Here is a 72,089-nt window from a genome sequence, read left to right as displayed (position 1 = left end):
ATGATGTGATCCCGTTAATCAAATGACAACTCATGTCTATGGTTAGGAAACATAACCATCTTTGATCAACGAGCTAGTCAAGTAGAGGCATACTAGTGACACTCTGTTTGTCTATGTATTCACACATGTATTATGTTTCCGGTTAATACAATTCTAGCATGAATAATAAACATTTACCATGATATAAGGAAATAAATAATAACTTTATTATTGCCTCTAGGGCATATTTCCTTCATTTTTAAACAATTCAGACGTGCAGAAAAAAAAGAAATACCAAACGGACTCCAAAAATCCCAAAATAAAATTTCTCCATCCTCTAAAAATAAGCGAGACAAAGTGAACATTTATTTGGGCCTAAAATGCAATTTTGAGAAACGCGTATTTTTCCTAATTTAAATGAAATAGTAATAAAACTCTGAAATAAAAACTTATTTGATTTTAATATTAAATCTCTGGTATTTCTTTATTTTGAGGAAGTCATTTTATCCTCTCTCTTTTATTTTTTATAAAAGAAATATTTCAGAGAAATAAAATTAAAATCAAACGATCATCTTTTCATAATTCAAGAAAAGCTCAAATATGAAAATAACGAAATCCCCAACTCTCTCCGTGGGTCCTTGAGTTGCTTAGGATTTTTAGGATCAACCAAAATGCAATAAAATATGGTATGCAGTGATGATTTAATGCATAACATTTCCAAATTGAAAATTTGGGATGTTACAAACCTAGCCCCCTTAAGATGAATTTCGCCCTCGAGATTTGGGTTGGCTAGAAAATAGGTGTGGGTGGTCTCTGCGAAGGTCATCCTCTCGTTCCCAGGTGGTTTCATCCTCGGTATGGTGGCTCCATTGAACTTTGCAAAACTTAATAACCTTGGTGCGGGTGACTCGACTGGCAAACTCCAAAATCTTGTCTGGTTTCTCCTCATAAGTCAAATCATTGTCCAACTGAATCGCCTCCAAGGGTACGGTATCTCTTAGCGGTGTATCGGCGATCTCAGCATGGCACTTCTTCAACTGGGAAACGTGAAACACATCGTGAAATCCTGAAAGTCCTTCAGGTAACTCCAACTTGTAGGCAACTTCTCCCATTCATTCCAAAACATGATACGGTCCTACAAATCTCGGGGCTAACTTTCCCTTAACTCCAAAACGTTTCACTCCTCGCAAAGGTGATACTCGCAGGTATGCTCTATCTCCAGTTTCATAGGTTACCTCCTTGCGTTTTGAATCTGCATAACTCTTCTGTTTGGACTGAGCTATCTTCAGTCTATCTCAAATCAGTTTAACTTTCTCCTCAGACTCTTTGATCAAGTCTGGTCCAAACAATTGTCGGTCTCCAACTTCATCCCACATTAACGGTGTTCTGCACCTTCGTCCATACAGAGCTTTGAACGGTGCCATCTTCAAACTGGCTTGGTAACTATTGTTGTATGAGAACTCTGTGTAAGGTAAATTGTCATCCCAACTAGATCCATAATCTAGCGCACAGGCTCTCAACATGTCCTCTAGAATCTGATTGACTCTCTCGGTCTGTCCATCCGTCTATGGGTGAAATGCTGTACTGAACTCCAATCTCGTTCCCAAAGTCTGGTGTAACTAATGCCAACACTTTGAGGTAAACTGTGTCCCTCTATCCGATACGATGGTCCTCGGAACTCCATGCAGACATACGATCCTGGTCATATATATCTTGGCCAATTTTGCACTAGTATAAGTTGTTTTCACTGGGATAAAGTGTGCCACTTTGGTCAAGCGGTCAACTACTACCCATATAGAATCATAACCTGATTTGGTCCTGGGCAATTCGGTGATAAAATCCATGCCAAGTTTATCCCACTTCCATTCGGGTATCGGCATAGGCTGTAGCAATCCCGCTGGCTTTTGATGCTCGGCCTTCACTCTCTGACATACATCACATACGGCTACATACTCGGCGATATCCTTCTTCATCCCTATCCACCAGAAACATTCCTTCAAATCCAAATACATCTTGGTGTTTCCGGGGTGTATCGAGTATGGTGAGTCATGAGCCTCCTGTAGTATTAATTTCCTGATCTCTGTGTTATTGGGCACATAAACACGGTCCTCAAACCCCAAGGTGTCGTGCTCATCCTCATGAAAACCTTTGGCCTTTCATTTGCTCATTTTCTCTTTATCTCGGCAATCTCTTCGTCATCCGTCTGAGCTTCTCGAATCTTTCCTAACAATGTAGAATAAGCCTCCATTGTTGCAACAAAACCTCTAGGAACAATCTCCAAACGTAGTTCCCGGAGATCCTCTGCTAACTCCTTCAGCAATCCCGTGCTCTCTAGGGTATTAGCATAACTCTTCCGGCTCAAAGCGTCTGCTACGACATTGGCCTTTCCTGGATGATAGTGCAGCTTCATGTCATAATCTTTTATGAGCTCCAACCATCTCCTCTGCCTAAGGTTCAGTTCCTTCTGTGTGAAGATGTACTTCAAACTCTTATGATCCGTGTACACATCACAATGGTTTCCAATAAGGTAACGTCTCCAAGTCTTCAACGCATGCACTACGGCTGCTAACTCTAATTCATGCGTGGCATAATTCAACTCGTGCGGTTTCAGTTGCCGCGAGGCATACGAAACAACTCTTCCGTCCTGCATAAGCACACTTCCAAGTCCTAAGCGAGAGGCATCGCAATACACTTGGAAATCCTTACGTATATCTGGCAGTGTCAGCACTAGGGCTGTAGTCAAACGTTTCTTCAGCTCCTGGAAACTTGCCTAGCAATCTTCCGTCCATTTAAACTTGGTGTCATTCTTCAATAATTCTGTCATTGGCTTCGCGATCTTGGAAAAATTCCCAATGAATCTCCGGTAGTATCTTGCGAGTCTAAGAAAACTACGGATCTCGCTAACTGAAGGGTGCCAACCATTAGTGACTGACTGAACCTTGGTGGGATCTACTGCTATACCTTCTCCTGATATAACATGTCCAAGGAATCCGACTTCCTTCAACCAAAACTCGCATTTGCTAAACTTGGCATACAACTGATGTTCCCTGAGTTTCTCGAGAACTAAACATAAATGCTCCTTGTGTTCCTCTTCATTCTTCGAATATACCATTATATCATCAATGAACACCACTACAAACTTATCCAAATATTCCATGAACACCTTGTTCATCATGCTCATGAAATAGGCAGGGGCGTTAGTCAGTCCAAATGACATGACCGTATATTCGTATAACCCATACCGTGTGGTGAAGGCTGTCTTTGGTATATCCTTCTCTCGTATCTTCAACTGATGATATCCTGATCGCAGATCGATCTTCGAAAACACCTTAGCTCCTTGTAGCTGGTCAAACAGATCATTGATCATCAGCAATGGGTACTTGTTCTTAATCGTCACTTCATTCAAGGCTCGATAATCAACAACCATTCTTAGGGATTTATCCTTCTTCTCAACCAAAAGCACCGGGGCTCCCCATGGTGATGAACTCCGTCGAATGTAACCTTTCTCCAATAACTCCTTGATCTATTTCTTGATCTCCTCCAGATCATTCACAGGCATCCTATAGGGTCTCTTGGATATTGGCCCTGTGCTTGGCAATAGCTCTATCAAAAAATCAATATCCTGATCCGTGGCATGCCTGGTAACTCCTCTGGGAAAACATCCGGGTAATCCTTTACTACAGGCACTTCCTCCTGAACAACTCCCGTGAGGGTATTTACTTGGCTACTTCTTGGCGCATGCCTAGATATATACTTGATCCTTTTTCCCTCCGGGGTGGTGAGACAAATTGACTTACTAACACAGTCAATGCTTCCTCCGTACGTTGACATCCAGTCCATTCCTAATATCACATCCAATCCTTGTGACTCCAAGATAATTAGGTCGGACGGAAAAACATGGCTACCAATGGTTAAGGGTATCTGATCGCACCATCGACTAGCCATATACTCTGCTCTAGGTGAGCTTACTAACAGAGGGGTCCTAAGGGTTTGTGTCGGTAGTTTAAACTTATCCACGAATTCCCTTGATATGTATGAATGCGATGCACCAGTATCAAAAAGAACAAGAGCGGTAAATGACTTAACCAAAAACTTACCTATAACCGCGTCTGGCTGCTCTTCAACCTCCCCCATGTTAACGTGGTTCACTTGTCCTTTGTTGAATGGATTGGGATTCTTCCCAGCGCTCCCATTTCCGTTTCCATTCTTCCCTTCAGGGCACTCCGTGGCATAGTGTCCAGTCTTCCCGCATTTGAAACAAGTAACGTGGCTTCGGTCTCTCTTGGTAGGTGTGGCTGGATTGGGGCGGTTCTGATTGTTGCTTGCTCCATTCCCATTCCCATTCCTTGGGCCAGTATGATTATGGTTACTTCCTCCATTATGGGTGTGGCCTCCATGGTTATGAACAAGTCCTCCCAAGTTCGGGGTTAGGTGAGGCTTCTGCTGAGCTCCTGAGTTATACCTCCCTTGTCCATACTTCCTCTTACGGCTCTCAATCTGCTGCTGCTTCCCTTCAATCATAAGAGCCTTATCTACCAACTCCTGATAGTTGGTGAATGTTGCCACCATCAACTACATGCTCATCTCATCATTTAGCCCTTCCATAAACTTCTCCTGCTTTGCGGCATCTGTGGCCACATCATCAGGGGCATAGCGAGATAACTTGCTAAACTCATCCGCGTACTGTGCCACAGTATGGTTCCCCTGGCGTAAGTTGCGGAACTCACGCTTCTTCATACTCATTGCTCCAGTTGAGACATGGGCTGTACGGAAGGCTTGCTGAAACTGGTCCCATGTCACCGCAGCTATAGGGTAGGTGACAGTGTAATTCTCCCACCATGATGCTGCTGGTCCATCCAACTGATGTGCGGCAAAACGCACCTTCTCAGCATCAGTACATCCTGCAGTGGTTAACTCCCTTCCAATCCTGCGGAGCCAATCATCTGCTACTATGGGCTCAGTGCTACTGGAAAACACCGGCGGCTGCAACCTCAGAAAACGGGCTAAGTTGTCAACTGGTGGTGGTGGTGGATTGTTGTTGTTGCCTTGGTTCTGAACTAACAACTGCATCAGGGTATTCTGTTGCTGGATCAACTGAGTGAGCTCCGGTGGGAAAGCAAATCCGGGGTCACGTCTTGGAGGCATCTGATGGGTTTAGAGGGGAGAGATTAGAATAGAATGAGGTATAATGAGAAAGCACTACCCATATGCACATGAGACAAACACAATCATTTCACTCAATCAATCAAGAAAGGTATACAATCAATCTAACTATTGCAAAAGTGCTCGGACTACTCTATTTACATGCTGGAATACTACTACTGATGTGGTGGTCTACTAAAAATATTCCTCGATTGAAGACTCCATGATATCCGCTCCAGCTTCGTCTTTAAAGTCATCATCACTAAGGTCGGAGTCAGTGTCGTCGATGATGATGTAGTCCTCCGGGCGAATCTCCTTGGGTTCTTCGTCTTCTCCTCCTGGTGCGGGGTCTCCTAGGAACACTCCTATCTTCTTAATCAGGTCGTCATTCTTCTCCACTAGTACGACAATTTCCTCCTCATAATCTTCACGTGTAGCCTTAAGTTCTTCCTCCATTTCCGCGATCCTTGTCATCGCCTTCTTCAGATCTATCATTCCTGCGCACATTTGATTCTCTTGGCGTCGAATGTGCTGGTTTAGTTCCTGGATGAAAGCTGCAATTGATCTATCCTTCCTGGTGCTGATCATCTCCCATTGCTCATCTCGGCGCCCACAAATCTGATAGATAGTATCCTTAAGATCCTTGTGTTAAACTTCTCCAATGCGTCCCATGGTGATGTGAGCTACCATACTCTTTCCTAGACTTCAGGTTGGTGCATCGAAGGAAAACTCTATGGGCTTAGTAACTGGCATGAAGGTTCTTCTTGGAACTTGAACTTGAATCACCCATCGCTCCTCTTCTGGTAAAGTGGCGTTGTAAGTCCCGGTGAAGCTTGGTATTCCTATGTTCAGGTACCTAGTGACTTCCTTCAAGTGTCTTCCAAAAGGTGCTTCTTCATCCGGTTGTGCAAACTTGTTCCTTGCATCCGCCATCCTAAAGAGTAGAAAATGGAGAGGAGTCAGAAATGAGAAGAGAATAGTGATCTATGGCTTTTAGCTTAATGGTCGTGTCCTACACTCAGCGTGCGCTCTGATACCATCTTGTAGCGACCCGACCTCAAACGATCAAGTATATGTGCTTCAGTGTCATCCCTGGATCGGTAATGCTGACACACACAGTACTCAAGGATTTATAGCAGAGTAGTAATCACACACTTATTACATCGAATGTCTCCAAAGAGAACTTATTACAATAAATATGGCTTAAGACCATCTAATACGATAACAGTGAAAGGCTTGGAAGATAAAGTGAGTCCATCAACTCCAACGACATAGCTGAGCTACACGGCAACGACCTAGCGAACCTTACTCCTCGTCTGAAAAGTCTGCAACATAATACGTTGCAACCCAAAAATGGGTCAGCACATGTAATATGCTGGCAAAGTAACACAGTAGAGCAAGAACAGAATAATGCTATCACTACATGCATATTTGGCTGGTGGAAAGCTCTATGGTTATAGTTTTTGCGAAAAGCCAATTTTTCCCTACAACAAAGGAATAGATTTTAATTTAACTATCATGGTAGTTGAAACATCATTGAGAAGGTTCCTCCAACTCAATCCCAATTAAAGTAATTATCAACCCAACAATATTAATTTAGAGTGATGAGATGCTTAAGATATTCCAAGTACTAGATACTCAAGATGTCCATGACCGGGGACACGGCTAACCATGATTAGTTTGTACACTCTGCAGAGGTTTGCGCACTTTTCCCCACAAGACTCGATCGCCTCCATTGAATTTCTTGCACTACATGGTGTTTGAGAAACGGATGACCGAGGCACAGTCTTTCCGAAACATTAACTCTCTACTCCGGGCAGACCATACCAAACCTACAACCCACTACCTGCTGATCCACCTCTTCAAGAGCTCCACGTAACTTACTCAACTATGCTAGAGCCCATAATAGCTTGTGGCTGCACACGGAAGTTTCTAGCATGAATCATCTCAGTTCCCTTTGAGCCTGGGTGGCGGTCCATAGGAAGATCACACGGGTACTCCGGGATTTCCAAAAAATACAGGCAACACTGGGTACTCTAGGTGCCTCAATCCACCCAGATGTGTATTTAAGTTGCCACCTTAAGTTGAACCATTAATTAACAATCTCACATCTGTCATGGATTTCACTCACCCAAACCATGTCTACGAGCATAACATAGCAATATAAGCAACGTGTAGAAGTAACTCCCAAGGGTTGGATGTAACAGGGCAATAGGTTCTACCTCATCAACTACTTCCCAACCCACATGTTAATAACATCCTAATCATGCAATGTTTGAGGATTGGAACTAATGCATAAAAACTGGGTGATAAAGGGGTATGATCAAAGTGTTACTTGCCTTGCTGACGATCCGCGTAACCTAGAGACTCCAAATAACACGCTTCGCACTCCGAGAATTCTATCACAAACAAACAATAGCATACATAAGCAATCAAGCAAAGAAACACGGGTAAAACTCAAATAAGAAGATCTAACCAGAAAGTTCAACTTAAGAACTCCGGTTTGCAAAAAGAATCAAATCGAATGGAGCAACGAAACTCAAACGGCGAAAGAAACAAGATTCGTTTACTAATCTGGACCTAGATCAAATTTTACAGTAGCAAAAGCTTGTTCAAGTTGGTTAAAGGGAAAGAGGGTCCCGAGACGAAGATCTAGGCGCTTGAATCGCCTGATTCCGACTAAAGAGCGAAAAGATAAACTAGAACAAAAATCGGATCAGAAATCGCGATCAGAAATAATCACAGAAAAATCCGATTAAAGAAAACCGATGAACAGGCTAACAAATGAGCGTTCGCTGTTTGTGGCTAAACGGTGAAAACCGTTCGTAAAAACGAACGTACGGGCGAACGTCCGCTAAATAACTAAACCGAAAAAACCAATCTACTAAAAAAACTGCGGGTTCTAAAAAAACCGATCGGTTTTTCCGTAGAAAACCGATAGCGGTGGCGGCGGTTACCGGCAGCGGCGGCGTGCGGCTCCGGCGGGCGGGCGGTGAGGTGGCGGTGCGGCTCCGGCGTGCGGGGCGTGCTGCGGCGAGGCGGCAGCGCGGCGTGCAGCGGCGAGCGGCGGCGGCGCGCAGCTTGGGCGGGCTAGGGTTTCAGCGGGGGTGCGGGTGGGCTGAGGGGGCGGCTCCCCCGGCTTACAAGGTCGGCCGGGCCGAGAGTCCTAGACGGACACGGCCCGGTTAGATCGGTTCACGTTTTTTTAAACAATTCGAGCGTGCAGAAAAAAAAGAAAAGAAATAGTAAAGGGACTCCAAAAATCCCGAAGTAAATTTTTCCTGTCCTCTAAAAATAAGCCAGACAAAGTGAACATTATTTGGGCCTAAAATGTATTTTTGAAAAACACGTATTTTTCCTAATTCAAATAAAATAGCAATAAAACTCCGAAATAAAAACTTATTTGATTTTAATATTAAACTCTGGTATTTATTTATTTTGAGGAAGTCATTTTATCCTCTCTCTTTTATTTTTTTATAAAAGAAATATTTCAGAGAAATAAAATTAAAATCAAACGATCTCTTTTCGTAATTCGAGAAAAGCTCAAATATGAAAATAACGAAATCCCAAACTCTCTCCATGGGTCCTTGAGTTGCTTAGAATTTCTAGGATCAACCAAAATGCAATAAAATATGGTATGCAATGATGATTTAATGCACAACATTCCAAATTGAAAATTTGGGATGTTACACAAGCGCATGCTCTCCACCGTACCCGTTGAGGGAGTCCCGGATTAGGGGGTCCCTAGGCATCCGGGCTATGTGACATGGGCCAGACTGGTGGGCTGTGAAAATACATGATCGAGGACCTTCCCCCGTGTCTGGATGGGACTCTCCTTGGCGTGGAGGGCAAGCTTAGAATTCGGATATGAAGATTCCTTTCTCTGTAAACCGACTCTGTACAACCCTAGCCCCCTCTAGTGTCTATATAAATCGGAGGGTTTAGTCCGTAGAGGCAATCATAATCATAGAGGCCAGACATCTAGGGTTTAGTCATTACAATCTCGAGGTAGATGATACATCTCCAACGTATCTATAATTTTTGATTGCTCCATGCTATATTATCTACTGTTTTGGACATTATTGGGCTTTACTATCCACTTTTATATTATTTTTGGGACTAACCTATTAATCGGAGGCCCAACCCAGAATTGCTGTTTTTTTTGCCTATTTTAGGGTTTCAAAGAAAAGGAAATATCAAACGGAGTCCAAACGGAATGAAACCTTCGGGAACTTGATTTTCTCACCGAACATGATCCGGGACACTTGGACCCTACGTCAAGAAATAGAGGAGGCCACGAGGTAGGGGGGGCGCCTACCCCCCAGGCGCGCCCTCCACCCTCGTGGGCCCCCTATAGCTCTACCGACGTACTCCTTCCTCCTATATATACCTACATACCCCAAAACGATCAGATACGAAGCCAAAACCCTAATTCCACCGCCGCAACTTTCTGTATCCACGAGATCCCATCTTGGGGCCTGTTCCGGAGCTCCGCCGGAGGGGGCATCCATCATGGAGGGATTCTACATCAACACCATAGCCTCTCCGATGAAGTGTGAGTAGTTTACCTTAGACCTTCGGGTCCATAGTTATTAGCTAGATGGCTTCTTCTCTCTTTTTGGATCTCAATACAATGTTCTCCCCCTCTCTTGTGGAGATCTATTCGATGTAATCTTATTTTTGCGGTGTGTTTGTTGAGACCGATGAATTGTGGGTTTATGGTCAAGATTATCTATGAACAATATTTGAATCTTCTCTGAATTCTTTTATGTATGATTGGTTATCTTTGCAAGTCTCTTCGAATTATCAGTTTGGTTTGGCCTACTAGATTGATCTTTCTTGCAATGGGAGAAGTGCTTAGCTTCGGGTTCAATCTTGCGGTGTCCTTTCCCAGTGATAGTAGGGGCAACAAGGCACGTATTGTATTGTTGCCATCAAGGATAACAATATGTTTTTTTATCATATTGCATGAATTTATCCCTCTATATCATGTCATCTTGCTTAAGGCATCACTCTGTTTTCATGAACTTAATACTCTAGATGCATGCTGGATAGCGGTCAATGAGTGGAGTAATAGTAGTAGATGTAGGCAGGAGTCGGTCTACTTGTCTCGGACGTGATGCCTATATACATGATCATATCTAGATATTCTCATAACTATGCTCAATTCTGTCAATTGCTCAACAGTAATTCGTTCACCCACTGTAAAATACTTATGCTCTTGAGAGAAGCCACTAGTGAAACCTATGGCCCCCGGGTCTATCTTCATCATATTAATCTTCCAATACTTAGTTATTTCCTTTGCTTTTTTACTTTGCATCTTTATCACAAAAATACCAAAAATATTATTCTATCATATCTATCAGATCTCACTCTCGTAAGTGACCGTGAAGGGATTGACAACCCCTTATCACGTTGGTTGCGAGGAGTTATTTGTTTTGTGTAGGTACGAGGGACTCGCGTGTAGTCTCCTACTGGATTGATACCTTGGTTCTCAAAAACTAAGGTAAATACTGACGCTACTTTGCTGCATCATCCTTTCCTCTTCAAGGAAATCCAACGTAGTGCTCAAGAGGTAGCAAGAAGAATTTCTGGCGCCGTTGCCGGGGAGTCTATGCAAAAGTCAACATACCAAGTACCCATCACAACCCTTCTCTCCCGCATTACATTATTTGCCATTTGCCTCTCGTTTTGCTCTCCCCCACTTCACCCTTGCCATTTTATTCGCCCTCTCTCTCTATCCTCCCTCTCTTTCTCTATTTGCCTCTTTTTGCCCACTTGCTTTTTGTTTGCTTGTGTGTTGGATTGCTTGCTTGTCACGATAGCTCTACCTAGATTTGGTGATCTTCACCTTAAAAGGTTAGAAGATATCGAAAGCAATGTCAGGAGTTTTATGGTTTTGCAATTTGAGCATAATAATTTCTTCAGAAACAAGATTAAGGAACAGAAAATTTTTATGAGTTTTATGAATAAAGAGCTCGATGATATGTCTAAAGAATTTGATGGTTTAAGATCCCAAATTGCTCGTCTTGAGAAATTGACTGCTGAAATTTCGGATAAGCAAGCTACCTTAGTTAATAGGATGGCCGCTAAACCGGATTTTTATGAAAATAAAGATGAAGTTCTAAAAGTTATTGATGTGTCCCCTATTAAATCTTTGTTTTGATAATGATAGGACTGAATATGATCCACCTTTACCTAGAAGGCGTTCCAAAAATTCGGAGTTTTTAGATCTTGATGCTAAATTTGATGAAAGTGGGATTGAAGAAATTAAAACCCTAGATGTCGCTAAACCCACTATTTTGAATTTCAAGGAATTTAATTATGAAAATTGCTCGTTGATTGATTGTTCCTTGTTGCAATCTGTGCTAAATTCTCCTCATGCTTATAGTCAAAATAAAGCGTTTACTAAACATATCGTTGATGCCTTGATGCAATCTTATGAAGAAAAACTTGAGTTAGAAGTTTCTATCCCTAGAAAACTTTATGATGAGTGGGAACCAACTATTAAAATTAAGATTAAAGATCATGAATGCTATGCTTTGTGTGATTTGGGTGCTAGTGTTTCCACGATTCCAAAGACTTTGTGTGATTTGTTAGGTTTCCGTGATTTTGATGATTGCTCTTTAAACTTGCACCTTGCGGATTCCACTATTAAGAAACCTATGGGAAGAACTAATGATGTTCTTATTGTTGCAAATAGGAATTATGTGCCCGTAGATTTTATTGTTCTTGACATAGATTGCAATCCTTCATGTCCTATTATTCTTGGTAGACCTTTCCTTAGAACGATTGGTGCAATTATTGATATGAAGGAAGGAAATATTAGATTCCAATTTCCGTTAAGGAAAGGCACGGAACACTTTCCTAGAAAGAAAAATTAAATTACCTTATGAATCTATTATGAGAGCCACTTATGAATTTCCTACCAAAGATGGCAATACCTAGATCTATCCTTGCTTTTTATGCCTAGCTAGGGGCGTTAAACGATAGCGCTTGTTGGGAGGCAACCTAATTTTATTTTTATTCCTTGCTTTTTGGTCCTGTTTAGTAATAAATAATCTATCTATCCTCTGTTTAGGTTGTGTTTTTTGTGCTTAATTAGTGTTTGTGCCAAGTAGAACCGTTGGGAAGACTTGGGGAAAGTCTCGATATCTTGCTGTAAAAAAACAGAAACTTTAGCGCTCACGAGAACTGCTGCCATTTTTATTTGGAAAGTGATATTTAGTTAATTCTTTTTTGAGATGATTAATAGATAAATCCCTAACGTCCAGCAATTTATTTTAGAATTTTTGGGGTTCCAGATCTTGCGCTAGCTACATATTACTACAGACTGTTCTGTTTTTGACAGATTCTGTTTTTCGTGTGTTGTTTGCTTATTTTGGTGAATCTATGGCTAGTAAAATAGTTTATAAACCATAGAGAAGTTGGAATACAGTAGGGTTAACACCAATATAAATAAAGAATGAGTTCATTACAGTACCTTGAAGTGGTCTTTTGTTTTCTTTCGCTAACGGAGCTCACGAGATTTTCTACTTTAAGTTTTGTGTTGTGAAGTTTTCAAGTTTTGGGTAAAGATTTGATGGATTATGGAACAAGGAGTGGCAAGAGCCTAAGCTTGGGGATGCCCATGTAACCACCAATATAATCCAAGGACACCTAAAAGCCATAGCTTGGTGATGCCCCGGAAGGCATCCCCTCTTTTGTCTACTTCTATCGGTAACTTTACTTGGAGCTATATTTTTATTCACCACATGATATGTGTTTTGCTTGGAGCGTCTTGTATGATGTGAGTCTTTTCTTTTTAGTTTACCACAATCATCCTTGCTTTACACACCTCTTGAGAGAGCCATACATGATTTGGAATTTGTTAGAATACTCTATGTGCTTCACTTATATCTTTTTGAGTTATATAGTTTTGCTCTAGTACTTCACTTATATCTTTTAGAGCACGGTGGTGGATTTGTTTTATAGAAACTATTGATATCTCATGCTTCACTTAGATTATTTTGAGAGTCTTTAATATCATGGTAATTTGCTTAAATAATCCTAATATGCTAGGTATTCAAGATTAGTAATTTTTTTCTTATGAGTGTTTTGAATACTAAGAGAAGTTTGATGCTTGATGATTGTTTTGAGATATGGAGGTAATAATATCAAAGTCATGCTAGTTGAGTATTTGTGAATTTGAGAAATTCTTGTGTTCAAGTTTGCAAGTCCCATAGCATGCACGTATGGTAAACGTTATGTAACAAATTTGAAACATGAGGTGTTCTTTGATTGTCCTCCTTATGAGTGGCGGTCGGGGACGAGCGATGGTCTTTTCCTACCAATCTATCCCCCTAGGAGCATGCACGTAATGCTTGGTTTTTGATGACTTGTAGATTTTTGCAAGAAGTATGTGAGTTCTTTATGACTAATGTTGAGTCCATGGATTATGCGCACTCTCACCCTTCCATCATTGCTAGCCTCTTCGGTACCGTGCATTGCCCTTTCTCACATTGAGAGTTGGTGCAAACTTCGCCGGTGCATCCAAACCCCGTGATATGATACGCTCTTTCACACATAAACCTCCTTATATCTTCCTCAAAACAGCCACCATACCTACCTATTATGGCATTTCCATAGCCATTCCGAGATATATTGCCATGCAACTTTCCACCGTTCCGTTTATTATGACACGCATCATCATTGTCATATTGCTTTGCATGATCATGTAGTTGACATCGTATTTGTGGCAAAGACACCGTTCATAATTTTTCATACATATCACTCTTGATTCATCGCAATCCCGGTACATCGCCGGAGGCATTCATATAGAGTCATACTTTGTTCTAGTATCGAGTTGTAATCATTGTGTTGTAAATAAATAGAAGTGTGATGGTCATCACTTTCTAGAGCATTGTCCCAAGTGAGGAATAATAAAAAAAGAGATAAAGGCCATAAAAAAGGGAGAAGGCCCAAAAAAAAGAAAAGAAAGGCAAAAAAAAGAAGGCCCAAAAAAAGAGAGAAAAAAGAGAGAAGGGACAATGCTACTATCCTTTGCCACACTTGTGCTTCAAAGTAGCACCATAATCTTCATGATAGAGAGTCTTTTGTTTCGTCACTTTCATATACTAGTGGAAAATTTTCATTATAGAACTTGGCTTGTATATTCCAATAATGGGCCTCCTCAAGTGCCCTAGGTCTTCGTGAGCAAGCAAGTTGGATCCACACCCACTTAGTTTCTTTTGTTGAGCTTTCATACATTTATAGCTCTAGTGCATCCGTTGCATGGAAATCCCTACTCCTCGCATTAACATCAATCGATGGGCATCCCCATAGCTCATTGATTAGCCTCGTTGATGTGAGACTTTCTCCTTTTATGTCTTCTCCACATACCCCCATCATTATATTCTATTCCACCCATAATTCTATGTCCATGGCTCGCGCTCATATATTGCGTGAAAGTTTATCGGTTTGAGATTACCAAAGTATGAAAAAAAAATTACTTGGCTTGTCATCGGGGTTTTGCATGATGAGAGCATTCTTGTGTGACGAAAATGGAGCATGAATAAACTATATGATTTTGTAGGGATGAACTTTCTTTGGCCATGTTATTTCGAGAGGACATAATTGCTTAGTTAGTATGCTTGAAGTATTATTATTTTTATGTCAATATGAACTTTTGTCTTGAATCTTTCGGATTTGAATATTCATACCATAAATAAGAAGAATTACATTGACATTATGCCAAGTAGCACTCCGCATCAAAAATTCTGTTTTTATCATTTACCTACTCGAGGACGAGCAGGAATAAAGCTTGGGGATGCTGATACGTCCCCAACGTATCTATAATTTTTTATTGCTCCATGCTATATTATCTTCTGTTTTCAATGTTTATGGGCTTTATTATACAATTTTATATTATTTTTGGGACTAACCTATTAACCCAGATCCCAGTGCTAGTTTTTATTTTTTCCTTGTTTTAGAGTATCACAGAAAAGGAAAATCAAACGGAATCCAATTGACCTGAAACTTCATGGAACTTATTTTTGGAAGGAAAGCAACCCGAGAGACCTGGAGTCCACGTCAAGGAAGCTTTGAGGAAGACACGAGGTAGGGGGCGCGCCCTCCACCCTCATGGGCCCCTCGTGGCTCCCCTGATGTACCTCTTCCGCCTATATATCTCCATATACCCTAAAATGATCGGGGCGCACAATAGATCGGGAGTTTCGCCGCCAGAAGCCTCCGTAGCCGCCGAAAGCCAATCTAGACCCGTTCAGGCACCCTGCCGGAGGGGGAATCCCTCTCCGGTGGCCATCTTCATCATCCCGGTGCTCTCCATGACTTGGAGGGAGTTGTTCTCCCTCGGGGCTGAGGTTATGTACCAGTAGTTGTGAATTTGAGAAATTCTTGTGTTCAAGTTTGCAAGTCCCGTAGCATGCACGTATGGTAAACGTTATGTAACAAATTTGAAACATGAGGTGTTCTTTGATTGTCCTCCTTATGAGTGGTGGTCGGGGACGAGCGATGGTCTTTTCCTACCAATCTATCCCCCTAGGAGCATGCGCGTAATGCTTGGTTTTTGATGACTTGTAGATTTTTGCAATAAGTATGTGAGTTCTTTATGACTAATGTTGAGTCCCTGGATTATACGAACTCTTACCCTTCCATCATTGCTAGCCTCTTCGGTACCGTGCATTGCCCTTTCTCACATTGAGAGTTGGTGCAAACTTCGCCGGTACATCCAAACCCCGTGATATGATACGCTCTTTCACACATAAACCTTATTATATCTTCCTCAAAACAGCCACCATACCTACCTATTATGGCATTTCCATAGCCATTTCGAGATATATTGCCATGCAACTTTCCACCATTCCATTTATCATGACACATTCATCATTGTCATATTGCTTAGCATGATCATGTAGTTGACATAGTATTTGTGGCAAAGCCACCGTTCATAATTCGTTCATACATGTCACTCTTGGTTCATTACATATCCCGGTACACCGTCGGCGGCATTCATATAGAGTCATATCTTGTTCTAAGTATCGAGTTGTAATTCTTGAGTTGTAAGTAAATAGAAGTGTGATGACCATCATTCATAGAGCATTGTCCCCCCAAAAAAGAAAGGCCAAAAAAAGAAAAAAAAGAAAGGACAAATAAAAAAAATAAAAAAAAGGGACAATGCTACTATACTTTGCCACACTTGTGCTTCAAAGTAGCACCATAATCTTCATGATAGAGAGTCTTTTGTTTTGTCACTTCCATATACTAGTGGGAATTTTTCATTATAGAACTTGGCTTGTATATTCCAACAATGGGCCTCCTCAAGTGCCCTAGGTCTTCGTGAGCAAGCAAGTTGGATGCACACCCACTTAGTTTCTTTTGTTGAGCTTTCATACATTTATAGCTCTAGTGCATCCGTTGCATGGCAATCCCTACTCCTCGCATTAACATCAATCGATGGGCATCCCCATAGCTCATTGATTAGCCTTGTTGATGTGAGACTTTCTCCTTTTTTGTCTTCTCCACATACCCCCCATCATTATATTCTATTCCACCCATAGTGCTATGTCCATGGCTCGCTCTCATATATTGCGTGAAAGTTTATAGGTTTGAGATTACTAAAGTATGAAAAAAAATTACTTGGCTTCTCATCGGGGTTTTGCATGATGAGAGCATTCTTGTGTGACGAAAATGGAGCATGACTAAACTATATGATTTTGTAGGGATGAACTTTCTTTGGCCATGTTATTTCGAGAGGACATAATTGCTTAGTTAGTATGCTTGAAGTATTATTATTTTTATGTCAATATGAACTTTTGTCTTGAATCTTTCTGATCTGAATATTCATACCACAAATAAGAAGAATTACATTGAAATTATGCCAAGTAGCACTCTGCATCAAAAATTCTATTTTTATCATTTACTTACTCGAGGACGAGCAGGAATTAAGCTTGGGGATGCTGATACGTCTCCAACGTATCTATAAATTTTTATTGCTCCATGCTATATTATCTTCTGTTTTCAATGTTTATGGGCTTAATTATACAATTTTATATTATTTTTGGGACTAACCTATTAACCCAGAGCCCAGTGCCAGTTTCTGTTTTTTCCTTCTTTTAGAGTATCGCAGAAAAGGAAAATCAAACGGAATCCAATTGACTTGAAACTTCGTGGAACTTATTTTTGTAAGGAAAGCAACCCGAGTGACCTGGAGTCCATGTCAAGGAAGCTTTGAGGAAGCCACGAGGTAGGGGGCGCGCCCACCCCCTGGGTGCGCCCTCCACCCTCATGGGCCCCTCGTGGCTCCCCTGATGTACCTCTTCCGCCTATATATCTCCATATACCCTAAAACGACCGGGGAGCACAATAGATCGGGAGTTCCGCCGCCAGAAGCCTCCGTAGCCACCGAAAGCCAATCTAGACCCGTTCAGGCACCCTGCCGGAGGGGGAATCCCTCTCCGGTGGCCATCTTCATCATCCCGGTGCTCTCCATGACTTGGAGCGAGTAGTTCTCCCTCGGGGTTGAGGTTATGTACCAGTAGTTGTGAATTTGAGAAATTCTTGTGTTCAAGTTTGCAAGTCACGTAGCATGCACGTATGGTAAACATTATGTAACAAATTTGTAACATGAGGTGTTCTTTGATTGTCCTCCTTATGAGTGGCGGTCGAGGACGAGCGATGGTCTTTTCCTACCAATCTATCCCCCTAGGAGCATGCGCGTAATGCTTAGTTTTTGATGACTTGTATATTTTTGCAATAAGTATGTGAGTTCTTTATGACTTATGTTGAGTCCCTGGATTATACGCACTCTTACCCTTCCATCATTGCTAGCCTCTTTGGTACCGTGCATTGCCCTTTCTCACATTGAGAGTTGGTGCAAACTTCGCCGGTACATCCAAACCCCGTGATATGATACACTCTTTCACACATAAACCTTCTTATATCTTCCTCAAAATAGCCACCATACCTACCTATTATGGCATTTCCATAGCCATTTCGAGATATATTGCCATGCAACTTTCCACCATTCCGTTTATCATGACACATTCATCATTGTCATATTGCTTAGCATGATCATGTAGTTGACATAGTATTTGTGGCAAAGCCACCATTCATAATTCGTTCATACATGTCACTCTTGGTTCATTGCATATCTTGGTACACCGTCGACGGCATTCATATAGAGTCATATCTTGTTCTAAGTATCGAGTTGTAATTCTTGAGTTGTAAGTAAATAGAAGTGTGATGACCATCATTCATAGAGCATTGTCCCCCCAAAAAAGAAATGCCAAAAAAAGAAAGAAAAGAAAGGCCAAATAAAAAAATAAAAAATAAAAGGGACAATGCTACTATCCTTTGCCACACTTGTGCTTCAAAGTAGCACCATAATCTTCATGATAGAGAGTCTTTTGTTTTGTCACTTTCATATACTAGTGGGAATTTTTCATTATATAACTTGGCTTGTATATTCCAACAATGGGCCTCCTCAAGTGCCCTAGGTCTTCGTGAGCAAGCAAGTTGGATGCACACCCACTTAGTTTCTTTTGTTGAGCTTTCATACATTTATAGCTCTAGTGCATCCGTTGCATGGCAATCCCTACTCCTTGCATTAACATCAATCGATGGGCATCTCCATGGCCCATTGATTAGCCTCGTTTTTGTGAGACTTTCTCCTTTTTGTCTTCTCCACATAACCCCCATCATATTCTATTCCACCCATAGTGCTATGTCTAAGGCTCGCGCTCATATATTGCACGAAAGTTTATAGGTTTGAGATTACTAAAGTATGAAACAATTGCTTGGCTTGTCATCGGGGTTGTGCATGATGAGAGCATTCTTGTGTGACAAAAATGGAGCATGACTAAACTATATGAATTTGTAGGGATGAACTTTCTTTGGCCATGTTATTTTGAGAAGACATAATTGCTTAGTTAGTATGCTTGAAGTATTATTATTTTTATGTCAATATGAACTTTTATATTAAATCTTTTGAATATGAATATTCATACCACAATTAAGAAGAATTACATTAAAATTATGCCAAGTAGCACTCCACATCAAAAATTATCTTTTTATCATTTACCTACTCGAGGACGAGCAGGAATTAAGCTTGGGGATGCTTGATACGTCTCCAACGTATCTATAATTTTTGATTGCTCCATGCTATATTATCTACTGTTTTGGACATTATTTGGCTTTATTATCCACTTTTATATTATTTTTGGGACTAATCTATTAACCGGAGGCCCAACCTAGAATTGCTATTTTTTTTCCTATTTTATTGTTTCGAAGAAAAGGAATATCAAACGGAGTCCAAACGGAATGAAACCTTTGGGAACGTGATTTTCTCACCGAACATGATCCAGGAGACTTGGACCCTACGTCAAGAAATAAAGGAGGATGCCACGAGGTAGGGGGCGCGCCTACCCCCTAGGCACGCCCTCCACCCGCGTGGGCCCCCTGTTGCTCCACCGACGTACTCCTTCCTCCTATATATATATACCTACGTACCCCCAAACTATCAGATACGAAGCCAAAACCCTAATTCCACCGCTGCAACTTTCTGTATCCACGAGATCCCATCTTGGGGCCTGTTCCGGAGCTTCGCCGGAGGGGGCATCCATCACGGAGGGCTTCTACATCAACACCATAGCCTCTCCGATGAAGTGTGAGTAGTTTACCTCAGACCTTCGGGTCCATAGTTATCAGCTAGATGTCTTCTTCTCTCTTTTTGGATCTCAATACAATGTTCTCCCCCTCTCTTGTGGAGATCTATTCGATGTAATCTTCTTTTTGCGGTGTGTTTGTTGAGATCGATGAATTGTGGGTTTATGGTCAAGATTATCTATGAACAATATTTGAATCTTCTCTGAATTCTTTTATGTATGATTGGTTATCTTTGCAAGTCTCTTCGAATTATGCGTTTGGTTTGGCCAACTAGATTGGTAGTTCTTGCCATGGGAGAAGTGCTTTGGGTTCGATCTTGCGGTGTCCTTTCCCAATGACAGAAGGGGCAGCAAGGCACGTATTGCATCGTTGCCATCGAGGATAACAAGATGGGGTTTATTTCATATTGCATGAATTTATCCCTCTACATCATGTCATCTTGCTTAAGGCGTTACTCTGTTTTCATGAACTTAATACTCTAGATGCATGCTGGATAGCGGTCGATGAGCGGAGTAATAGTAGTAGATGCAGGCAGGAGTCGGTCTACTTGTCTCGGACGTGATGCCTATATACATGATCATACCTAGATATTCTCATAACTATGCTCAATTCTGTCAATTGCTCAACAGTAATTCGTTCACCCACCGTAAAATACTTATGCTCTTGAGAGAAGCCACTAGTGAAACCTATTGCCCCCGGGTCTATCTTCATCATATTAATCTTCCAATACTTAGTTATTTCCTTTGCTTTTTTACTTTGCTTTTATTTTACTTTGCATCTTCATCACAAAAATACCAAAAATATTATTCTATCATATCTATCAGATCTCACTCTCGTAAGTGACCGTGAAGGAATTGATGATACGTCTCCAACGTATCTATAATTTTTGATTGCTCCATGCTATATTATCTACTATTTTGGACATTATTGGGCTTTATTATCCACTTTTATATTATTTTTGGGACTAACCTATTAATCGGAGGCCCAACCCAGAATTGCTGTTTTTTTGCCTGTTTTAGGGTTTTGGAGAAAAGGAATATCAAACGGAGTCCAAACGGAATGAAACCTTCGGGAACGTGATTTTCTCATCGAATACAACTCAGGAGACTTGGACCCTACGTCAAGGCACACAACAGGAGGCCATGAGGTAGGGGGGCGCACCTGCCTACCCCAGGCGCGGCCTCCACCCTCGTGGGCCCCTTGTTGCTCCACCGACGTACTTCTTCCTCCTATATATACCCATGTACCCCAAACGATCAAATGAGGAGCCAAAACCCTAATTCCACCGCCGTAACTTTCTGTATCCACGAGATCCCATCTTGGGTCCTGTTCCGGTGCTCCGCCGAAGGGGGCATCGATCATGGAGGGCTTCTACATCAACACCATAGCCTCTCCGATGAAGTGTGAGTAGTTTACTTCAGACCTACGGGTCCATAGTTAGTAGATAGATGGCTTCTTCTCTCTTTTTGGATCTCCCCCTCTCTTGTGGAGATCTATTCGATGTAATCTTCTTTTTGCGGTGTGTTTGTTGAGATCGATGAATTGTGGGTTTATGATCAAGTCTATCTATGAATAATATTTGAATCTTCTCTGAATTCTTTTATGTATGATTGGTTATCTTTGCAAGTCTCTTCGAATTATCAGTTTGGCTTGGCCTACTAGATTGATCTTTCTTGCAATGGAGAAGTGCTTAGCTTTAGGTTCAATCTTGCGGTGTCCTTTCCCGGTGACAGTAATGGCAGTAAGGCACGTATTGTATTGTTGCCATCGAGGATAACAAGATGGGGTTTTCTTCATATTGCATGAGTCTATCCCACTATATCATGTCATCTTGGTTATTCCCACATTCAGTGCATGGACAACACATAAAACCATTCTGCTGGTTTGCCTCAGCCGCATCGAGAAACTCATGCACGCCCTTAATGTACTCGCAGGTGTGTCTGTCACCGTACATCCATTGCCGGTTCATCTGCGTGCATTATATATAATTAAGTGTCCAAATTAATAGAAGTTCATCATCACATTAAAACCAAAGTGCATACATAGTTCTCATCTAACAACATATAGCTCTCCAGAGCATCTAATTAATTAAACCATACATTGAAACTATGTAAAACATTTCAATGCGAAAACAAATGCGATCATAATCGCAACCAAGGTAACAATTGATCCAACGGCATAATGATACCAAGCCTCGGTATGAATGGCATATTTTCTAATCTTTCTAATCTTAAAGCGCATTGGATCCATCTCGATCTTGTGATCATCGACGACATCCGCAACATGCAACTCCAATATCATCTTCTCCTCCTCAATTTTTTTTATTTTTTCCTTCAACAAATTGTTTTCTTCTTCAACTAAATTTAACCTCTCGACAATAGGGTCGGTTGGCATTTCCGATTCACATACATCCTACATAAATAAAATCTATGTCACGTTGGTCGGCATAATTTTCATAAACAATAAATGAACCGATAGTTATAAAGATAATATATATACCACATCCGAATCATAGATAGGACGAGGGCCGACGGGGGCGGATACCAAAACCATCGCACTATATAAGATGCAATTATAAAAGAAAGAAAATAATACAAGTATCTATGTAAACATACAAATAAGAATATTTTTCCTTTCAGAAAGAAGATAAGAACAAGAGGCTCACCACGGTGGTGCCGGCGATGAACTCGGTGCGGGTGATCGACGGCGGTGAAGACGGGGACGGGGCGTGACGGACCGCTAAACCTAGACAAATATTATGGAAAATGGAGCTTGGAGGTCGAGCTTGGAGAGGAGAAAGCTTAAGTAGTGTGGCTCGGGCATTCCATCGAATACCTTGTGTGCATAGGAGGTGAGCTAGAGCACCACCAAGCCCTCTCCCCCTCGGCCAGAAAAAAACAGAGCAGTGTGCTTTGCTCTTACGCGAGGGGGTATATATAGGCACCTCATTGGTCCCGGTTGGTGGCATGAACCGGGACTAAAGGGGAGCCTTTGGTCCCGGTTCAAGCCACCAACCGGGATCAATGGTGGTGGGCCAGGAACGAGGCCCATTGGTCCTGGTTCGTCCCACCAACCGGGACCAAAAGGTCCAGATGAACCGGGACCAATGGCCCACGTGGCCCAGCCGGCTCCCTGGGCTCACGAACCGGGTCCAATGCCCCCATTGGTCCCGGTTCTGGACTGAACCGGGACTAATGGGCTGACCCGGCCTTGACCAAAGCCCTGTTTTCTACTAGTGTTTTTAGGTAAACTTCAATTTGATATTGAGGAACATAGCTAGCCCTGATCCTTAATAGTCTATACCAAGCATCTTTCAAAGATTCATCAAGTAAATAACGAAAATTTCCAGAATCATCTTCATCAAAATTATTAAGACTCTCATTGATAACTCCGGTAGGTTTTTCCATAGTATCCTTATTTATAAGTTTAGCAAGGATAGAGGGGTTGTCCAAAGTACTAAAACTCTAGAGAGAACCCCCAACCCTTTTTGATTCAGACATAGCGGAAAGAGAGGGAGGATAGAGAGAGAGAGGGCGAATAAAATGACAAGGGTGAAGTGGGGGAGAGGAAAACGAGAGGCAAATGGCAACTAATGTAATGCGAGAGATAGGGATTGTGATGGGTACTTGGTATGTTGACTTTTTGCGTAGACTCCCCGGCAACGGCGCCAGAAATTCTTCTTGCTACCTCTTGAGCTTGCGTTGGATTTCCCTAAAGAGGAAAGGATGATGCAGTAGAGTAGCGTAAGTATTTCCCTCAGTTTTTGAGAACCAAGGTATCAATCCAGTAGGAGGCCACGCTCAAGTCCCTCGTACCTGCACAAAACGATAGCTACTCACAACCAACGCGATTAGGGGTTGTCAATCCCTTCACGGTAACTTACGAGAGTGAGATCTGATAGATATAATATTTTTGGTGTTTTTGGTATAGAGATGCAAAGTGAAAAGTAAAAGGCAAAGTAAAAAAGAAAAGCAAGATTAAAGTGATGGAGATTGATATGATGATAATAGACCCGGGGGCCATAGGTTTCACTAGTGGCTTCTCTCAAGAGCATAAGTATTCTATGGTGGGTGAACAAATTACTGTTGAGCAATTGACAGAATTGAGCATAGTTATGAGAATATCTAGGCATGATCATGTATATAGGCATCACGTCCGTGACAAGTAGACCGAAATGATTCTGCATCTACTACTATTACTCCACTCATCGACCGCTATCCAACATGCATCTAGAGTACTAAGTTAAAAACAGAGTAACGCTTTAAGCAAGATGACATGATGTAGAGAGATAAATTCATGCAATATGAAATAAACCCCATCTTGTTATCCTCGATGGCAACGATGCAATACGTGCCTTGCTGCCCCTTTTGTCATTGGGAAAGGACACCGCAAGATCGAACCCAAAGCACTTCTCCCATGGCAAGAACTACCAATCTAGTTGGCCAAACCAAACGCATAATTCGAAGAGACTTGCAAAGATAACCAATCATACATAAAAGAATTCAGAGAAGATTCAAATATTATTCATAGATAGACTTGATCATAAACCCACAATTCATCGGTCTCAACAAACACACCGCAAAAAGAAGAAGATTACATCGAATAGATCTCCACAAGAGAGGGGGAGAACTTTGTATTGAGATCCGAAAAGAGAGAAGAAGCCATCTAGCTAATAACTATGGACCCGAAGGTCTGAGGTAAACTACTCACACTTCATCGGAGAGGCTATGATGATGTAGAAGCCCTCCATGATGACGGCCCTCTCCGGCGGAGCTCCGGAACAGGCCCCAAGATGGGATCTCGTGGATACAGAAAGTTGCGGCGGTGGAATTAGGTTTTTGGCTCCGTATCTGTTCGTTTGGGGGTACGTAGGTATATATAGGAGGAAGAAGTACGTCAGTGGAGCTTCGGTGGGCCCACAAGGGTGGGGGGCGCGCCTGGGGGTATAGGACGCGCCCCCCTACCTCGTGCCCACCTCGAAGCTTCCTTGGCGCAGGGTCCAAGTCTGCCGGGTCATATTCGGGAAGAAAATCACGTTCCAGAAAGGTTTATTCCGTTTGGACTCCATTTGATATTCCGTTTCTTCGAAACACTGAAATAGGCAAAAAATAGTAATTCTAGGCTGGGCCTCCGATTAATAGGTTAGTCCCAAAAATAATATAAAAGTGGAAAAGAAAGCCCAATATAGTCCAAAACAGTAGATAATATAGCATGGAGCAATCAAAAATTATAGATACATTGGAGACGTATCAGGCATCCCCAAGCTTAATTCCTGCTCGTCCTCGAGTAGGTAAATGATAAAAAGAGAATTTTTGATGCGGAGTGCTACTTGGCATAATTTCAATGCAAATCTTCTTAATTGTGATATGAATATTCAGATTCGAAAGATTCAAGACAAAAGTTTATATTGACATAGAAATAATAATACTTCAAGCATACTAACAAAGCAATTATGTCTTCTCAAAATAACATGGCCAAAGAAAGTTATCCCTACAAAATCATAAAGTTTGGATATGCTCTATCTTCACCACACAAAGTATTTAAATCATGCACAACCCCGATGACAAGCCAAGCAATTGTTTCATACTCTAACTTTTTCAAAACTTTTTCAATCTTCACGCAATACATGAGCGTGAGCCATGGATATAGCACTATATGTGGAATAGAATGGTGGTTGTGGAGAAGACAAAAAGAGGGGAAGATAGTCTCACATCAACTAGGCGTATCAACGGGCTATGGAGATGCCCATCAATAGATATCAATGTGAGTGAGTAGGGATTGCCATGCAAATGATGCACTAGAGCTATAAGTATATGAAAGCTCAAAAAGAAACTAAGTGGGTGTGCTCCCAACTTGCTTGCTCATGAAGACCTAGGGCATTTTGAGGAAGCCCATCATTGGAATATACAAGCCAAGTTCTATAATGTAAAATTCCCACTAGTATATGAAAGTGATAACATGAGAGACTCTCTACTATGAAGATCATGGTGCTACTTTGAAGCACAAGTGTGGTAAAAGGATAGTAACATTGTCCCTTCTCTCTTTTTCTCTCATTTTATTATTTTTATTTTTATTTTTTTATTTGGGCCATTTCTCTTTTTTATGACCTCTTTTCTTTCTCTTTTTTTGGGCTTCTTTGGCCTCTTTTATTTATTTTTCATCCGGAGTCTCATCCCGACTTGTGGGGGAATCATAGTATCCATCATCCTTCCCTCACTTGGGACAATGCTCTAAAAACGATGATCATCACACTTTTATTTTTCTTACAACTCAACAATGACAACTCGATACTTAGAACAAAATATGACTCTATATGAATGCCTCTAGCAGTGTACCGGGATATGCAATATGACAATGATGGAGTGTGTCATAATAAACGGAACGGTGGAAAGTTGCATGGCAATATATCTCGGAATGGCTATGGAAATGCCATGATAGGTAGGTATGGTGGCTGTTTTGAGGAAGGTATATGGTAGGTGTATGATACCGGCGAAAAGTGCGCGGTATTAGAGAGGCCAGCAATGGTGGAAGGATGGGAAAAAGTGCATATAATCCATGGACTCAACATTAGTCATAAAGAACTCATATACTTATTGCAAAAATCTACAAGTTATCAAAGCAAAGTATTACGCGCATGCCCCTAGGGGGATATATTGGTAGGAAAAGACCATCGCTCGTCCCCGACCGCCACTCATAAGGAAGACAATCAATAAATAAATCATGCTCCGACTTCATCACATAACGGTTCACCATACGTGCATGCTACGGGAATCACAAACTTTAACACAAGTATTCTTTAAATTCACAACTACTTCAACTAGCATGACTCTAATATTATCACCTCCATATCTCAAAACAATTATCATGCTTCAATCTTTTCTTAGTATTCAACACACTCAAAAGAAAGTTTCACAAATCTTGAATACCAAGCATGTTATTATTAAGCAAATTACCATGCTATTAAGACTCTGAAAATAATTTAAGTGAAGCATGAGAGATCAATAGTTTCTTTAAAACAAATCCACCACCGTGCTCTTAAAAGATCTAAGTGAAGCACATAGAGCAAAATTATAACGCTCAAAAGCAATAAGTGAAGCACATAGAGCAAAACTACATAGCTCAAAAGATATAAGTGAAGCACATAGAGCAAAACTACATAGCTCAAAAGATATAAGTGAAGCACATAGAGCAAAACTACATAGCTCAAAAGATATAAGTGAAGCACATAGAGTATTCTATCAAATTTGAATTCATGTATGGCTCTCTCAAAAGGTGTGTACAGCAAGGAAGATTGTGGCACACTAAAACACAAAGACACACATAATACAAGACGCTCCAAGCAAAACACATATCATGTTGGTGAATAAAAATATAGCTCCAAGTAAATTACCGATGGAAGTGGACGAAAGAGGGGATGCCTTCCGGGGCATCCCCAAGCTTTGACTTTTTGGTGTCCTTGGATTATCTTGGGGGTGCCATGGGAATCCCCAAGCTTAGGCTCTTGCCACTCCTTGTTCCATAATCCATCAAAAGAATTCACCCAAAACTTGAAAACTTCACAACACAAAACTCAATAGAAATCTCGTGAGCTCCGTTAGAGAAAGAAAACAAAAGACCACTTCAAGGTACTGTAATGAACTCATTCTTTATTTATATTGGTGTTAAACCTACTGTATTCCAACTTCTATATGGATTATGAACTATTTTACTAGCCATAGATTCATCAAAATAAGCAAACAACACACGAAAAACAGAATCTGTCAAAAACAGAACAGTCTGTAGTAATCTGTAGCTAGCGCAAGATATGGAACCCCAAAAATTCTAAAATAAATTTCTGGACGTGAGGAATTTATCTTTTAATCATCTTCAAAAAGAATTAACTAAATATCACTCTCCAAATAAAAATTACAGCAGTTCTCGAGAGCGCTAAAGTTTCTGTTTTTTTACAGCAAGTTCAACAAGACTTTCCCCAAGTCTTCCCAACGGTTCTACTTGGCACAAACTCTAATTAAACACAAAAAACACAACCAAAACATAGGATAAATAAATTATTTATTACTAAACAGGAGCAAAAATCAAGGAATAAAAATAAAATTGGGTTGCCTCCCAACAAGCGCTATCGTTTAACGCCCCTAGCTAGGCATAACAAGCAAGAATAGATCTAGGTATTGCCATCTTTGGTATTAGGAAAGGAAAGAGCAAACTTGCTATCTATAGAATTAATCCTTCTATTTTGATAAAGCACATGGCTATTAATGGTAGAAGAAAGATTAAGTATGTTACGGAAGTTTGTATCTAGGCTAGCCTTTATCTCTTTAATAGATTCATTTTGGTAAGAGAGCAAAAGAGATGTAGATTCAACTTTCTCATTCATGGGGTGCCCAAATATAGTTTTCATTTTTTCGTAAGTGTCTACGACATCCCCTTCAAGGAAACCTTCTTCAAGTATAGAATCTAAGACATGCTTAAAAGGAGAAGGAAGGGCAATATAAAAGCTTTTTAGGTAAACTTCAATTTGATATTGAGGAACATAGCTAGCCCTGATCCTTAATAGTCTATACCAAGCATCTTTCAAAGATTCATCAAGTAAATAACGAAAAATTCCAGAATCATCTTCATCAAAATTATTAAGACTCTCATTGATAACTCTAGTAGGTTTTTCCATATTATCCTTACTTATAAGTTTAGCGAGGATAGAGGGGTTGTCCAAAGTACTAAAACTATGGAGAGAACCCCCAACCCTTTTTGATTCAGACATAGCGGAAAGAGAGGGAGGATAGAGAGAGAGAGGGCGAATAAAACGGCAAGGGTGAAGTGGGGGAGAGGAAAACAAGAGGCAAATGGCAACTAATGTAATGCGAGAGATAGGGATTGTGATGGGTACTTGGTATGTTTCTTTTTGCGTAGATTCCCCGGTAACGGCGCCAGAAATTCTTCTTGCTACCTCTTGAGCTTGCGTTGGATTTCCCCAAAGAGGAAAGGATGATGCAGAAGAGTAGCGTAAGTATTTCCCTCAGTTTTTGAGAACCAAGGTATCAATCCAGTAGGAGGCCATGCTCAAGTCCCCCATACCTGCACAAAACGATAGCTACTCGCAACGAACACGATTAGGGGTTATCAATCCCTTCACGGTCACTTACGAGAGTGAGATCTGATAGATATAATATTTTTGGTATTTTTGGTATAGAGATGCAAAGTGAAAAGTAAAAGGCAAAGTAAAAAGCAAAGCAAGATTAAAGTGATGGAGATTGATATGATGATAATAGACCCGGGGGCCATAGGTTTCACTAGTGGATTCTCTCAAGAGCATAAGTATTCTACGGTGGGTGAACAAATTACTGTTGAGCAATTGACAGAATTGAGCATAGTTATGAGAATATCTAGGCATGATCATGTATATAGGCATGACGTCCGTGACAAGTAGATCGAAACGATTCTGCATCTACTACTATTACTCCACTCATCGACCGCTATCAAGCATGCATCTAGAGTATTAAGTTAGAAACAGAGTAACGCTTTAAGCAAGATGACATGATGTAGAGAGATAAATCCATGCAATATGAAATAAACCCCATCTTGTTATCCTCGATGGCAACGATGCAATACGTGCCTTGCTGCCCCTTCTGTCACTGGGAAAGGACACCGCAAGATCGAACCCAAAGCTAAGCACTTCTCCCATGGCAAGAACTACCAATCTAGTTGGCCAAACCAAACGCATAATTTGAAGAGACTTGCAAAGATAACCAATCATACATAAAAGAATCCAGAGAAGATTCAAATATTATTCATAGATAGACTTGACCATAAACCCACAATTCATCGGTCTCAACAAACACACCGCAAAAAGAAGAAGATTACATCGAATAGATCTCCACAAGAGAGGGGGAGAACTTTGTATTGAGATCCGAAAAGAGAGAAGAAGCCATCTAGCTAATAACTATGGACCCGAAGGTCTGAGGTAAACTACTCACACTTCATCGGAGAGGCTATGATGATGTAGAAGCCCTCCATGATGACGGCCCTCTCCGGCGGAGCTCCGGAACAGGCCCCAAGATGGGATCTCGTGGATACAGAAAGTTGCGGTGGTGGAATTAGGTTTTTGGCTCCGTATCTGTTCATTTGGGGGTACGTAGGTATATATAGGAGGAAGAAGTACGTCGGTGGAGCTTCGGTGGGCCCATGAGGGTGGGGGCGCGCCTGGGGGTATAGGGCGCACCCCCTACCTCGTGCCCACCTCTAAGCTTCCTTGGCGTAGGTTCCAAGTCTCCTGGATCGTATTCAGGAAGAAAATCACGTTCCAAAAAGGTTTATTCCGTTTGGACTCCGTTTGATATTCCGTTTCTTCGAAACACTGAAATAGGCAAAAAACAACAATTCTGGGTTGGGCCTCCGGTTAATAGGTTAGTCCCAAAAATAATATAAAAGTGGAAAATAAAGCCTAATATAGTCCAAAACAGTAGATAATATAGCATGGAGCAATCAAAAATTATTGATACGTTGGAGACATATCAACGGGGCGTTCCGGTTTTCTCTGAGCCGAGGTGCCACATCGCTTGGTATCAGAGCAGGTCTGGCTGTAGAGCGTCCTAGTCCGCTGGAACGTTAGAAAACGATAGCATAGGGTCTAGTTGTTGCCCTTGCTTGTTGCATTTGATTGTTGCATTTGTTTGCTGCATATAGTCTTATTGCGGTTACCATTAACCCCTGTTTCATGCGTAGATGGCGGTCAACTTCCATGAGTTCAGTGCTCTTCGCTTAGCTTCCGGTGTTGTTCATATTGAGTTCAGTCCCACTCCTGCGCCTCTCAGCTTTTTTTTGACAGAAAGACTGTAAGGGAACCACCTACAGTATAATTAGTGCAACAAATCCAAATTGCAAGTACCATGCCTTGAACCTGGGTGGGTGGAAAGGCATCAGCCCCTTCCCACCACTACTCCTTTTGATATTCCGTTTCTTCGAAACACTGAAATAGGCAAAAAACAGCAATTCTGGGTTGGGCCTTCGGTTAATAGGTTAGTCCCAAAAATAATATAAAAGTGGAAAATAAAGCCCAATATAGTCCAATACAGTACATAATATAGCATGGAGCAATCAAAAATTATAGATACGTTGGAGACGTATCAACGGGGCATTCCGGTTTTCTCTGAGCCGGGGTGCCACAACGCTTGGTATCAGAGCAGGTCTGGCTGTAGAGCGTCCTAGTCCGCTGGAACGTTAGAAAACGGTAGCATAGGGTCTGGTTGTTGCCCTTGCTTGTTGCATTTGATTGTTGCATTTGTTTGCTGCATATAGTCTTATTACGGTTACCATTAACCCCTGTTTCATGCGTAGATAGCGGTCAACTTCCATGAGTTCAGTGCTCTTCCCTTAGCTTCCGGTGTTGTTCGTATTGAGTTTAGTCCCACTCCCGCGCCTCTCAGCTTTTTTTGACAGAAAGACTGTAAGGGAACCCCCTACAGTATAATTAGTGCAACAAATCCAAATTGCAAGTACCATGCCTTGCGCCTCTCAGCTTTGCGGCCCTCCTTGGCGACATGTGGGATAGTATTTATCCCCTCGGAGATCCACCTCATTATCAAGTATTCCAGTTTTTTTGCTGGAGGAAGAATTCGGGAATATGTTGCTCATGTTCATCTATTAGCCCCGATTCCTGTTGGTAAGCGCACCTATAGTTTCCACGGTGGTTACGGCGCTACTCCTGAGCGTGTCGTTCAGCTCGCCGCAATGGCAGGAGTCACCGGTCTTCGTCACCAAGAGAGCATGGTGCATGAGAACCATGCTTATCAATATTATCCCACCATCGCCGAGAATCCTAGGCGAATCCAATTTCCCTCCGTCAATCCTCAAGACGACCTGGCTATCCTAGCCATGTCTCGTTACATGACGGCTGAGTGTCTTCTTATTTCTGAGTTAGCTGAGACGCCATTCAGACCAGGAGATTTCTTGGTGCCGCTTTAACTCAGTCTCCGCCAGCTTCTCCAACTCTTCTACCACGTCCATCCGGAACTTCAGAGTCAGCGGCTCCACTTGCTACTCCCTTAGCTTCCTCATCAGTTCGCGAGCATTTGCTCAAGCGTAGGATGTAGTCCTTCATGTAGCGCTTGTGCATCCGCTGTAGTATCATGCTTGTGTGTGTGTCTGTGTGGAGCAGCTTTGTATCTTGTTTGCTGTGTGCTTTGTTGCAATAAATTGTTTTGTCGTGCTTCTTTGTTTTGAATCCTCGGTGTTACCCCCTTATGAAAAAATTTCCTCGACCGACACCGAATCAGAAGGAGGCGTAAGCAGTACAGATATACACCAAGGAAGTTAGTTAAAATCAATGAGGTTTTCAGCCGACAGCATTGTATTGCAGACATCCGTCCGGATACAAATTGTATTTTGATCAGACTTTCAGCAACAAGTACCTATCAGAGATACACTTTATCACAGCAAAGATTAAATCAGCAAGAGAACAAAATTGGATCGACAGTGATTTTTCAAGTCAAAGGTATGGGCTATGCACATCTGACATAAGTCAAAATTTAAATATTGTGACACCCAAAAGTCAGTCCAATTGCACGGTGAATTCAGTAAGGACAGTCAGACAATTCTTGTCATATCAATAATCAACTGCCGGACTGACATATATATATATATATATATATATATATATATATATATGTCATTCCCATCACCAAGAAAATTAGTCCCATCCTTCTCCACAATGTATTGACGAAGTGTACAAAGATAAGGTTCCCAGTCTGCATCGATAGGGTATGAATGGATTCCCATGCAAGATATTCAGTCTTCTCGATAAAATACTTCAAAAGCTTCTGGCATAAGGTACCGAGTCTTCCCTAGCAAGTCTTTAAGGGGGAAGCTTATAAGGTACGGTACCCCGGTCTCCTCAATAAGATATCCACCGATGGCTTCGAGCATAAGCCGCCAAACCTTCCTCGGCACGATACCCTGATTGATTCCGAACGCAAGCTTCCCAATATTCTTCTGTACGACACTAATACAAGACATTAAATTATGATTTGTCAGCATATGTCAGTGTTTTCCAAGTGGCAGATCTGCAACAGTTTGGCCTGAAACAAAAATTAGTCAGAACAAAGGTATGCCTTGAGAATCAGATATTAGTTCATTCAGTATGCTGCCAAGTCCATGCAAGTCTCTCAAGGAAGAATTCACGGTACACATCCGACAACTTCGCCGGTTATTTACGAAACAAAAACTAGTGGGTGATGCCATAATCAACAAGTCTTGAAGGAAAGACCACATTGAGACCATAATCTTGGCAGTGATTATAAAAATCAGCCTCACAAGGTGATACTATTAACGTTGTCACTGTCCGGCATAATCCACCACAGGATTGAGATCTGTATAACCACACATGAGCCGGATAAGTATACCGAGGCTCAAAACCTGAACCAGACCAATGTATGCCGGTTATTATGTGAAAAATGGGGATGCCCAAGACCGTCTTATTCCACGGCAAACCCAAGCAAAGATCCACCCAAGAAGTATACTCCATTGTGGTACTGGACAACTCAATATATTAACCTCAACACCCGCGATGGAGCTTTGCACAGGCTGTTGTTCCTAGAGAGATACTGGCAACAATGAAGAATCCGTGTGAAAACATATACGTTGAGGATCGTTATCTCCCGCATAGGGGAAGCAATGAAACGAAGAGCCTGTGTAAATGGGATTCTTTGCCAAGATCACCGGCAGTCAAGTCTGCAAATCTTATCATCAGGAGATGGTGCATTTTTTTCTATCAGTCGTGACAAGCGACAGTCAAACCTTTGGAACAACCTGGATATTCAAGACTGTGAAGCCATTCAAGATAAGTCAGAAACTCATGCAAGATGTCAGCATCCGTTAGCAAAAATAGATATGATCCACATCACTATTTTGGAACCAGAAGGCATGTCTATATTTGAGGAATCCGATGCCTAGATAAAAGGGATTCGTTGTTCCACGGGAAGATATATTCCCCAACTCCGTGGAATGTTTTCGGTACTCGACACTAGAATAACATTTTCAGCAAGGATCAATGTCAAGAAGGACAAGTATGTCCGTAAAAATAATATTTTTGATGCTAGCTCAGCCAAAGAAAATTTTGATGGACATCCGAGGTACGCCCTGTCAGAATGTCAGATCCAGTGAAGCAAACCACCCCAGATCAAGACAATCAGTCAGATCCAATTCAGTGGAAATATTATGAATAAAAGAAACCTGAGTGGGAAACAGTTTCTTCAAGTCAGAAAGATTATTTAACCCTAACCAACCAAATCTCGAGGACAAGATTTCTTTAAGGGGGAACGTTTGTAACAGCCTGGATTTTTGCCCTTTTATTTCTCCTTTGATTTTTTGGGATTTCCTGTTTTGCTTTGCTTTTCCATGGCTATGAGGGTCTGAAACTTGGGAAGATCATGTCTTCCTAGGTTTTCTAGTGGCTTGTCACCATCATCATCATCTTAAGATCATCTCATTTCCATTCTTGACCTAACCCAAAATTCTTTGGTAGTATTCCTTTTCTGATAAAGGAATAACCCTTAAAACCCTAGGTTGTGAAGCAACCTATATTTCTGTCACTACTAAAATTCCCAAATAATTCTCATAAATTGTTTGGGTCACATCTTCCTCAAATATGGCAAAATATTTCATTGCCATGTTAAAAGATAATCCTCCAATAATTCTTTTCCTATTCTGCCCTAAATGGCACTTTGCAAAGTAAGTGCTATTTATATTTGCTTGATTGACCCCAAACTTCTTGGACATCTTTTCCTGTCCATATCATTGGCTCATGCCAAAATGCAGCTCAATTTGCCTAGTAAATATTTTTCAGCAATTTTCCAAAGTTTCTGTCCAGGAAGGAACTTTGTGAAGGAGCTATATTCTAGGCATAGCCAAATGAGTTGCAATTTTGCAGGGTCTTTCCTAGGGTCAAATAATGACTCTCCACCAAATATGAGCTCATGTAACTCATCAATGTGAGCCCAGCTCCAAATCTTAGTTTCTGGTCAGATTTTCAGTTTGTGAAGCAACCATATTCTATATTGCTTCAAATGAGCTGAAACTTTACCAGGACAAGATTCTTCCTATATCAACTACTCCCAACAAGTTGTACCTCAATTGGTTGATCCAATTACCGTGTGTAATTTTTCCAAGTTTCTGTCCAGAATGAAGCTTTGTGAAGCAAGTGCCACTTTGGTATTTCCAAATGGCATGAAATTTTTACAACAGCTTCATATCATTGTAAAACACCTCTCTGCCAAATTTTAGCTCATAGAGATCCAGTATGTGGGTGCATCATCCAAATTCCCAATTCTGGTCAGTTTTGCACTTTCTACTACAATCACCATCTAAGCTCCTCCTCTTAGTCTGATTTTTGGTGATCAGCATCACCTTAGTGTGTGATCATTCCCAGACAAACTCTTTACCTTGTTACCCTGCTGGTTTAACCACAGTAAATTACAAACACCTTCTTACTGATTTACTTTTGGAGCTAAGTGAAAATCTCTTCTTTGCCCCTGGACTGATTTATTTCTTCAGTTGGACTAAGGGCACCAGGGTCCATCCACTGGACATGGTTGGCCACACCAAAGAGCACTGCTTGCGCCAGTGCGCGTGGTGATCACGCTGGCGTCATGGCTGCAGGCATGCTCTGGCTTGTTCCGGCCACTATGCTCGTCTCCTCCCTCCTTGTCTCGACCTCAATTCATGTCCTGGAGCGTCCTCGTGATCAACTGGATCTCCCTGCATCACTGCCTCGTCGTGGTTCACCCTTAATGCGCTATTGGAACAGTGCCCGTGCCGTGCTCAGCCCCTGACCTCCATTAGTGCACTGCTCCAGCTCGGTTCCTCCTTGGTTCCGGTGTGCCTTGTCCTTCTCCTCTCCTCCTAAGTTGTCCACGAGCCTCCCCTCGTCTTCGCGAGTCACCCCGACCCCTTTCCCCCTCGCCAGGGTACCTCTGGCCGCAAGCCCCGAGTTCGGTCGTCGTCTCCGCCTCTCAGCCGCTTCCTTGTCCGGCCTCCCCGAGCATCTTCTCGCCTCTTCACCACCACCAACCGACTCCTCGTGCTCCGGCGGTCCGCCCCACCACCTCGACCTTGCCGGAGTCGTCCCTCATCGCCGGCTACCCCCTCTGCCCGACGCCACAGCCTCCTCCCATCCTCCTCCTATCACCGCACCCCCACGCCTCCCCAGTGCTCGCCGCCCCTAGGGGCGGACGCGGCCGTCTCCTGCGGTCCTGCCGGTGGCCTCGCCTCGGCCAACGGTGGACGGAGTCGGCCGGGCCACCACCGGCCTCGCTCTGCCTTGCCTCCTCTGTTCTGTCGAGGAACAGAACGAGAGGAGGAAGAAGACGCGCGCCTGGCCCCTCCTCCTGCCCATGGACCCCACCGGTAAGTGGCACAAGCCCGGGCCCAGTTGTTCTTAAGTGGAGACATTTTCTTGAAATGCGTTTTCACTTTATGAAAGCGTATTTCCCTCGTCTTTTATCCAAAATGCGTTTTCCCTTTAGGGAAGCGTGTTCTCTTCTTCTGCAGCTGAAAATACGTTTCCCTTTTCAGAAAATGTATTCGGCCCGAAGGCACGTTCAGTTTTTCCTCCAAGGGCTATTTGCTGAAGTTTACTCACGGATTGGTCCCTAATCTTCTACACCTCATAACTCCGCAACCGTAACTCCGATTGAGGTGAAACCAGCGCTCACTTCTTCGTCTCGTTGAGCTCTATATTTTGGTAACACTTTCACCAGGTGGTTTCATAGTGAAGATGACCATTTTGCCCTTGCCTCTAATCAGCCTCCTCCGAGAGAAAATCGTCTGACGTTTCGTTCCGCGGCTTCACCGCACTTCTTCCTGGAGTCTCCGTCACCCCAGGCAAGCCACAGTACCCACTTGCATGATAGTCATGCAGTAGCCATGGTTTTCAACTTGAATATTTATTAAATGTTTGCTTGCTTAAAATATGGTTAGAGTTGTTTCAATAATGCTTATGGATTCATGCTTACTTTCTTGCTATGTTGTTATGCACCTAGTTTTCATGCCCTGCTAGTTGCTAGTATTCTTTTCATATGCTTATGCTTGCTAGTAGTATATGTTGATGTTGGTAATGGTCTTCGGTGCATGACTGCCGTCTGTCCCGGGTACCGTTGTTATGTATGTTCCATTGCATCTAGTTGGTTAAATGCTTGCATGATAGCATTGTTGATATGTTCTTGCATGATGTTTATGGTTGATGATAATGGTCATGTTATGCTATGAGTAGTGTTGCACTTGTAACATTTATGCTCGTCATTATGCCATGTTCAGTTGGAGATTATTTCATAGTTGACGTGGTGGATAGTTATGTTGCATCCTATGATTATGTTGATATCATGCTCATGCATTGTAATTGCATCATGTTATTTTATCATGGCTCAGCATTTTGCATTCAAGTTTAACCGGATTTAATTGAAGTTGAACAACTGTTGGTTGAGTCATGGTGCCGCCAGATCGAAACTGACCAGTGCAACCACACTTACCGTTTGGGTAAGGTCCTAACTAGGTCTATTGTCGTGCATCTCGCCGGTGCCTCCAACTAGGGAAGGTTATGGGCATGCGGTACCCTAGCCCGGTAAGAAGACATAACCTTGTGTGCCTGTTGTTTTTATTTCTATGGATCCGGTCCCCATAAAGGATTTTTGACCACGACGGTGGTCGGGGTGTCTTTGGTAGACACAGGGCCACCCAGGACTAGCCCAGTTGGGAGTGGGTCGGAGTGGCCGGGAGAGTGTCACGGCAGTAGATCGGTTTTGTCGGAACACCGTTGGTCCACCTGAAGGGAAGTTCAAGGCCATGGGTTCCGTGGTGTGGGTACAGTGTGCTACCTCTGCAGAGTGTATATTAAACCTATCGATAGCCGCACCCGCAGATAAGGGCCCAGTTCGTGTCGGTCCCATTGTGAGTCAATAGTATTAATAATAACTTGATTAATGACAACCCTGGTTCGGTGATGAAATAAGTTGGTGGTGATCGCCATAAGGATCACGAGTTACTTTGGTGATGATCGCCGTAAGGATCATGAGTTACTTTGCTTGTGATCGCCGTAATGATCACTGTGGTATCGAGGATACCGAGTTGTTGGATATTCGGGATGTTGTGCGAGAATCATGGGTAAAGATCAAGCTCCTTGTGGTCATTTAATGATTATTATGGTATTGTTTATATCAAGCTTGATTTGATCCTGAGATGATCGTGTAATGTCTGAGGTGGGTAAGTGATGCGCGTGATGGTTACGAGATAACCCAAGCAGAATAATTGGTGCATATAGTGTCATCATGTTGCATGCTAGTATTGTCAGATTTATATGTTCATGCCATGCTCATATTGTTCTGGCTGTATCAGGTTCATATTGCCTTTGGATTCTTAGTGGCTATTATGATTATTTTCATGATGGTATCTGGTATTATTTAGAGTACTACTTTGGATATCAAGTGCTCATGTCATGTTGTTATAAGAATCTCATGTTAATTCCTGCTTAACCTGTAATTGCCATGTTGTTATTTGTCTTGAATGCTTCTGGTTATTGTGAGCTTGCAAGTACATTCAATGTACTGACATGGCGTGTCATGCCAGCTTGCAGGTCGTGCCTGGATTGCTTGTTGTTTGGTGTTGTTCCTGTGTTTGCGAGCTAGGATAAACGTTCCAGCCAGAGTCCCTATAGATTGGAGTCCATCATCGCCGTTCGTTGTTCCGCTGCCAGTAGTTGTTCCGCTGCTTCAAGTATTATGCTGCTTGTATAGAGCAACCGTGGTTGGCGTAGTGTCATCGTGCCGATGTTATTCATTGTAATATCGGAACCGTTGTAATCATATTCGTGTTGTAATAGAGAGCTAGTTTGTTCTATGCTAAGCAGTGCCGTATTCCAGAGGACTCCACCTCGATCTCTGGGTTGGAATATGGGGCGTTCCGGTTTTCTCTAAGCCGGGGTGCCACAAGTTCACACTTTGATCATCTTTTTCATATCAAGTTTTTATGCATTAGTTTTACCCTCAAACATTGCATGAGTAGGTTTGATTAACATATGGGTATTTGGAAGTAATTGATGAGGCAGAACCTATTGTGTTATATCAAACCCTGGGAGGTACTATGTTATGCTTATACTGCTATGCTATGCTCGTAGACGTGGATTGGGTTTTGAGAGAATTCATGGAAGATGTGAGAGTTATTGTTTACTAAGGTTTAACTTAAGGTGGCTACTTTAATTCACATCTGGGTGGATTGGTTTGTGGACAACTGGGGAATCCAGTGTTGTCCAAGGAGATCTCGGGGAAACCGTGTGATCATCCTATAGTTTTCCACCCAAGCTCAAAGGGATCATAAGATTATTCATGCTGGAAAATTTCCGTGTGCAACCACAAGCCATTATGGGCTCTAGCGTAGTTGAGTATGTTGTGTGACCTCTTTCAATGGTAGACTAGCAGATGTAGGGGATGTAGGTGGTACGGTCTACCCGTCATAAAGAGTTAATGCTTCTGAAAGACTGTGTCTTGGTCATCCGTTTCTCAAACATCATGTAGTGGAAGAAATTCAACGGAGGAGATCGAGTCTTGTGGGGAAAAGTGCGCAAACCTCTGCAGAGTGTACAAACTAATCATGATTAGCCGTGTCCCCAGTTATGGACATCTTGAGTATCTGTTATATGAATTATTGCTTGATCCCATCACTTTATTTAATGAAATTTGTTGGGTTATAATTATTATTTTGGGATTTAGTTGGAGGAACCTTCTCAATAATGACATCAACTTGGTAGTTAAATAAAATATATTCCTTTGTTGTAGGGAAAATTAGCTTTATGCAAATGTTAAACTTAGAGCCTCCACCAGCCAAATATGCATGTAGTGATAGCCATTATTCAACATTGCTCTTTGGTGTGAATTTGCCTGTACATTCAATGTACTGACCTCCATGGCTGCAACGTCTCATGTTGCAGGAATCTTACGACGAGTAAGTGATACATTAGGGTTACGATGTCTACACTCAACTTTGCCATTGGTGTTATTGGGACTCCACAGCTTTGTTGTTTCTTCCGCTATGTGGATTGAGGTAATAGTATTTATGTTACTTTATACATGTGATTTACCTCTATTATAAATCCTCGAGTACTGTGTGTGTCAGCATACCGATCCATGGATGACACTTAAGCACAGAGACTTGACCGTCTGAAGTTGGGTCGCTACAAGATGGTATCAGAGCCAGGTTGGCTGTAGGACGTGACCCCTAGAAACTGGCAAGCCCATAGGAAAGATTTTTCTCTCAAACCTTATTTTCAAAAAGATCTTTTACCTCTCTTCCTTTCTGAGCTTTATCAAATATTCCCTTTTAGTTAGACTATACCCCTTTCCCCTTTTTGACCATACGAATATTCGACTGATGAGACCACTCCAAGAAGTACACGATATCGGACAACTAAGAACACACCATAATGAAGAAGATTTTACTGTGCATTATAATAATGGAAACTACAATGGTTGAAGACTCCAAAGACTAGGATAACTTGAAGGCTCTGAAGAATTTCCAGATTGGTATGACCTAGGAAAGCTACCCTTATGGAATCTGTCAGACTATTGAAGCTGTCAATACCCGAGAATAAGGTGTGTTGGAGAAATACCAGAGCATGGAGCATTAAAACTCAAAGTTTTTGTAAAGAAACCCTAAGGCAGGACATATCAACAATGGAATAATAACTCATGACAGAGACATGGGCATAAAATGGCTATTCATGATGTTATCGCCCACTTATGTTATTGTCACTGTGCTGAGTTGAGCATGCATTTCTTCTTAAGGATTGGATGACAAAAGGGCTAATGGAGCACCTATCAGCAAAAGATGAAGTTTTAACCTTAGCTGGTGTATCCCCAGGATCTAGAGTATTACATCAAGGATTTTAAGATGGACCCTCTGGAAGCTATAGTTGACTGGGAAGCAGTTCGTGAAGAACACCGGACCCAGAAGCTGAAAGTAGCCAAGCTGGAACTGAAGGATAGTAGGGCCATGGTTTATGCCAAGGATGTGAAACTCGGAAGTTTGGAATGCAACCCCAAAATATTAAAGGACAAGCACGATCAGAAGAAGCCATCGGAGACATGAACAAGACCTGAAGAGTTTGGCGACTTTGAAGATTTATTTACCTTTAGAAGACCAAAGCCCTGTTATATACCTACGTTAGATGCGATGTTTGTGAGCTGTCATTTGTTTGATGTTTTCCCGACAGCCACAAAATAAAATCTGTCTTTTCAAAACTATTGTTTGTATTGTGTGTACCCCTCTCTATCTCTCTTATCTTACCCCAAAACTCACGGACCCAATAGAGGATGAATGGAAATAAACTCATATTTTCTGGACCGATGACTCAATTAGACATGGACCAATGGATTCAGAACATGGAGGATCACATAGCCGGAATGGATATGACCAAGCATGCTCTTCAGTACTTTGAAAGAGGTGCTGCTACTTGGTGGAGGATGTACCAAACCATCAATGGATGGCAAAGAGTAACCACTTGGGAAGAATTTAAGTTGACTCTACTAAAGTCTCGGCTTGTGTCCCAGAAATTGAAGCCTTATGGAAATGATATGAAGAAACCTTGTGCATGCAAGCTCTATGGAGAAATAGGACACAACCATAAAGAACACAAGGATGAATGCCCTAATTGTGAAGAAAGTCACCTAGCTGAAGAATGCCCAACTAGGCAGATTACTTGTTTCTTATATGAAGGGACTACCCACTACCCTACTCAGTGTCACATTTACCCCATGGTACAAAGCACCATCCAGCAGAAGAAAGAAGCAATGAAAGGAGCCCTCATAGAAATTTTAGAAGAACCTGTGACGAAGGAAGATGTGGAGGACACACCCAAAGAAGACCCAATTAAACCCTGCACCAAGTCGTGCTATTCATGTCGAGAAGAATGACACATCTGTCGGTGTACAAAAGTAGGGGCTCTCCTTTTGAACCCTTTACTAGTGCGCGGGCGGTCAGAGCCACGCGCCGCGGCCACACTTAACAGGGCAGAGGAGGGAAGCCAGAAAGAAGTCGAAGCACCAAGGCAAACAAGACAATGCCAAGGCCGAGAGCACAAAGAGAAGAGGGACGAAGAAGGTTCCCCCAGCAAGACTCTTGCCGGGGTAGCCTCAGCGGCCCCGACAAGACCCTTGCCGGGGCAGCTCGCCCAACGACAGCGGAGCGCACCACCCTTGAGCCCACGGTTTCCAACACCATCAACCATGTTGGGCCAGGGCTCGGGAGGCACCTCCATGGTGGCACACAGATCTTTGTGAAGACAGAGAAACACTTAGGATCAGATGAGGACCAGAAGACGGCGACCCTCGGCGGGATCCTAGCCGAGGAAGTCCACAAGGCCCCCGGCAAGACCCTTGCCGGGGATGACAGCAAGGCCCCCAGCAAGACCCTTGCCGGGGATGACGGCAACGCCACGGCAAGACCCTTGCCGGGCCCCCGGCAAGGCCTTTGCCGAGGGCATCAGCAGGGCCACTGCCAGACCCGTACTAGCCAAGACTACCACCACCGTTCGCATGCAGCTGCCAACCCAACCAGCTGGGCAGGCACCTGCGTGGCAACATACAACTTCCAGGCCAAATCAGCAGGCACCTGCGTGGCGGCGTGCGGACCTTCATGAAGGCCCTACCACCGCACCACCTCAGCTACCTTCCCGTCTACATGGCACTGCATGCATTGCTAGCCTGGGTGCGTGTCGAAGCGAGGAGGAGCGGCGACGGACAGGACGGGCCTCGTTCTCGTCCCCGATAAAGCTAAGGGACACCTAAGCGATGCATTAAATGCATCTTATCCTGTAATACTGGCGATAAGCTCGCAGTACTGTAGGCCTTTCCACCCCATGTGTGCCACTGTGGCAGCTCCTTTCGACTATAAAAGGAGGCCCATGGCGTACTGGAAGGGGATTCGGCTCTTTTGAACTACACAACCACCATAGCTAGTTCGAAACCCCAAGAACACTCACTACATCCACCAAAGCAGGACTAGGGTTTTATGCATCCTCGTGGCCTGAACCTCGGTAAACGATCCTCGTGCTGACGGCTAATCTTGCTCTTCTCACGACCCCGCGCCCCGACAACCATAGTAGGGATTCTTGTGATCTCGTAGGTGTCGTTTCCCACCGACATCTTTGGCACGGCAGGTAGGGGGCGCAGTTGTGAGAATCTGGTCTGGCTATTAGCCTAGCAGTTCTTCATTGCCATGGCTCGCAAGAAGAACGCAGCCACGACGGTCGGTTCATCGGGGGCCAGACGGCCCGTACCAGTGAAGGCGATTAGCGGTCCGGCCGCGGATAGGACCCGAGGCGCGGCCCGCGAGCACCAGCATCGCTCTGGCAGTCAGAGCCTAGCGAGCGGCATCGTTTGTATGCAAGACAGTGGGCCACATGCCTCAAAATCCAGAGACGGAGCTGGGCCCCCCGCAAGCAGCGCGGGGCCCTCCGGGGTCGCCGCCATACCACCCACAGGTGGCGCGACCACCTCCAGGACGCCCACTCCGGCACCCACAGTGCACTCTTCCCATGGTTTGCGTGACGAGCAGCGTCACCATGCCGGTGACCCTAAGCACCACCGTGGGAAGAGCCCTATGCATCACCTGTGGGACGAAGGAGGCCAGCATGCCCGCCGAAGTGCTGGCGATAATGGCACGCAACCGCTGGGCCGTGGTAGAACTCCTTCTAACGTGGTTAGAAGTCGAAGTGCGCCATGGTCCACGCAGCTCTCGCCACCACCCACGCTAGCAGAAGCTTTAGCACACGCGCAGCTGCTCCTTGACTTCCCTCCTGCTACGGAGAAGCTCGACGAGTGGAGAACCACCATCCGGAGCCTCGTCACCATCGCCAACAAATATTATCCGTGACCGGAGGGGCCCTCGGGCTGGTGCTCCATCGAGCCACCACATGGCGGCGGCAGAAGGACCGAAGGTGCTGCGGTCACAATGCACTCTCTTCCTCCGTGCCAACCACCACGGGGTGTTAGCCCGTCGTGACGACGCTTGCGATAACATCTCCACAGCGTCGTCCAACCCGCGGACCCACCGCGACTAGCGCCAAGTTCTTTGGGAGCGAGCCCATGAAGACACTCAAACCACCATCAAGCGCCAGCGCGATACGCGCCACCAGTCGGGCAAGCGGGTAGAGCCCGCTGCGGACCACCCGGCTCCGGGAGGCTTCGGCGGCCTACCTTAGGAGGTGGGTTGCCCGGCCTTTACCCGGGAGCTGCGACAGTTCCAGTGGTCGTCCCACCGCATGTTCAAGCCCGACATCAGCGAGAAGTACAATGGCAAGACCCATCCGTCGGAGTTCCTCAGCATCTACACCATTGCAATGCAAGCTGCTGGGGCTCATGAAGACAAGGTGCTTGACAATTACTTCCCATTGGCCCTAAAACCTAATGTCATGTCTTGGTTGATGCACTTGCTGGCAGACTCCATTTCTTCTTGGTCAGATCTGTGCCATGAGTTCGTTGGTGCCTTCACCGGAGGCCACCAAGCTCATGGCCAGGCGAGTGATTTGCATATCATTCCCCAGAAGGAAGGAGAAAACCTGTGAAAGTACATACAGAGGTTCAGTCGGGTGCAGTACAACATTCCTGACGTTCACCCAGCGGTTGTGATTAGTGCGTTCCATCAGAGCGTGCGCAATCGCAAGATGCGTGAGGAGCTGGCGATGAACAAGGTTAAGGACGTGGCCGAACTTTATGTTGTGGCCGATAGGTGCGCCTGAGATGAAGAGGGAAGGAAGTACCCCGACGCGGAAACCGACTCTAGTGATGAAGCCACCACCGCCCCGATGAAGAAGGGCCGGCGTCGCAACAGGAAACGCAAGGGCAAGGCCGTGCTTGCCGTCGAGGGATCTGACGATACCGGCGCTGCCAAGAGGGCCAAGGCAGATGACCCCGGCAAGGAGATTGTCGGGTGCGCCGCTTGCCGGGCCTTAACAGCTGCCGACAAGCCAAGGGGCTCCGACAAGCAATATTGCGAGATCCACCACACCAAGGGCCACGACCTCCAGAACTGTCAGCAAGTCGAGCTGCTTGCTGAGAAGCAAAAGGCCGAGTATGAAATGAGGGACAAGGAGAAGGGTCAGGATGGTGCCGAAGGACCCGGCAAGAAGCATGGCGGCCAGGGAAGTCGCCGCGGCAAGGATAACCAGCAAGAGAGGCCCGCTCGGGGCCACGACAAGAAGCAAGATGACAATGATCATGACGAGGACGACGAGTCTGGTGAGCATGAGTTTCAGAAGGCTACGGAGGCCATGTGCATCGATGGTGGTGCCTCACTGCATACCTCGCACCGCCAGCTCAAGCGGTGGGCGTGTGAGATTACGTCAACAAAGCCCTCGTTTGACGCTCAGAAGCTGCTGAAGTGGTCCAGCACGCCCCTCATTTTTACACCGAGGACCACCCTGACTGCATAATTGCGGCCGAGTGTTTGCCGTTGTTGGTTTCACCAACGATACACAACCTCAAGGTGAACAAGATGTTGGTTGATGGCGGGGCTAGTCTGAACTTGATCTCCCCTATTGTGATCAAAAGACTGCAAATTCCTGATGGAGACCTCGAGGAAACGGGCACATTTCAAGGGGTCAACCCGGGAAGGAGCCAGCCGAAAGGGAAGGTCACATTGCCTGTTACGTTTGGAGGAGAGTTGAATTACAGGACGAAGAAGATTGTCTTAGATGTAGCCGAGATCCCCTTGCCCTACAACGGGATCCTCGGCCGCCCGAGGCTAGCCAAATTTATGGCAGCGTCGCACTATGCCCACAACACGTTGAAGATGCCTGGTCCGATGAACATCATCACCGTCCCCTCCGACAAGAAAGACGCACTGATCTGCGCCAACCTACTCTACTGGGAGGCAGTTGCAGTAGCTGCCGCCAAGGCACTTGCTCCTGCCGCTGAAGCCCCGAGAGGGAAGAAGAGGACCGGCAATACCTCTCGTACCCACTCCGACAAGCGCACTTCTTCGGGATGTTATGCTATCGTCGAGGACGTGCCAGAGAGCTCCACCGGCAAGAGCCAGAAATCCAGAGCTGCGCCACCAGAGACCAAGAGAGTGTCCGTCAAGGAAGATGGCATGGGAGGGACTTTCACCATAAGCTCCACCCTCGACGACAAATAGGAAGGCGCGCTTGTCGCTTTCCTGCGGGCGAATGTCGATGTGTTTGCGTGGCAAGCATCCGATATCCCCGGTGTTCCTAGGGAAGTGATTGAGCACCACCTTGCTGTTTGTCCCCATGCGCGACCCGTCAAGCAGAAGGTCAGGAAGCAAGCTTTGGATCGGCAGGAGTTCATCACAGAGGAGATCAAGAAATTGGAAGCAGCGGGTTTGGTGAGAGGAGTGCTCCATCCGACATGGTTGGCCAATCCGGTGGTGGTCCGCAAGGCAAATGGAAAGTGGAGGCTGTGTATTGACTACACATATATCAATAAGGCTTGTCCTAAAGACCCCTTCCCTTTGCCACGCATCGACTAGATTGTTGACTCCACGGCCGGGTGTGATTGCTACCTCTTGAGCACTGCGTTGGTTTTCCCTTGAAGAGGAAAGGGTGATGCAGTAAAGTAGCATAAGTATTTCCCTCAGTTTTTGAGAATCAATGTATCAATCCAGTAGGAGATCACGCTCAAGTCCCATGCACCTACACAAACAAATAAGAACCTCGGAACCAACACGATAAACGGATTGTCATCCCTTCACGGTCACTTACGAGAGTGAGATATGATAGATATGATAAGATAATATTTTTGGTATTTTTATGATAAAGAGAAATAAAGATGCAAAGTAAAATAAATGGCAATAGAAATAACTAAGTATTGGAAGTTTAATATGATGGAAGATAGACCCGGGGGCCATAAGATTCACTAGTGGCTTCTCTCAAGAGCATAAATATTACGGTGGGTAAACGAATTACTGTCGAGCAATTGATAGAATTGAGCATAGTTATCAGAATATCTAGGTATGATCATGTATATAGGCATCATGTCCGCGACAAGTTGACCGAAACGATTCTGCATTTATTACTATTACTCCACACATCGACCGCTATCTAGCATGCATCTAGAGTATTAAGTTCATAAGAACAGAGTAATGCTTTAAGTAAGATGACATGATGTAGAGGGATAAAATCATGCGATATGATATAAACCCCATCTTTTTATCCTAAATGGCAACAATACAGTACGTGTTGATTCCCTTTCCGTCACTGGGATCAAGCACCGCAAGATTGAACCCAAAGCTAAGCACTTCTCCCATTGTAGGAAAGATCAATCTAGTAGGCGAAACCAAACTGATAATTCGAAGAGACTTGCAAAGATAACCAATCATACATAAAAGAATTCAGAGAAGATTCAAATATTGTTCATAGATAAACTTGATCATAAACCCACAATTCATCGGATCTCGACAAACACACCGCAAAAGAAGATTACATCGAATAGATCTCCAAGAAGATCGAGGAGAACTTTGTATTGAGATCCAAAGAGAGAGAAGAAGCCATCTAGCTAATAATTATGGACCCGTAGGTCTGAAGTAAACTACTCACACATCACCGAAGAGGCCAAGGAGTTGATGTAGAGGGCGTTCTTGATCGATGCCCCCTCCGATGGAGCTCCGGAAAAGGCCCCAAGATGGGATCTCTCGGGTACAGAAGGTTGCAGCAGTGGAATTAGGTTTTCATGGTGCTCCTGGATGTTTGGGGGTACATGGATATATATAGGAGGAAGAAGTATGTTGGTGGAGCAACAAGGGGCCCACGAGGGTGGAGGGCGCGCCCGGGAGGGGGGGGGGTAGGCGCGCCCCCTGCCTCATGCCCTCCTCAGTTGTTTCTTGACGCACACTCCAAGTCTCCTGGATCACGTTTGTTGAGAAAATCACGTCCCCGAAGGTTTCATTCCGTTTGGACTCCGTTTGATATTCCTTTTCGGCGAAACTCTAAAATAGGCAAAAAACAGCAATTTGGGTTGGGCCTCCGGTTAGTAGGTTAGTCCCAAAAATGATATAAAAGTGTAAAATAAAGCCCATTGACATCCAAAATAGATAATATAATAGCATGAAGCAATCAAAAATTATAGATACATTGGAGACGTATCAAGCATCCCCAAGCTTAATTCCTGCTCGTCCTCGAGTAGGTAAATGATAAAACAAGAATTTTTGATGTGGATTGCTTTCTATCATATTTCTCAATGTAATTTTTCTTTATTGTGGCATGAATGTTCAGATCCGAAAGATTTAAGATAAAAGTTTAATATTGACATAGAAATAGTAATACTTCAAGCATACTAATTAAGCAATTATGTCTTCGCAAAATAACATGGCCAATGGAAGTTATCCCTACAAAATCATATAGTCTGGCTATGCTCTATCTTCACCACACAAAATATTTAAATCATGCACAACCCCGATGACAAGCCAAGCAATTGTTTCATACTTTTGATGTTCTCAAACTTTTTCAATCTTCATGCAATATATGAGCGTGAGCCATGGATATAACACTATGGTGGAATAGAATGGTGGTTGTGGAGAAGACAAAAAAGGAGGAGATAGTCTCACATCAACTAGGCGTATCAATGGGCTATGGAGATGCCCATCAATAGATATCAATGTGAGTGAGTAGGGATTGCCATGCAACAGATGCACAAGAGCTATACATTTATGAAAGCTCAACAAAAGTAACTAAGTGGGTGTGCATCCAACTCGCTTTCTCATGAAGACCTAGGGCATTTTGAGGAAGCCCGTCATTGGAATATACAAGCCAAGTTCTATAATGAAAAATTCCCACTAGTATATGAAAGTGATATCATAGGAGACTCTCTATCATGAAGATCAAGGTGGTACTTTGAAGCACAAGTGTGGTAAAAGGATAGTAGCATTGTCCCTTCTCTCTTTTTCTCTCATTTTTTTATTTGGGCCTTCTTTTTTTGGCCTCTTTTTTTCGTACGGAGTCTCATCCTGAATCATAGTCTACATCATCCTTTCCTCACTGGGACAATGCTCTAATAATGATGATCATCACACTTTAATTTACTTACAACTCAAGAGTTACAACTCAATACTTAGAACAAAATATGACTCTATGTGAATGCCTCTGGCGGTGTACCAGGATGTGCAATGATGCATGAGTGACATGTATGAAGAATTATGAATGGTGGCTTTGCCACAAGTATGATGTAATTTACATGATCATGCAAGCAACATGACAATGATGAAGCGTGTCATAATAACGGAACGGTGGAAAGTTGCATGGCAATATATCTCAGAATGGCTATGGAAATGCCATAATAGGTAGGTATGGTGGCTGTTTTGAGGAAGGTATATGGTGGGTTTATGGTACCGGCGAAAGTTGCGCGATACTAGAGAGGCTAGCAATGGTGGAAGGGTGAGAGTGCGTATAATCCATGGACTTATAATTAGTCATAAAGAACACACATACTTATTGAGAAAATCTATTAGTTATCGAAACAAAGTATTACGCGCATGCTCATAGGGGGTTAGATTGGTAGGAAAAGACCATCGCTCGTCTCCGACCGCCACTCATAAGGAAGACAATCAATAAATAAATCATGCTCCGACTTCATCACATAACGGTTCACCATACATGCATGCTACAGAAATCATAAACTTCAACACAAGTATTTCTCAAATTCACAACTACTCAACTAGCATGACTCTAATATCACCATCTCCATATCTCAAAACTATTATCAAGTATCAAACTTCTCATAGTATTCAATGCACTTCTATGAAAGTTTTTTATATTATTCCTAAAAGCAAATTTCCATTTTGTTCTAAAGGACTCTCAAAATAATATAAGTGAAGCATGAGTGAACAATAGTTTCTATAAAACAAATCCACCACTGTGCTCTAAAAGATATAAGTGAAGCACTAGAGCAAAAACTATATAGCTCAAAAGATATAAGTGAAGCACGTAGAGTATTCTAATAAATTTCAAATCATGTGAGTCTCTCTCGAAAGGTGTTTACAGAAATGATGATTGTGGTAAACTAAAAAGAAAAAGACTCAAATCATACAAGACGCTCCAAGCAAAACACATATCATGTGGTGAATAAAAATATAGCTCCAAGTAAAGTTACCGATGGACGAAGACGAAAGAGGGGATGCCTACCGGGGCATCCCCAAGCTTAGGATTTTTGGTGTCCTTGAATTTTAACTTGGGGTGCCATGGGCATCCCCAAGCTTAGGCTCTTGCCACTCCTTGTTCCATAATCCATCAAATCTTTACCCAAAACTTGAAAACTTCGCAACACAAAACTTAAATAGAAAATCTCGTGAGCTCCGTTAGCGAAAGAAAACAAAACATCACTTCAAGGTACTGTAATTAACTCATTATTTATTTATATTATTGTTAAAAATACTGTATTCCAACTTCTCTATGGTTTATAAACTCTTTTACTAGCCACAGATTCATCAAAATAAGCAAACAACACAAGAAAAACAGAATCTGTCAAAAACAGAACAGTCTGTAGTAATTTGTAGCTAACGCAACTTATGGAACCCCAAAAATTCTAAAATAAATTGCTGGACGTGAGGAATTTATCTATTAATCATATGAAAAAAGAATTAACTAAATATCACTTTCCAAATAAAAATGGCAGCAATTCTCGTGAGCGCTAAAGTTTCTGTTTTTTACAGCAAGATCAAAAAGACTTTCCCCAAGTCTTCCCAATGGTTATACTTGGCACAAACACTAATTAAACACAAAAAACACAAACAAAACAGAGGCTATATAAATTATTTATTACTAAACAGTAGCAAAAGGCAAGGAATAAAAATAAAATTGGGTTGCCTCCCAACAAGCGCTATCGTTTAACGCCCCTAGCTAGGCATAAAAGCGAAGATAGATCTAGGTATTGCCATCTTTGGTTTTAGGGAAGAAAAGAGCAAACTTATTATCTATGGCATTAATCTTTCTATTTTGATAAAGCACATGGTTGTTAATGGTAGAAGAAATATTAAGCATTTTACGGAAATTTGCATCTAAGCTAGCTTTCATCTCTAATAGATTCGTTTTGGTAGGAGAGCAAAAGAGATGTAGATTCAACCTTCTCATTCATGGGGTGCCCAAATATGGTTTTCATCTTTTCATAAGTATCTACGACATCCCCTTCAAGAAAACCTTCTTCAAATATAGAATCTAAGACTTGCTTAAACAAAAAAGACATGCCCTATGCTTGGTAGCTCTTGTAGCCATGGCTGTCGGACGTGGGGCTCCGGCTAACCCTTAGGTTCAAACACTGGGGTGTGCGCGAAGTCTTTCCCTCCTACCGATCTACGCTCTAGCTCGCTAGATCTTGCGGACGAACTCTACGAACTCACAACACAGAAAGACACAGGGTTTATACTGGTTCGGGCCACCATTGTGGTGTAATACCCTACTCTAGTGTGGTGGTGGTGGATTGCCTCTTGGGCTGATGATGAACAATACAAGGGAAGAACAGCCTCCTGAGGTTGAGGTGTTCTTGTGCGTATGAACTTGTGGTGTATAGGTTCTCTCAAGCTAAGATGAGATGATCCCTCTCTCTCACTCTCTCTCCCTCTCTCTCTAGTCTCGCCCCTTCGTCCCTCTGTTTGTGGTGGCTAGTCCTATTTATAGAGGCCCTGGTCCTCTTCCCAAATATTGAGCGGGAAGGGAGCTAACAATGGCGGGCTAATTTGAAGGGGGACAACCAGTACAAGCTATCCTGACAAAAGTAGTCTTCGTCTGCACAAAGCTCTGGTGGTGACGTCGTCTTGGGCTCCACGATGACCTTTGTCTTGCAGTCCATGGCCTTGGTCTTGTTGCACCGAAATGGCAACCTTTGCCTGGTGCCTCGGTACTCCGTGGCTGCGCCTGCCCCCTTTGCACCAAAGAGGAAATAAGGACGCTATGTGTCCTGGCGCCCGCCTGGCGCCCGCCTGGTGTCGATCGTCATGGCTCACGTCACGAGAGCCTCGTGAGGTTTGCCTCGCCTTGTATCTCCGCTCCTCGCGAGCCTGACTGACTAGGCCGCTTGGGAGGAGGTCTTGCGTCGTCCGCCTCGCGAGGCTAGGACCCTCGCGAGGGTCTTGGATGCTTTGCTGATGAAGATGGGTCATACGGCCTGCTGGCTCCGCCACGTCGTGGGCCGCAAGAAGGCAAGTCTGGGGACCCCCGTTCCCAGAACACCGACAGTAGCCCCCGGGCCCAAGGTGTGCTCGAGCTTGGCTTTGCAGCGAAGCCAAGGGACAAATTCGGAGCACCGCGGGCCCCAAACATCTGCGGCCTCGGTTGACGCGTGGCGGTTGATAGGTCATGGGCGTCTTCGCTTCCCCATGCTCCCTCGGCAACTGCTCGACTTGACAAGTCCCTGCGACATGCAACGGAAACCATTATTACCTACGATCGTGGGAGACGCCGGTTGGCCTTCTCTTGCTATAAATGGGGAGGGGGTGGAGCCCCCGTTGCCCATCTCTTCCTCGCTTGCCCGCTTCTTCTTTGCTTCATTGCTTGCTCCAATGGCGCCTATTAGAAGGTCCCCGCTGAAGAGTAGGGGAAAGCCCCCCCGGGATGTCCCAGAGCCACTCCCGCCCAAGAAGAGGTCGATCCACCGCCGTGATGAAGAGGCGATGTAGGTGGTGATGAGGCCTTGGTGCGGGCGGCCTCCTCCAGGGTATCCGCTTCCCCTATACGCCCTAGCGAGGGCTCGGGAGGATGAAGTGATGAGCAGCGCTGCCCACGCCGCATCCGGGGTCGCCGTGCCACAGTGACGCGTGCCGTCCATGCCGCGGACTCCTCGCGCAAGTTGGTGTTGTGGGTGCCGATGCCTCCGAGCTACTAGATCCGCTTCCCGCGTTCTTCTCCGACGTGATGTCGCCGAGGGGGCCTCTCGAGCTCTGGCTGCAGCACGCCGACTGCAGCGCTCCGGCGACCGGAGCGGAGATCAAAGCGGTCCCCACCGGCAAGATCTTCGTGACTCGCGGCTGGGGCGAGGTCGCACGGGTCTGTCGTGCGAGGGCGCCCTCGCGATCCACTTCGAGTACGACGACGCCTCCATGCTTTTCTTCAAGGTTTTCGACACCGAGGGCCGCCGCCTGAAGTGCTGCTCCAGAGAGGAGCACGAGGCTGATGCACGCTCCGCTCGCGACCACTCCAGCAGCAGCAACCCTTGGGAGTCCAGCAGCTCTCCTGAGCTCTACGAGACTCCGGAGACGAGCGACGACAGCTACGTGCCCCCGAGCTCTCGCCATGCTCGGAGCAGGGCTGCGGTGTCCGGCCGTCGTCGCCACTGATTTGGATGGGGTTGGCGCTGGCCTCCCGTGGCCCACTGTTGATGATGGCGTCCTCCACAGAAGGATGTAGATAGGATTCCCCTTAGCATCAGCTTTTGTCTCCTGCGAAGAATCATGAATCACCCCGTGGGGGCATGTAAGGATCTGCAATGCCTTTGTACTTATCTTCCTTGTTATGAAGATTTGATGAACGCGTGTCCCGTTAAGGCTCGGTCCCCCCTTTCTTTCCTCGCAATAGCTTGTTGCTCTATGCTGACAGGTCCAGGTCCCATGGCGGCTACAGCCGTTGCTAGTATGCTAGGTCGCGATGCCGTGGTCAAGGCCAGGAGGTGCGCGGCCTGAGGTCCAGTAAGAGCCCCTGAGGCGCGATGCTCAGGAGGTCCCCCTTAGCGCCCAAGCGGCCATGGTAAGGAAAGAAAGGAAACTGACTTGGCCGCAACGGGGTTGCGGCATGGTGTGAGCGACTACTGGGCCCAAATATTTAGCCGATCCGAGGGCGAGACTTATCTTGCCGACTTCGCGGTGATTCCTGATGTTGCGCCAGGGCTGCGTGCCAACTTACGCGACATAGCTAGGCCGGTCCGTACGAGTTTTCCTTCTCCCAAGCTCTTCTTAGTGCTCTACGTCCTCAGGTCCCGGCCCTCGAGCGAGCTCAGCCGCCAGTGGTATGCCAGGTCGCGATGCCGTGGTCAAGGCCAGGGGATGAGGGCTAGAGAGCCAGTAAGAGCTCCTGAGTCGCGATGCTCAAGAGCCCCCCTTTTAACATGCAGGCGAATCGCACGAGAGAAAGGAGACTCGCGGCGCTGCCTACTATCCTTCTCGCAGGGTCCCTGTGGACATGCACAAGAAGAAACATGGTTTGCCGTTACTGCCGCCTGCCTGCCGCTGGTTGGTCCGGATGAAGTGAAGGCACTGAGGGCCTGGTGAGGTGACGTGCACGGCGCATGCCGCGAGCCAGAGCTCGACCACTCAGATTTGCCGGCCGTGGCAGGGACGGACCCATGCACCAGCGCCGTGCCTATGTAGAGGCCCCGAGGGAGGCGATGATCAAGCAGGTGATAGCAGCTGGCAGGTTAAGCATGAAGAGCAGATCGACTTAGGTAAATGCAGGAAGATACATGCCACTGGGTCTGGCCCGAGTGGCGTGGGGATGATGCAGCCCGAGGGGCGCCCCTGACATGGTAAGCTAAAAACATAAGAAAAAGGGATACATGCCACAGGGATGGACCCGTGTGGCCTAGGAATAATGCAGCCCGAGGGGCGCTCCTAGCTTAAATGAACTTGGAAGATGTCACCTGGTTCTGTAGATGAAGTAGAGTTGGTGCAGCTGAAGCCACGCGTTGAAGGAATGTCTCCTCATGAGCCACCGGGACCCTGAGCCTCATCTCCTCCAAAACAGCGTGGAACCTGGCCTCCTGAGCCACCAGGACTTCTCGCACGTTGTGCTGATAGGCCTACGCCATGCTCGGCAAGCCGAAGGGCATGCGAACGTAGCTGTGTGGTGGACCCTCACAACGGCCCGCACGTGATGGCCAGAAGCGTTCCTAAGATGCGGCCCTGCTGAGCCCTGGGATGTCGATGCAGACGCGCAGTTCAGCACCCTCGCCTAGATGGTGAGCCGCGCTCGGTGAGAGGCTGTCGCCGCGCATGGCTCTCATGTCTTGTAGCTCTTGGGTGGTCTTGGTGATGAACTCCTGGGTGGTGGGCACTCCTTGCCCTATACTCTCCTGAGGAAAGCGTGCCATGAAGCATGCTTCCAAGTGGTGCCCAAGCACCTCCCTCGTGAGGTTGGCAAGTTCTGAGGCTCTCTAGGAGAGAGCCCCAGAGTCCTGCCTGAGGAGGGCACCGGGCGCGCTTTCCTATGCGGTTGAGGGAGGCGCCCCTGGAGCTGGCGCTGATCCTGACGTGGCCCCTAACGTGACGCCATCTCCTTGGGGTCCTGCACGGTGCGACAGCTTCTTCTTGGGGTTGGTCTCTGGAGGGCCTTCACTTCTGCTGTCAGGGTTGTCGATTGCTGCAGCTTGGAAGGCGCGCTCAAGGGAGCACACCGCATCCCTTTCTTCACATGGGACCGTGATGATTCCCCCGCTTCCTGGCATCTTGAGAACGTTGTAGCCGTGGTGAATGACTACCATGAACTCGACCAGGGCTAGAGACCCGAGGATGGCATTGTACGGCAGGCGGATGTGCGCGACATCAAAGTCGATGAGCTCAGTGCGGTAGTTCTTGCGCTTCCCGAAGGTGACAAGCAGGCGGACTTGCCCTATCGGTGTGGTGGAACCGTCAGTCACTCCTGAGAAAGGTTTGGTTGGCTGGAGCTGCTCATAGGGCACTTGGAGGCTGTCGAACGTGTCAACGGATAGGACGTTGATCCCTGCGCCACCATCGATGAGAGTCTTGGTGACTTACACATTGCTGATGACTGGGGAGCACAACATAGGGAGTGTGCCAGCGGTGGCTGCACACTTGAGCTGGTCGGCCGAGTCGAAGGTGATGATGCATTGGGACCACCTGAGCGGGCGCGTGGCCTCGAGCTTGGGGAGCGCTGCGTTCACCTCGCGAGAAAACTATTTGAAGATGCGCTGAGAGGCTGGGGCCTGAGCACCGCCCAAGATGCAAGCGATCGCACGCGGCTCCTGGAAGCCCCCAGCCCCCTCGTCCTGGTGGTGGTCGTCGTTCCTTCTCGGTGGTGGCAACGGGGGAAGACCATCGTTGCCCTGGGGGTGATCCTCACGAGGCCCGTCCCTCCAGGCACCCTCACGAGGCTTGTCCTTAGGAGGCCGGTCGCGCCACTCCTGGCGCGGGCCACGGTCGTCCCAGCGTCTGCCTCCGCGTCCTCCTCCATGGCTGTAGCCCCAGTTGTTGTGCTCGGGGCGTCGACCGAAGCGTCCTTCCCGTATGGCTCTGAGCTCTTGACAGTCGCTGGTGTTGTGGGTGTTCAGGTTGTGGAAGGCGCAGAACGGACGGCCGTTCTTGGATGACTCGGGCTGATCTCTGCCTTGCTTGGTGTCGGGCTCCGCTGTGAGCACTATTGCCTCTTTGCGCTTCATGTCCTTGGCCTTGGCCTTCTTTTCCTCCACTCCTGCAGCTGGCATCTCAAGGAGAGGGAGGCGCCCCTCCTCAGCTCTTGCGCACTTGGTCACCAGGTTGAACAACTCCTGTGATGTGCAAAGCTCCTCGTGGATAGACAACTCTTCCTTCATATTGACGTCACGGACACCGTCTGAGCATGCGGAGATGATGGCTTCATCCGTGACCTTGGGGATTGAGGGAGTCCTGGATTAGGGGGTCTCCGGACAGCCGGACTATCTCCTTTGGCCGGACTGTTGGACTATGAAGATACAAGATTGAAGACTTCATCTCGTGTCCGGATGGGACTCTACTTGGCGTGGAAGGCAATCTAGGCAATACGGATATGGATATCTCCTCCTTTGTAACCGACCTTGTGTAACCCTAACCCTCTCCGGTGTCTATATAAACCGAAGGGTTTTAGTCCGTAGGACAACAACCACAACATACAATCATACCATAGGCTAGCTTCTAGGGTTTAGCCTCTCTGATGTCGTGGTAGATCTACTCTTTACTACCCATATCATCAATATCAATCAAGCAGGACATTGGGTTTTACCTCCATCAAGAGGGCCCGAACCTGGGTAAAACATTGTGTCCCTGCCTCCTGTTACCTTCCGGCCTAGACGCACAGTTCGGGACCCCCTACCCGAGATCTGCCGGTTTTGACACCGACATTGGTGCTTTCATTGAGAGTTCCTCTGTGTCGTCGCCGTTAGGCTTGATGGCTCCTACTATCATCGATAGCGATGCGGTCTAGGGTGAGACTTTTCTCCCCGGACAGATCTTCGTATTCGGTGGCTTTGCACTGCGGGCTAATTCTCTTGGCCATCTGGAGCAGATTGAAAGCTACGCCCCTGGCCATCAGGTCAGATTTGGAAGTTTGAACTACACGGCCAACATCCGCGGAGACTTGATCTTCGACGGATTCGAGCCACAGCCGGGCGCGCCGCACTATCACAATGGGTATGACCTAGCTCTGCCGCCGAACAGTACCCCAGAGGCCGCGCCCGCATCAGCTCCGACCCTTAGCTCGGAGACAACTGCGCCAATCGAGGACGGGTGGTTAGACACCGCCTCAGGGGCTGCAGTCTCAACGGCAATCGAGCCGAACACCAGCCTTATCCTCCACGAAGCCCATGACTCCAAGGTGCCGGAGTCTTCTCTGGACTTCGAACCGCCCACGCCCCTGCCAATCGAATCCGATTGGGCGCCGATCATGGAATTCAGCACCGCGAATATCTTTCAGCACTCGCCCTTCGGCGACATTCTGAATTCACTAAGGTCTCTCTCTTTGTCAGGAGAGCCCTGGCCGGATTATGGCCATCAAGATTGGGATGCGGACGACGAAGAAATTCGACGCCCACCCACCACCCACTTCGTAGCCACTATCGATGATTTAACCGACATGCTCGACTTCGACTCCGAAGACATCGACGGTATGGACGACGATGTAGGAGATGAACATGAACCAGCGCCTATAGGGCACTGGAAAGCCACCTTGTCATATGACATATACATGGTGGATACACCCAACGAAGGCAATGGCGACGAGATAGCGGAGGACGACCCCTCCAAGAAGCAACCCAAGCGCGAACGTCAGCGGCGCCGCTCTAAGTACCGCCAAAGCAAAAGTGGTGATACCAACACAGGAGATAATATCACTCCGGATAGTGCCGAAGACAACAACAATCCCCTCCAGCAAGATTTAGAGCATGAGGATGAAGGAGCCAGCTCTCCTGAGAGAGCGGTAGACGGAGAGGAGGAGGATGACAATTACATGCCCCCCTCCGAAGACGTGGCAAGCCTCGGCGATGATGAATTCGCCGTACCAGAGGATCCCGTCGAACAAGAGCGCTTCAAGCGCCGGCTTATGGCCACGACAAATAGCCTGAAGAAAAAGCAGCAATAGCTTCAAGCTGATCAAGATCTGCTAGCTGACAGATGGACTGAAGTCCTCGTGGCCGAGGAATATAAACTCGATCGCCCCTCCAAGAATTACCCAAAGTGCAGGTTACTACCCCGACTGGAGGAGGAAGCGTATGATACGGCTGATCGGCCACCTCGTGGCTGCAATAGAGAGGCATTCCAGCCAAAAGCTCAGCCTCCACCCCAATGCCATTCAAATAAAAAGGCATGGGGAGATACGCTAGACCTGTGAGACATATTGGAGGACAAAGCAAAGCATGCAAGATCGATCTACGGATCATGAGGGCGCACTACTCTGCGAGATAATAAACGTCACGCCGGATACAGTAAAAGCAAATCCGGCCGGGCCGAACATAGCGGGCAAGACCCATTCGAGCTGCGTCGCGATATAGCCCAATACAGAGGCGCCGCACACCCCTTATGCTTCACAGACGAAGTAATGGAACATCAATTCCCAGAAGGCTTCAAACCTGTAAATATTGAATCATACGACAGCACAACAGATCCCGCAGTATGGATTGAGGATTTCCTCCTTCACATCCACATGGCCCGCGGTGATGACTTAAACGCCATCAAATACCTCCCACTAAAGCTCAAAGGACCAGCGCGGCATTGGCTTAACAGCTTGCCAGCGGACTCCATTAGCTGTTGGGAAGATCTGGTAGCCGCATTCCTTGACAACTTTCAGGGCACTTATGTGCGACCACCAGACGCAGATGACTTGAGCCACATAATTCAGCAACCAGAAGAGTCAGCCAGGCAATTCTGGACTCGGTTCCTTACAAAGAAAAATCAGATCGTCGATTTTCCGGATGCAGAGGCCTTAGCGGCTTTCAAACACAACATCCGAGATGAGTGGCTAGCCCGGCACCTTGGTCAGGAAAAGCCGAAATCTATGGCAGCTCTCACGATGCTCATGACCCGCTTTTGTGCGGGAGAAGACAACTGGCTGGCTCACAGTAATAACATATGAAAGAACCATGGTACCCCGGATACCAAGGACGGCAATAGCAGGTCACATCACAACAAACATAAGCGCCGCATTAGCAGCGAAAATACCAAGGATACGACAGTCAATGCCGGATTCAAAGGCTCTAAACCCGGTCAGTGGAAAAAGCCATTCAAACAAAGTACGCCGGGTCCATCCAGCTTGGACCGTATACTCGATCGCTCGTGTCAAATACACGGCACCCCAGACAAGCCAGCCATTCACACCAACATGGATTGTTGGGTGTTCAAGCAGGCCGGCAAGTTAATTGCCGAAAACAAGGACAAGGGGCCGCATAGCGATGATGAGGAGGAGCCCCGGCAGCCGCACACTGGAGGACAGAAGAGGTTTCCCCCGCAAGTGCGGACGGTGAACATGATAAACGCAACCCACATCCCCAAGAGGGGAGGAAGCGTGTGCTCAGGGACGTATATGCGTTGGAGCCAGTCGCCCCAAAGTTCAACCCTTGGTCCTCCTGTCTGATCACCTTCGATCGCCCTCGATGCGGCTATATCTCCTACGTGTCGAAGCGCGACTTAGAGGCATAACCGCATTGAAAGCAATGTCGCAAGTAAGGTAATCTTCACAATAACCCATGTAATATATAAAAGGGAAAATGATACATAATTGGCTTACACTCGCCACGTCACAAAAATACAAGAATAACATTACAATCATCCAACACACTCATGGTCCGACTACGGTACCAAAATGAAAGATCAAACCCAACATGCGACATGGTCCCCGATCGCCCCAACTGGGCACCTCTACTGATCATCTGGGAAAGACACATAGTAACGACAAGAGTCTTCATCGAACTCCCACTTGAGCTCAAGCGCATTGTTTGGAGCCGTACCATCGGTCCCTGCATCTGGTTTGGAAGTAATCTGTGAGTCACGGGGACTCAGTAATCTCGCACCCTCGCGATCAAGACTATTTAAGCTTATAGGTAAGGCAAGGTAATATGTGGAGCTGCAGCAAGCGACTAGCATATATGGTGGCTAACCTGTTCGCAAAAGAGAGCGAGAAGAGAAGGCAAAGCACGAACGAAGAACTATGATCAAGAAGTGATCCTATAACAACCTACGTCAAACATTACTCCAACACCGTGTTCACTTCCCGGACTCCACCGAGAAGAGACCATCACGGTTACACACGCGGTTGATTCATTTTAATTAAGTTAAGTTTCATGTTCTCTACAACCGGACATTAACAAATTCCCATCTGCCCATAACCGTGGGCACGGCTTTCGAAAGTTCAAATCCCTGCAGGGGAGTCCCAACTTAGCCCATCACAAGCTCTCACGGTCAACGAAGGATATTCCTTCTCCTGAGACATTCCGATCAGACTCGGCATCCCGGTTCTACAAGACATCCTCGACAATGGTAAAACAAGCCCAGCAACACCGCCCGAATGTGCCGAAAAATCCCGATAGGAGCTGCACATATCTCGTTCTCAGGGCACACTTAGGTAGGTCAAGCTACGAGTAAAACCAACCCTCGAGTTTCCCCGAGGTGGCCCCGCAGGCTGCCCAGTTCGGACCAACACTCAGAGGAGCACTGGCCCAGGGGGGTTTAAATAAGATGACCCTCGGGCTCCGGAAACCCAAGGGAAAAAGAGGCTAGGTGGCAAATGGTAAAACCAAGGTTGGGCATTGCTGGAGGAGTTTTATTCAAGGCGAACTGTCAAGGGGTTCCCATTATAACCCAACCGCGTAAGGAACGCAAAATCCGGGAACATAACACCGATATGACGGAAACTAGGGCGGCAAGAGTGGAACAAAACACTAGGCAAAAGTCCAAGCCTTCCACCCTTTACCAAGTATATAGATGCATTAATATAACAAGATAATATGGTGATATCCCAACAATAAACAAAGTTCCAACAAGGAACGAACTCCAATCTTCACCTACAACTAGCAACGCTATAAGAGGGGCAGAGCAAGGCGGTAACATAGCCAATCAATGGTTTGCTAGGACATGGTGGGTTAGAGGTTTGACAAGGCAATTTGGGAGGCATGATAAGCAAGTGGTAGGCATCATAGCATAGGCATAGCAAAAGAGCGAGCATATAGCAAGCAAAGATAGAAGTGATTTCGAGGGTATGATCATCTTGCCTACAAAGTTGTCAGAGTTGACTTGATCCTCGTAAGCAAACTCAACGGGCTCCTCATTCGCGAACTTGTCTCTCGGCTCTACCCAAACAAGACAAACAAGCAAAAGGAACACAATCAACCACGTGCAATGCTCGAACAACATGATGCAAACATGGTATGCTATGCGGGATGCGATATGTGATGCATATGCAAGATTTGACAAGGAATGATTGAACCTGGCCTCAACTTGGAATTCCAAGAGTGCCACTGGAAAGGTGAGGTGATTTCGGTTGAAATCGATATAAAGATCACCAGAATTGGATGCACGGTTTGGAAATGGCAAGCAAAACAAATATGGCACCGGTCTGCGATAATCAGCAAGTAGCCATCTAAATGCATCAAGATAATTATGCTACAACACTCAAACATGACAACAAAATACATTGCATGGATCCACTCATGATGCGTGACAAAAGATGAACACTGAGCTACGGCCAATTCATCCATTAACAGGTTCAAACAAGCATGGCAAAAGTGCAAATGATAACTGGTTTCAGACTTAGTGAAATTAACACAAGTCTGGAATTTAACATCAGGTAGCACACTTTAGAGCATGAAAACTACATGCTACAGGAACTTAACATGGCAAAGAAAGGCATGGCATGAAGCTACTCAAAGCACTTAACAAAAGTCCCTTAGTGACCTTGAGCCAAAAGGGATCAGAAAATACAATTGCAAGCATGTGAACATGGCAAAAACATAAACAGATCTCAGACTTCAAATCAGTTAACGAGTAGGCATGTTTATGAGCTCGATGCACTCACTACATAGCATGGCATGACCAACTAAGCATACCCCCATTAAGAATACATGGCATAGAAGCTAGACAAGGCAAGAACAACAACATAGCATGCACGGATCAATAACAACATCCTCAGCAAAATCGCTAACAAGTCAACAATCTGCCAGGATTCACGAAATAGCAAAAGTAGAGCTCGATTGACTCAAGCTAGGGTGCTCCATAAATGCAAACAAAGACATGGATGTATAGAGAACCACAATGTTAACAAATCATCCTTACTGATCATCCTCAAAAGAGGCACGGATCACTAGGAAACAACATGAACATAGGGCATAATGACAAAATCAGGACAAGGACTTGGTGGAATTCTAAGTCCCTGAAATCAGCATTAACGAATGCACTACTTTGCAAGCTTGTGCTAGTCACCACACATATCACAAAAATACATGGTAAGCACCTCTGTAAAGATGGCATGCCATATAACAAAACTCATGTAGAGCTCAGGAGCATATCATGCACACATTAAACATGACAAAAATGACAAATAGCCATTTGATGAAACAGATCTGACAATTTAACCACATAGCCCTCTTCCAACAGCATTTCGGGTATCAAGATGAGCTCAAATGAAAATGTTGCAATGAGATGAAATGATTTACTCTCTGAGGCAAACATTTTGATATGCTACACGCTCAAATCGGTGCTACGGATGCGGAGTTACGACATGCCAAAGTTTACAAATAATTAGGGTTTCGAGGGTGAAAAGTCAACCAGATCCGGATCGGATCTGGCGGTTACTGTAGCTGGATCGGGACCTCATAGGAACAGTGGTTCGCCGGAGTTCATGCTCGCCGGTGTTCGAAGCGGCCGGAGGAAAGGCAGGCCGGCGCGGATAGCGGCCGGATGCGGGCGAGCGGCGTTGGGCGTGGGGTCAGCGCACGGGAGCCGGAGGGCTCGAAGGCGGCTGCGGCGGTCGGCGCCGGGGCCTGCCGTGGCGGGCGGCGCCGGCGTCGGGGAAGGTGGCGGCGGAGAGGCGATGCGGCAGCGGGCACCGATGGGTAGGGGAGGGCCGGTCGCGGGCTCCTGCGCCGGTGAAGTGGGCACAGGCGGCGACCAATGGGAGGCGGACACGTGGCGGCGGCGGAGGTAAGTCAGACATGTCCGGCGGCGAGGTTTGTGTCCGGTGCGCAAAGAGAGGGAGGGACCTAGGGTTTGCCTGAAAATTTCGGGGGTGGACCTATATATAGGCGTAGAGGGAGCTAGGAAGCTCCAAATGAGGTGCGATTTTCGGCCACGCGATCGTGATCGAACGACCGAGTTGATGGAGGAGGTTTAGGTGGGTTTTGGGTCACTTTGGAGGGGTGTTGGGCTGCAACACACACGGGGCCTTTTCGGTCCCTCGGTTAACCGTTGGAGTATCAACGAAGTCCAAATGGTACGGAACTTGATAGGCGGTCTACCGGTAGTAAACCAAGGTCGCATGACAAGTCTCGGTCCAAACCGGAAATGTTTAGCCCCCACACACGAAAAGAGGTAGAGAGGGGCACCGGAGGAGATAGGAGCGCCGGAATGCAAAATGGACAACGGGGAAAATGCTCGGATGCATGAGACGAACACGTATGTGAATGCAATGCACATGATGACAGGATATGAGATGCATGACAAAGGCAACAACACACGGAGACAAAAACCCGAACCCGAGGAAATAAAATAACTTAGGCCGGAAACGGCAAGATTTGGGATACATATAAGGTAAATTACATCCGGGGTGTTACAACACTCCACCACTATGAAAGGATCTCGTCCCGAGATCTAGGACTGGAAAAACACCGGGTACTCAGAACGGAGGTGATCCTCGCGTTCCCAGGTAGCTTCACGGGCGGAATGGTGTGACCACTTGACTTTGAGGAATTTGATTGACTTATTGCGAGTCTTGCGCTCAGTCTCTTCAAGAATAGCAACGGGGTGCTCACGATAAGAAAGGTCTTCTTGGAGATCAATGTCTTCAAAGTTGATGGTGCGGTCAGGGGTCTTGAAGCACTTGCGGAGCTGAGAGACATGGAACACGTCGTGCACATTTGCAAAGTTTGAAGGAAGCTCGAGTTGATAGGGGAGATCGCCTCTCTTGCCGATGATCTTGAAAGGACCCACGTATCTAGGGGCAAGCTTCCCTTTGATAATGAAGCGACGAGTACCTTTCATTGGAGAGACGCGGAGGTAAACATGGTCTCCGATCTCGGAAGCCAAATCACGATGCTTACTATCATAGTAGCTCTTCTGGCGCAATTGCGCTGCTTTGAGGTTATCACGAATGACTTTGCACATTTCCTCTGCCTCTGTGATCAAGTCATTTCCGAGAAGTTGACGTTCACCGGTCTCTGACCAGTTAAGAGGAGTACGGCACTTCCTGCCATAGAGAATTTCGAATGGGGCCTTGCCCAAACTTGCTTGAAAACTGTTGTTGTAGGAGAATTCAGCATATGGAAGACAATCTTCCCACTTCATACCGAAAGAGATAACGCAAGCCCCGAGCATATCTTCGAGAATCTGATTGACACGCTCGACTTGACCGCTAGTATGAGGATGAAAAGTTGTGCTGAAACGGATGTTGGTGCCCATGGCCTTCTGAAAAGAATCCCAAAACTTGGAGGTAAAGATGCTGCCATGGTCTGAAGAGATCGACTATGGAATACCGTGCAGAGAGACAATCTGAGAGGTATAAAGCTCCGCCAATTGAGCTACAGTGATAGACTCCTTGATAGGCAGGAAATGAGCCACTTTAGTGAGTTTGTCGATGACAATGAATATAGCATCATTACCCCGCTTGGACTTTGGAAATCCCATCACGAAGTCCATCTCAATGTGGTCAAACTTCCATTCTGGAATGGCAAGAGGTTAGAGGAGACCAGCTAGTTGTTGGTGTTCTGCCTTCACTCTTCTGCAAACATCACATTCATTCATGAACCGAGCAATCTCGCGCTTCATTCGAGTCCACCAATAAGCCTGCTTGAGGTCCTGGTACATCTTCGTACTCCCAGGGTGGATGGAGAGGAGTGAATTGTGAGCCTCGTTCATAATGACTATACGAAGGTCACTTTTAGGCACAACAATGCGATCCTCGAAGAAGAGAGTATCCTTGTCATCAAGGCGATAACACATGTACTTGGGTTGACTCTTGGCAATCCCAATCTTCACCTTCTTCACCATAGCATCAAGAAGTTGAGCCTCGCGAATCTGATCTTCCAAAGTAGGAGAGACTTGAAGGTTGGCGAGGAAACCTCGTGGAACAACTTGCAGATTGAGTTTGCGGAAAGCTTCACAAAGCTCAGGTTGGTAAGGCTTGATAATCAGACTGTTGCAGTAAGCCTTCTTGCTCAATGCGTCAGCAATCACATTGGCCTTGCCTGGAGTATATTCGATGCTCGGATTATACTCTTGAATCATTTCGACCCAACGAGTCTGCCTGAGGTTGAGATTAGGCTGAGTGAAGATGTACTTGAGACTCTTGTGGTCAGTGAAGATGTCCACTTTTCTTCCCAATAAGAGATGTCTCCAAGTCAAAAGAGCATGCACAACTGCCACCAACTCGAGGTTATGAGTGGGGTAGTTCTTCTTGTTGGGCTTCAACTGGCGAGAGGTATAAGCCACAACTTTCTTCTCTTGCATCAACACTGCACCAAGACCTTGAAGAGAGGCATCGCAGAAGACCTCGAATGGTTTGGATTCATCAGGAGGAGTCAGAACTGGAGCAGTGACTAATTTCTCTTTCAGGGTGTTGAAAGCGATGTCACACTCAGGAGACCAAACGTACTTGACGTGCTTCTGGAAAAGGTTTGAAAGAGGCTTCGCGATCTTTGAAAAGTTCTCAACGAACCTTCGACAGTAGCTTGCGAGACCAAGGAAGCTGCGGAGTTGCTTCACGTTCTGAGGTGGTTCCCAATTCACAATTGCAGACACCTTCTCAGGATTTACCGCTATGCCCTTGGTAGAGATGATATGCCCAAGATAGAGAACCTCATCGAGCCAAAACTCGCATTTTGAGAACTTGGCGTAGAACTGATGTTCTCTGAGCTTATCGAGTACCAAATGCAAGTGCTTGGCATGATCTTCCTTGTTCTTCGAAAGGACCAGAATGTCATCGAGGTAGACCAAGACGAAGTCATTTGTGTAGGCGTTGAAGATGAAGTTCATCATGCGAGAGAAAGTCGGCGGAGCGTTGACGAGGCCAAAAGACATGACAGTGTATTCATATGAACCATAGCTTGTTCTGAAAGCCGTCTTGGGAATATCTTGCTCACCGATTCGAATCTGGTGATAGCCCATACGGAGATCAAGCTTGGAGAATACTTGAGCACCTTTGAGTTGTTCGAACAGCTCATTGATGTTCGGAAGTGGGTACTTGTTCTTAATAGTCTTCTTGTTCAATGGACGGTAGTCAACACAAAGTCGGTCCGTTCCATCCTTCTTCTTCACAAAAAGAACTCCACAACCCCATGGAGAAGAACTAGGTAGGATGAGACCCATTCGCTCTTGAATATCGAGTTGCTTCTTCAGCTCCTTCAACTCCTCAGGTCCAAGCTTGTAAGAACGTTTGCAAACAGGTTCCGTGCCAGGCTCAAGATCGATGACGAATTCAACTGGCCGGTGCGGAGGCATTCCTGGAAGCTCTTCTGGAAAGACGTCTTGATATTCGCAAATGACTGGAATTTGAGAGATGGCATCCAGTTCACCCTGCTCATTGAGAGAAAACAGACGGATGGTATCATCACGAGCGGCAAAGACAATTACATCCTCAGACGAATGAGTCAATTGAATCTGCCTGGCAGCACAATCAAGCTGAGCCTTGTGCTTATAGAGCCAATCCATTCCGAGAATAAGATCAATATCCGAGTTACCAAGGACCATTGGAGAAGGAAGAAACTTGTAATCGCCCAACGTGATAGTAACATCTGGAACCTCCAAACTTGCACTCAAACGTTTGCCGGTAGAAATGATATCCATTTGTTTGCCCAAATGAGAAGAAGCGAATTCATTCTTGGTAAAAAATGGCTTTGACATGAAACAATGCGACGCACCAGTATCAAAAAGTACTTTTGCAGGAACATCGTTAACATGAAGGTTACCCATCATGACATCTGACGAGTCCTCTGCCTGAGCTGCATTCATCAAGTTGACCTTGGCGTGCTTGGGGTTATGCTTGACCACAGCTGTACTTGCCGATCTCACATGAGGAGGAGGAGGGAGACGCCTCTGATTGAAGAATTTGTTGGCATAGTGACCCTTCTATTGGCACTTGTTGCACGTGACCTCTGAAAGCGGACGGTGATACGGAGCACTCAATCTTGGAGCCTGAGACAAAGTCTTGTTCTGAAAGCCAGGGTTGGGTGGGTGGGAAGATCCACTGGCACCTTTGCTCTTCTGCTGATAAGGCTGACAGAACGGAGGAGGAGGAAGCCAATACTTCTGCTGCTTAGCCACTTGAGTTGAATAAGAAGGAGTTGCATCTCTGACTCGCTTCTTGGAAGCATCGCACTTCAGTTGAGCAGTCTCTTGCTTCATTGCCATGTTGTAAAACTCATCGTACCTCTTGGGCTCAAAGAGGACAAGAGCTAGCTAGATTTCTTCTCTGAGACCACCCCTGAACTGGTATATCATGCTCTTCTCGTCAGGGACGTCTTGCTTAGAAAAACGGGCGAGCTTCTGAAATATCTTGTTGTACTCGTAAACAGACATAGAGCCTTGCTTCAGGTTGCGGAATTCCTCACGCTTGCTTTCAACCACGCTCTGAGGAATATGATGAGCTTTGAAGTCTTGACAGAATTCATCCCAGGTAATCACACGGCCTCCTCTGGAATCTTTGTACTGCTGAAACCATTCTGCAGCTTGGTCTTTGAGTTGGAAGGAAGTGAACTTGACAAAGTCCTCAGGCCTGACGTTACTGCACTCGAAATGCTTGCATATGTCCATGAGCCAATCATCAGCGTCTGTTGCCTCAACACAATTGCTGAAGGTCTTTGCCTGGTTAGCAAGGAACTGGTTGAGTGTAGCAAACTGATTCTGATTGTTGCCTTGGCCCTGGTTCCTTGGTTGCGCTCTTGAAGAAGTTGCATGATCAGCTGCGTGTTTGCATTGGTAGCGGCCATCACAGCTTGCCATGCCTCCGGAGGTGGAGGTGGTGGTGGCGGATCAGGATTCGGAGTCGTGCGTGTTGGAGGAGCCATCCTGAAGAGGTTGACATCCATTAGCACATTGATAGACAAACATCGAAGCTGAATCAAACGGGTTGAAATTGCAACATATAGTCTTCACATCCGAACAAAATGAACGAATGCATTCCAATTGAAATGGTCACATATCCATAAATTGAGAAGCCACTTAGAATTGAGGTAGAATAAAAAAACAACAAGGTACGGAACAAGAACGAATACTCAGCAAAGATCACCCAATCTCAAACCAAATATCAGTGGAAGAAGAACTAGAGCTACAAGAATTCCCACCTATGAAACTCCCGAACCTTTCCGGTTATGCAATCAGGTGTTGGGGATACAGGGGAAGCATAATATCTCACCCAAATCTAGCAAATCCAACATCCAGCTGTATCCATCCTTCAACACATAACCGAGAAAAACTTCGGAAATCGTCTACCTCAACCTTCGAAAAGCATCCGTTATACAAGTTATGGCAATACTCCCGAACTCCCGCCCCAGTACTGGGTGGCATCGAGGTTATCTCACCAACAACTGCATAAAAGAGATTTTCGATGTCGGTGAAACTATTCTCAGGTATTCCAGAACTGCAACGATAAAATTGTGACGTGAACACCTCGGAGCTCAACTCTCTGGGACACTGCCACAACCCCTAAATGATAGGAGGCACCAAGTACAATGTTCTCGTCACAAATCGATTGGAACGATTCCAAGATACCCGCGTGATCCTAAATTTTTTTTAGTGAAATTTGAGAAGAGAAGAGTCAAAACTCAACGTCAGGATGCCTTACCAGAGTGATGAAGGGACTGGGGAGTAAAAAGAATTCCTAAACTCTCCGATATATAATTCCTAAATGACTCAAAACATTTTTCTAGACTCAACAACGCCAGCTATTCGATCAAGCAGGGGGCTCCTAAGGTCGGGGAAGGCTCTGATTACCAACTTGTAATGCCCTTGATGCGGCTATATCTCCTACGTGCCAAAGCACGACTTAGAAGCATAACCGCATTGAAAGCAATGTCGCAAGTAAGGTAATCTTCACAACAACCCATGTAATATATAAAAGGGAAAAGGATACATAGTTGGCTTACACTCGCCACGTCACACAAATACATGAATAACATTACAATCATCCAACACACTCATGGTCCGACTACGGTACCAAAATGAAAGATCAAACCCAACATGCGACACGGTCCCCGATCGCCCCAACTGGGCACCTCTACTGATCATCTGGGAAAGACACATAGTAACGACGAGAGTCTTCATCGAACTCCCACTTGAGCTCAAGCGCATCGTCTGGAGCAGTATCATCGGTCCCTGCATCTGGTTTGGAAGTAATCTGTGAGTCACGGGGACTCAGTAATCTCGCACCCTCGCGATCAAGACTATTTAAGCTTATAGGTAAGGCAAGGTAATATGTGGAGCTGCAGCAAGCGACTAGCATATATGGTGGCTAACCTGTTCGCAAAAGAGAGCGAGAAGAGAAGGCAAAGCACGAACGAAGAACTATGATCAAGAAGTGATCCTATAACAACCTACGTCAAACATTACTCCAACACCGTGTTCATTTCCCGGACTCCGCCGAGAAGAGACCATCACGGTTACACACGCGGTTCATTCATTTTAATTAAGTTAAGTTTCATGTTCTCTATAACCAGACATTAACAAATTCCCATCTGCCCATAACCGCGGGCACGGCTTTCGAAAGTTCAAATCCCTGCAGGGGAGTCCCAACTTAGCCCATCACAAGCTCTCACGGTCAACGAAGGATATTCCTTCTCCCGAGACATTCTGATCAGACTCGGCATCCCGGTTCTACAAGACATCCTCGACAATGGTAAAACAAGTCCAGCAACACCGCCCGAATGTGCCGACAAATCGCGATAGGAGCTGCACATATCTCATTCTCAGGGCACACTCAGATAGGTCAAGCTACGAGTAAAACCAACCCTCGAGTTTCCCCAAGGTGGCCCCGCAGGCTGCCTAGTTCGGACCAACACTCAGAGGAGCACTAGCCCAGGGGGGTTAAATAAGATGACCCTCGGGCTCCGGAAACCCAAGGGAAAAAGAGGCTAGGTGGCAAATGGTAAAACCAAGGTTGGGCATTGCTGGAGGAGTTTTATTCAAGGCGAACTGTCAAGGGGTTCCCATTATAACCCAACCGCATAAGGAACGCAAAATCCGGGAACATAACACTGATATGACGGAAACTAGGGCGACTAGAGTGGAACACAACACTAGGAGAAAGGCCAAGCCTTCCACCCTTTACCAAGTATATAGATGCATTAATATAACAAGATAATATGGTGATATCCCAACAATAAACAATGTTCCAACAAGGAACGAACTCCAATCTTCACCTGCAACTAGCAACGCTACAAGAGGGGCTGAGCAAGGCGGTAACATAGCCAATCAACGGTTTGCTAGGACATGGTGGGTTAGAGGTTTGACATGGCAATTTGGGAGGCATGATAAGCAAGTGGTAGGCATCGTAGCATAGGCATAGCAAAAGAGCGAGCATCTAGCAAGCAAAGATAGAAGTGATTTCGAGGGTATGATCATCTTGCCTGCAAAGTTGTCAGAGTTGACTTGATCCTCGTAAGCAAACTCAACGGGCTCCTTGTTTGCGAACTCGTCTCCCGGCTCTACCCAAACAAGACAAACAAGCAAAAGGAACACAATCAACCACGTGCAATGCTCGAACAACATGATGCAAACATGGTATGCTATGCGGGATGCGATATGTGATGCATATGCAAGATTTGACAAGGAATGATTGAACCTGGCCTCAACATGGAATTCCAAGAGTGACACTGGAAAGGTGAGGTGATTTCGGTTGAAATCGATATAAAGATCACCGGAATCGGATGCACGGTTTGGAAATGGCAAGCAAAACAAATATGGCACCGGTCTGCGATAATCAGCAAGTAGCCATCTAAATGCATCAAGATAATTATGCTACAGCACTCAAACATGACAACAAAATACATGGCAGGGATCCACTCATGATGCTTGACAAAAGATAAACACTGAGATACGGCCAATTTATCCATTAACAGGTTCGAACAAGCATGGCAAAAGTGCAAATGATAACAGGTTTAAGACTTAGTGAAATTAACACAAGTCTGGAATTTAACATCAGGTAGCACACTTTAGAGCATAAAAACAACATGCTACAGGAACTTAACATGGCAAAGCAAGGCCTGGCATGAAGCTACTAAAAGCACTTAACAAAAGTCCCTTAGTGACCTTGAGCCAAAAGGGAGCATGCAAATTAGTTAACGAGTAGGCATGTTTACGAGCTCGATGCACTCACTACAGAGCATGGCATGACCAACTAAGCATACCCCCATCAAGAATTCATGGCATAGAAGCTAGACATGGCAAGAACAACAACATTGCATGCACGGATCAATAACAACATCCTCGGTAAAATCGCTAACAAGTCAACAATCTGCCAGGATTCACGAAATAGCAAAAGTAGAGCTCAATTGACTCAAGGAAGGCTGCTCCATAAATGAAAACAAAGACATGGATGGATAGAGCACCACAATGTTAACAAATCATCCTTACTGATCATCCTCAAAAGAGGCACGGATCACTATGAAACAACATGAACATAGGGCATAATGACAAAATCAGGACAAGGACTTGGTGGAATTCTAAGTCCCTAAAATCAGCATTAACGAATGCACTACTTTGCAAGCTTGTGCTAGTCACCACACATATCATAAAAATACATGGTAAGCACCTTTATAAAGATGGTATGCCATATAACAAAACTCATGTAGAGCTCAGGAGCATATCGTGCACACATTAAACAAGGCAAAAATGACAAATAGCTATTTGATGAAACAGATCTGACAATTTAACCACATAGCCCTCTTCCAACAGCATTT

The sequence above is a fragment of the Triticum aestivum genome, chromosome 6A (genome assembly GCF_018294505.1).
Source record: "Triticum aestivum cultivar Chinese Spring chromosome 6A, IWGSC CS RefSeq v2.1, whole genome shotgun sequence".
Taxonomy (NCBI): Eukaryota; Viridiplantae; Streptophyta; class Magnoliopsida; order Poales; family Poaceae; genus Triticum; species Triticum aestivum.
Note: the sequence above shows the minus strand (reverse complement) of the source record.